We start from the raw sequence: 72,089 nt of genomic DNA on the forward strand, positions 1-72,089 counted from the left end.
ACAGTGTCTGAATATTACCTGGTAGTAGTTTGTTTCTTGCTTCATACATTATTTGTGCAGTTTGATATTCAACCAGATGGATGAACTTTATCACACGTGAATTTAAAAACAATCAGTCAGTGTGATGATGATATCTGACGTCATGAACTGTTCTTACGGCTCTTTGTTGAAGTGTGAACAGTGGTTGCAGTGATCTTCTGTAGGTGTTTCCCCTCAGACCTCCACACAGTCATTTAAACATGGTCAGACCAGTGAACAGTAGAGAATGTGCAGTGGTTTGTGATCCAGTACGAGCTTTGTCTCACACAGGACTGAGACGCTTCCTGACACTTTAGATTGAACATGTTTTATGTGAGGTTTCCAGCAGATGTTGTGCTCTATTATCACACCCAGAAATGTATTTACATGCACTCTTTCAATGTTCACACCATCTATCTTCACCTGTACTTGATTATTTCATTCACAGTTTTCAAACATGATAATACAACATAATTGATTTCTGTCAAAGCAGCTTTTTAATTTGCTCATTTCAGATGTGATCAACTTCAGAATCTGCTGCAAATCCTCTCCAGGACAAAACATGTTTGTGTCATCTGCAAATAACTAATGTTGATGTTTGACATGTGTCATTAATGTAGAGTATGAAGAGAAGTGGCCCCAACACTGACCCCTGGTGGACTCCACAAGCAATGTCCCAACATGACCACACGTCCTCACCATCTTCACAAACTGTTGCTGTTGTCTAGAGAGCTTCTCAGCCAGTTCAGAACAACCCCTCTGATACCACACCGCTCCACTTTATTAATCCATCTGTCAGGATTGATTGTATCCGATGCTTTCTTCAGATCAATAAATATTTCTTTTGGTCTAAGCAGCTTGTGATTTCTTCAATAAGTTCAGTGACTGCTGAAGATGTTGATCTGTTGGATCTGAATCCGTATCGACTGTCAGTTAGTAAATCATTGATGAAGTTGGTTCTGTTTTATGAATTCTCTATATAGTGTATTTTTCTTTCTGCAGACATTTTGTAATCCCTTAGTGATCCATGGCTGTCTGAATATTTCTGTTTTTTATTGATTTGTTTTATTGGACAGTTTTTTATCAGATAACAATTTGAATACAATTAAGAATATTTCATACGCTTTGTCAAGGTTTTCTTCTTTATATAATATTTCCCAGTTTTGGTTTAGTAATTGATGTTTTAAAGCGTTCATTGACTCCTCTGTCCTGACTCGTCTGTGCTCCAGTTTAATGTCCTGCTTTTCCTTCTTGTCGTCACTGTCACACACTGTAAACACTGGTAGCTGCTCACTGACATCACTGATCAGTAATCCACTTATTGCATTGTTGTCTGTGACATCAGTAAATCTGTTGTCTATCAGTGTGGCTGAAGGGTAGAGTCACAAAGTGGGCTGGACTACAATAGCTAGAGAAGTCACTTTATGGGCTGAAACAGTCCGGCAGAGACTGGAACAAGACGCTACATGATTATCTAAGTGGAAAGCATTTAGTACAAAACCCTGCTGATCATTGTGTTTACACAAGGGAAACAGGGAATGAGAAGGTGATCATAATAATATGGGTTGATGATGTAATCATTGCTGCCAGTGATGGAGATGCACTAAAAGTTGTGAAGGAGACGCTCACAGCAAGATTCAAAATGAAAGACTGAGGAGAACTGAGACGTTTTCTTGGCATCGACTTTGAGCTGAGTGATGGATGTGTAACAATGTCACAAAAGAAATGTGTTGAAAAAGCACTTGAAAGGTTTAACATGCAAAACTGTGAACATAGAGCGACACCTTGTGAACAGAAACTGAACTACACTGATGATGCAGAAAAGATGAGTGATGTCAGAAAATCCAGAGGCAGCCGGCAGCCTGATCTGTCCAACTACATGTACAAGACCCCAGCTGAGTTTTGTTGTCAGCAAACTGTCGCAGTATTTTTCTGAGGCAACAGAAGAGCAGTGGACTTCTGTAAAACATCTGCTAAGAAACCTGAAAGGCTCAGTTTTCATCATCTCCAGGCTACATACTCCGGGACAATAGGTGGCGGTATGCACCTTTAAAGTCATAAAATCAGAAGAAGAACATGAGAACAGGGAGGAGCCAAGGAAGTCATCACACACACACACACACACACACACACACACACACACACACACACACACACACACACACACACAGGGAGGAACCCTGAAAGTGAAAGTATTTAGTCAGACTCCATTTTAAGACGAAGAGCAGAAGGAGAGCAGCTGGAGTCTGAGGCAGGGTGAGTGTTAACAACACACTGTGATTATTTCCTGTGACTTTACTTACTGTGAGTCAGTTTTCTCCCTGTGGACTGTGGAGGAAAGAAATGTTGGAGTGAACTCAACACTTTGATTCATCTGTGGACACAAAGTCCTGATTGGCTGAATAATCCTCTTTAAACCTACAGTAACCCAAGAAAACAAGCACAGGTGTGAAGAAAAGTGACCAGGTGGACTTCTGGCTGCTTTTATTATACTGTATAATGTGTGTGTGAAGGGGAGAGAGAGTGTGTGTTACTTCCTGCTCTCTCGGTGTTGTGCGACTCTTGAACAAACTTGTTCCCTGATTCTTGTGTCCTGAGCTCACAGCTACTGTTTCACCTCTCAGACTGACTTCAGAGCAGAAGATGAGTGTTTGTGTGAAGGAGGAGGAGGACAGAGCAGAGTCTCCAGGATCCAGCTGTCTGTCTATGAAGAGTGACTGGTCCAACGAGCCTCCTCCAGACTTCAGTAATGAACCTGGACCATCAGACTCAGAGTAAGACACCTGATACTAACTCATTTATGTGACTTTTTTCTGTTCCCTCTCTCACTAACGTGTTTTGTTCATGTTGTGTTTGTATATTTCAACAACAATGTGTTTGCTAACTAACTTTAACAAACCTTTTGGGGCTCATGACAGAGAGATCATTGTCCCATCGTCCTCTTAGTGCTGTCAGTCACGTAAAAAGCTGTAATCTAATCAAAGAGGACAAACAGAAATTGTTAAACTTCTTATTTATGGACAGGAGGAGTTTGCTCCCTCTATGAATTTGTAATTAGACTTTTTCTCAAAGATTCATGTGATATCAATACAAACATGTTGGTGTTTGCAGAGTTCAGTCCAACAGACAGAGAGCAGAGTCTCCAGGATCCAGCTGTCTGTCTATGAAGAGTGACCGGTCCAAAGGTTATCCTCTAAACTTCAGTAATGAACCTGGACCATCAGACTCAGAGTAAGAGACTGTTCTTACTGTAAACTGACCTGATGAAGATGATGCTTTGAGGATGAAGACAAAATGTTCTCTTAAAGAACTATTCCTGCAGATACTGTTTCAAACTGAGATGATCTTAATCTGGGTTTAACAGCCACAAACTGCTGACGGTATTTCTGGAGAACGTCTCTCTCTCTTTTCTGTGCAGAGCAGGTAGAAGTACAGGAGGGGAGAGCGAAGGGAGATTGTCCTCTTGTTAAACCATTACGAATGCTGTTGTTAAAAGTCACGTCATAGTTAAAAGTCACGTCATAGTTAAAAGTCATGTCATAGTTAAAGTCATGTCATAGTTAAAGTCACGTCATAGTTAAAGTCACGTCATAGTTAAAGTCACGTCATAGTTAAAGTCACGTCATAGTTAAAGTCATGTCATAGTTAAAAGTCATCTCATAGTTAAAGTCATGTCATCGTGGTCGACCACAGTTATTGAGAACACTTTTAACTCCAGGTTCAAACTGACTAAACAGAAGAGTTGAAATAACACAAATAACCATCTTTATTCCAGACTGAAGCTGAATTCAGTCAGAAAAGTAAAGACAGTTTTACTGTCCTCTGTCAGCTGATCTGAGCTTCTCAACAGTGTCGACCAAATCTTGAGATTTTTAGAAACAATCAACAAATGGTTTTAGTTGTAAAGAAATGTCTTCACAGAGAGAAGAAGAGGAGGCATGTTTCTGTGGAGGAGCAGCCGTCCTGCTGTGTTTCCTGTCAGGACGTCCTGAAGGATCCAGTCTCTACCAGCTGGCGACAGGTTCTGGTCAGGTTCTTCAGACAGCGCATCACATCATACTGGGACCAGTCTGCTTCACCAGGACTCTCCTCCTGTCCCCAGTGTGGGAAAAGATCCAGAACAGGAGCTGGACTGCAGACAGCCAGTCTGACCAGCACTGTACAAAGTGAGACTATATATCTGTCTGCTGGTGTCTTCATGTCCGAACACACTACTTGTTGTTTTAATACATTTGTTATGTCACACATTAACCAATCAGAGAGCTGCTTGTTCTCTGTATGCAGAGATGGAGATGGAGAAGTGTCAGACAGCAGCTTGAGACAAAACAGCACTTTAAACAACAGTCCACATTAGCTTTCCTGCTAACATCTCCTCCTCCTCCTCTAACTTACAAACACACACCTCGTCCTGCAGATCCACTTGTTGAACAAGCCACCGAACAAACATCCAGTGAGGAAAAGTGCACTGCTAACATCTATTTTCAGGCTGCAGCAGATGCTAATTAGCTGCTCAGTGTCAGCACATTAAACAGCTTAAAATGTAACCTGCTTCATTACAATACGTTCATTTAGCCGACGTTTTTATCCAAAGAGACTGAAAATAACTGACTGAACCATGTGGATACAACATGAGTAGATCACATTCATCAATTATGCTAAAATGGTTCAAGAGCTACAACTAGAAGCAATAAGAGATCAAGAGAGAGATTGTTTTTATGGACCAAGGTGCCGTCTGAACAGGAGAGTTTTCAGTCTGAACAGGAGAGTTTCAGTCTGAACAGGAGAGTTTTCAGTCTGAAGTTGTGTCGAGTTTCTTCTGTTCTGATGTCACTGGGGAGTTTGTGTCACTATTGTGGATCCAGGACATCAGACAGTCTGGATCTAGTTGAGCAGTAGCTGGTCCTCCCTTGTAGTGAGGGAATAACAAGCAGTCAGCAGCAGCAGAGTGTAGTGGACGGGCTGAGGTGCAGGTGGTGGTCATTTACAGGGGCCAACCTGAGATGTTGTCCCTCAAGCAAAGGAGTTGAGTTCAAGAAACAGTGCTGTGCATAGAGGTGAGCCCAACTAAATCTAGTTGGTACCGCCCCACCTCCAGCACCAGCCCCTGTTCCTTCCCCCATGGAGGAGACACTCCCTGTCCTGAGGACCAGTCTGAGATGCCAGGAATCAGCACACCTGCCTTCTTTTGCATGAGACTGGCGCACACCCGACCCCAATGCCCGTCCCTGCTGGTAGTCAGCCCACAGGGTGGCGTCTCCATGTAGTCAAAGGCCAGACACCAGATATTCACCAGCGACCTCCACTCCCAGGTTGAGCTCCAGAAAGGTGCCCTGATGTCTCTTTCCTGGTTCAGGAGCTGCAGCACCTTTGTGGCTGATTCATAAAGGCTCTTTGAATCACTCTCAGTCTGGCTCCTCCTCTGGGGCTGATTAGCTTTGCGAGACCCTGCCAGGGGCTAATGCCCCCGACAACAGAGCTCCGAGGATCACAGGGACACACAAACCTCTCCACGACGTTAAGGTGGAGAGAAAGACAAAGAAAACAACAAACATGTTCTTATACTGATGGTTTTTAACTTGTAATGAAAAGACCATTGACTGCTGATTGTCACATTGTATTTTTTGTCTCCCACTTTTTTTGTCTTTTTTCAGTGAATGTTGGTCTGCAGGAGGTTTTCCATGAACATAAGATCAGTCTGAGGAGGAGATGTGAACGTGTGACTGAAGGAAGTGATGAAACAGGAAGTGATGAAACAGGAAGTGGAACCCTCCTTAACAAGATCTACACTGAGCTCTACATCACAGAGGGACAGAGTGAAGAGGTTAATACCCAACATGAGGTGAGGCAGCTGGAGACAGTTTCCAAGAAGAAGACCTTCAGTGAAACACCAATCAGGTGCTGCGACATCTTTAAAGCCTCACCTGACCAGCAGAGACGCATCAGAGTGGTTCTGACCAACGGCGTCGCTGGAGTTGGAAAAACCTTCTCAGTGCTGAAGTTCACTCTGGACTGGGCAGAGGGCTCCGAAAACCAAGATGTCCGTCTGCTGGTTCTGCTGTCGTTCAGGGAGCTGAACCTGATCAGAGATGAGCAGTACAGTCTTCTCAGGCTGCTCCATGTTTTTCATCCAACATTACAGAAGGTGACAGCAGAGAAGCTCGCTGTCTGTAAACTTCTGTTCATCTTTGACGGCCTGGATGAAAGCAGACTGTCACTGGATTTCAAGAACCATGAGGTCGTGTCTGATGTCACACAGGAGTCATCAGTCAGCGCGCTGCTGACAAACCTCATCGAGGGGAAGCTGCTTCCCTCGGCTCTCGTCTGGATAACTTCCCGACCTGCAGCAGCCAATCAGATCCCTCCTTCACGTGTTGACAGGGTAACAGAAGTACGAGGCTTCACTGACGCCCAGAAGGACGAGTACTTCAGGAGGAGGTTCAGTGATGAAGATCTGTCCAGCAGAGTCATCTCACACATCAAGACCTCCAGGAGCCTCCACATCATGTGTCTGATCCCAGTCTTCTGCTGGATCACTGCTACAGTTCTGGACCACATGTTGACTACAGCCCAGAGAGGAGAGCTGCCCAAGACCCTGACTGACATGTACTCACACTTCCTGCTGGTTCAGACAAAGAGGAAGAAGCAGAAGTACGATGAGGGACATGAGAGTCCACAGGAGCTGACAGAGGCTGACAGGGAAGTTCTTCTGAAGCTGGGGAGGCTGGCGTTTGAACATCTGGAGACAGGAAACATCATGTTCTACCAAGAAGACCTGGAGCGGTGTTGTCTTAATGTCACAGAGGCCTCGGTGTACTCAGGAGTTTGTACAGAGATCTTCAGAAGAGAAAGTGTGATCTTCCAGAAAACAGTCTACTGCTTTGTTCATCTGAGCGTTCAGGAGTTTCTGGCTGCAGTCTACATGTTCCACTGTCACACCAACAGGAACACAGAGGTCCTGAAGGACTTCCTGGGAGGACATGAGGAGGATGATGAAGAGGATTACTTCCTGGATGAGTTCCTGAAGAGCGCCATGGAGAAATCCCTTGAAAGTAAAAATGGCCACCTGGACCTGTTTGTTCGCTTCCTTCATGGCCTCTCTCTGACGTCCAACCAGAGACTCTTAGCAGGTCTGCTGGGTCAGACAGACAACAGGCCAGAAATCATCCAGAGAGCCATCAACAACCTGAAGGAGATGAAACGTGATGATATCTCTCCTGACAGAAGCATCAACATCTTCCACTGTCTGACGGAGATGAACGACCACTCAGTCCATCAGGAGATCCAAGAGTTCCTGAAGTCAGAGAACAGATCAGAGAAGGAACTCTCTGAGATCCACTGCTCAGCTCTGGCCTACATGCTGCAGATGTCAGAGGAGGTTCTGGATGAGTTGGACACAGAGAAATACAACACATCACTCTGGGGAAAACAGAGACTGATTCCAGCTGTGAGGAACTGCAGAAAGGCTCGGTAAGTCCAGATGTGATGAACATTAAAAATCCTGGTAAAGCTGAAGCCTTCAGTATTAAAGACAAACACTTTACACACATGCATTATATAAAACCTCAACACGATACATGTTTTACTGAACAAGTATGAAACCTGCTGATTGAATCAATGATCATCACCAAGCTCAGAGATGAAATGACATGTAGTCGTCTACTTTCCAAAACATTTCCTTCAGCCAGGTGAACTCCACCTGAGACAAATGATCACCCATCAAATGATAATAACTCAATCTTTAGCACTAATTATACTATTGATGCAGGAGAAGACGCTGAATTAATTTAATGGGAGGTGAAAAGCAGACGGAGCGACAGAATAAAATGCATCAAAGAACAAAATCCACACAAACACATAACTGAGGTAAACACATACGAGTGCAGTTACAACCTACAGTGAATTTACATGAAGCTTCATGAATATAAATCAACTCAAATCTGACACGTTTACATTACAGTCATTTGGACACTTTGTCCTGAACATCAGTTTGGTTCATGTTGCTCGAGGACACTCAGGAGGTTCATTTATTGATTTATTTTCTTGATATACGACTTTTAAAAGCAGTTACAAAGTGCTGTACACACATTAAACAGCAACACAACGAAAGAGTCACAAGAAACAGCAAGTTTTACCTGACAATTACAAATATAAATATAAAGACAACAGAATGAATCAAACAAACCAAAATCAAACATGAAGATAAAAACATCCACATCAGGGTTAAAAGCAGCTTTATTCAGGTGTGTTTTGGGGGCTGATATAAAATGGGGCAGCGATTCAGCCCCTCTGATCTCCTCAGGCAGGGAAAGTCTGGGGCCTCGTGGGCAGAAGGAGCTCAAGTTTCAAACTACAAACCTTGTGATCAATGACTGACCAGCTCAGGCCGACCAACTGACCCCCTGTGCTTTGTGATGCAACATGTCTGAATCTGTTTTCACAATAAAGTCTCATTTTATTGTTTTAATGTTCTTTTATCTGTAATCACAGATTTATTCACTGTGAACTCTCAAAGAGTCACTGTGAAGTCGTAGCCTCAGCTCTGAAGTCCAACCCCTCCCATCTGACAGAACTGGACCTGAGCAACAACTACCACCTGCAGGATTCAGGAGTGAAGCTTCTCTGTGCTGGACTGGAGAGTCCAAACTGTCGACTGGAGGTTCTGAGGTCAGTTCATGTGTTTCTGTGTAGATTTATAACATTTAAATCCATAACAGAAGTTTTACATTTCCTTCAGTTCACTTGTTTTCTGGGTTTGTCTGAGCTCAAATCACAACAACTCAGTTTAAAGTTTGACACCAGATTATATATTTATATCACGCACGCACGCATGCACGCACACACACACACACACACACACACACACACACACACACACACACACACACACACACACACACACACACACACACACAGTGACAGGTGACACTACATTATTGTATATTACTGCCTGACGTACAGCATACACAGATACACAGATACACAGAGATTTAAATCTCTGAAAAGAAAGTGTTGAATCTTTGAGAAAAGGAGGTTGGATGATGTTTAAGTCGCGTTGGACAGAAGACACCTCCTCTCATGTATTTATGTGCTCTTCATTGGATAAGTGTCTCTTTTTATTTCAATATTAAAGGATTATTACGTACCTTCTTAATGTGTTCTTACTGTAGTTAAGTGCACTTAAAATGAATCACATGAAAACTATGTCCCAATAAATTAACTTAAAATTATTAACAGAAAAATAAAAATTCTAATAGCCATAAAAATAAATGTAACCATCCACAGTAAATCACAGTGAACCCAACATGTGGTTTTCTACGGAGCTTGTTCAGAATGAAATGTTAACAAGTCAAACCAATGAATTCAGTGCAATGTTCCTTTAACCTTGTTTTGTTACTATTCACTGTCAATTTACTTTTGTTCAAACACAGAAATGTTCTTTTAACTTTGCTCTGCTATTGATCACTGCTGATGAACTTCAGCACCAAAGACCTTCATTAGTATTAAACACACCTGAAGAACTCTTATAGAACCTTTAAGTGGTACTTCATTATGTTGTGGGCCCACACACACACACACACACACACACACACACACACACACACAAGCTGGCAACCAGAACACAAAGAAGTCTCTCTGTTCTGCTTCTCTTCACTGCTGCTGCCGCCGACTTCTCTCCGTTTCTTTTGTCACACAGTTCACTGCTCTGTTAGCTTCCGCCCCACAGCCAATCACCAGACAGGAAAAGTGTCATGACTCATACACAACCAATCACATACAATAAAGTTAAACAACATAGGTTGTACTGTGTTTATGCCACACGTTAGCCAGGTACACTGCAAACAACCTGCTTAAAGTGGCAGGATAAAGTTCATATTAAAGGAACCATGTTAATAACATCAAAACACATTTATTCAGAACAAAACTTACCTGAACCTCTTAATATCCAAGAAAACTTGGGATTTAAATATTTAGGGGTAAATTAAATGACCCAGGGCGACAGTAAGAGAGTTGATTTTTGAGTCTCGTTCCCAACCCGTCAAATACTGACGCTTTGGGACGGCGCCGACCCGACCTACAATCCCAAAGCGTCAGTATTTGACGAGTTGGGAACGAGACTCAGAATTCAACCATCTTAATAACAGGAGCTTTAAATAGCAGAATCAAATGTTACATCAGTTTCTGTGGGTTTTTATTTGGCTGCACAACATGAGTTTGTACAGATGGAGCCTCTGGTGGAGCTGCAGAGTTTAAGAAGTGACATCACTACGTCTTTATTGAAGCAGCAGCACGTTGTCATTAATATTAATGAGAGCTCTGTTTCACTTTGTGTGTTTGACAGTGTTGAACCTGCATCCTGTTGGGTTCAGGTGTTTGGAGCTTCATTTTCTAAACGTCTACATCCTGAACCTTCTTCAGCTCTGAACAGATTATTAAACACTGAATGATTTCAAGCAGGAACATTAAAGTCTTTTAAACTGACATCATTTATTCTTTATTCAGATTGTGGAGCTGCAGGTTGTCAGAGATCAGCTGTGCTTCTCTGGCCTCAGCTCTGAAGTCCAACCCCTCCCATCTGAGACAGCTGGAGCTGAGTCACAACGAGCTGCAGGATTCAGGAGTGAAGCTTCTCTCTGCTGGACTGGAGAGTCCAAACTGTCGACTGGAGACTCTGAGGTCAGACACCATTTTTTCCTTCTGTGCTCAGATTAATATGATGTGAAAGTTGTGTTGACACTAAACTGCAGACATCAGCTGATATTATACTGATCCACACTGAGTATCTTAATGCTGAAGTCTGTTTTCTTCTTCTGTGGTTTAGTCCATTGACTGTGGCAGAGCAGTGTTGAGCTGCACATTTAAAACCTTCATATAACAACATGAATAATTCACTCTGAACATCCTCAACTATTGATTTTCACCTCAGATTACAAATCATGTTTTTTAAAATGCATTTTAAAGTGATGAGAAAAATACATACTACAATGAAAAGTTCAATAATCTCTATTTTAACTATCAGACAATGACAAATATATTCAGAATTGTCTTTTTACAACATTTTAATGAAGCTTTGTGACGTTTATAATGACTGAATATTTAAATTGTGAAGTTTCATCATTTATTCTTTATTCAGATTGAGTCTCTGCAGGTTGTCAGAGATCAGCTGTGCTTCTCTGGCCTCAGCTCTGAAGTCCAACCCCTCCCATCTGAGAGAGCTGGACCTGAGTAAGAACGAGCTGCAGGATTCAGGAGTGAAGCTTCTCTCTGCTGGACTGAAGAGTCCAAACTGTCGACTGGAGACTCTGAGGTCAGTTCATGTGTTTCTGTGTTTCTGTAAAATGTCATTAATTTACATTTTTTGCTCTCTCTCTCTTGCTCCACCACACACTCTGCACACACAGCACACGTGTGGTTGTTTATCTCAACATGAAACTAGCTTTACTTGAGAAAGGCTGCAGGCAGCGAGACAGAAGACTGCTGAACAGGTAGAAAGTGAAATGTTACTTCAGAGCGTGGAGGACGAGACGACTCTGGCTGTTCCCACTGACCAATCAGTGGTCTGCAGTGTGTTAGCTCCACCTTTTAGCGTGGGATCAGTGCATCAGTGAAGCTAAACGTGTTCATAGCTGTTTCAGACAGCCAAAGGTGGAGCCAAGAGCTGCTGGAGGCTCAACAATGGTTTAAATATGGAGGTAACTTCTCACATGCTCTCTCCTGGAAGACATTGGTAGTGTTTCACTCAGTTCATATTTCAAAGTGACAGAAATAGTTGTGTAACAAATGAAAAAGAGCTGAGAGAGAAGTTCAAAACTGGGCTCTATCTCACCTGCACTCAGCTCACCAATCACAGAGTGAGGAAGGTGTTAATGTTTGTTTGTCACTTTTGTAAAGTGACAGAAATTGTTGGACACAGACCCCCTAATCTGACATCAGAAAGGTGTGGCCCCCCGCAGAGATTTAAACCTCTGAAAAGAAAGTGTTGAATCTTTGAAAAAAGGAGGTTGGATGATGTTGAAGTCACGTTGGACAAAAGACACATGAGTGTGATGTCATCTCTGATTCAACACACTGCACGTGTTGAATGTGTGAAACTCTGAAGACAAACTTTAATAACATGAAAATATTACACTGCTGATGAATTATAAGTGTGACACAATTATCTCACACATACTGTTGACGCTTTGGGACGGCGGCCGACCCGACCTACAATCCCAAAGCGTCGGTATTTGACGAGTTGGGAACGAGACTCAGAATTCAACTATCTTAATAGCAGGAGCTTTAAATAGCAGAATCAAATGTTACATCAGTTTCTGTGGGTTTTTATTTGGCTGCACAACATGAGTTTGTATAGATGGAGCCTCTGGTGGAGCTGCAGAGTTTAAGAGGTGACATCACTACGTCTTTATTGAAGCAGCAGCACGTTGTCATTAATATTAATGAGAGCTCTGTTTCACTTTGTGTGTTTGACAGTGTTGAACCTGCATCCTGTTGGGTTCAGGTGTTTGGAGCTTCATTTTCTAAACGTCTACATTCTGAACCTTCTTCAGCTCTGAACAGATTATTAAACACTGAATGATTTCAAGCAGGAACATTAAAGTCTTTTAAAGTTTCATCATTTGTTCTTTATTCAGATTGAGGAGCTGCAGTTTGTCAGAGATCAGCTGTGCTTCTCTGGCCTCAGCTCTGAAGTCCAACCCCTCCCATCTGAGAGAGCTGGAGCTGAGAGACAACAAGCTGCAGGATTCAGGAGTGAAGCTTCTCTCTGCTGGACTGGAGAGTCCAAACTGTCGACTGGAGACTCTGAAGTCAGTTCATGTGTTTCTGTGTTTCTGTAAAATGTTATTAATTTACATGTTTTGCTCTCTCTCTCTTGCTCGACCACACACTCTGCACACACAGCACACGTGTGGTTGTTTATCTCAACATGAAACTAGCTTTACTTGAGAAAGGCTGCAGGCAGCGAGACAGAAGACTGCTGAACAGGTAGAAAGTGAAATGTTACTTCAGAGCGTGGAGGACGAGACGACTCTGGCTGTTCCCACTGACCAATCAGTGGTCTGCAGTGTGTTAACTCCACCTTTTAGCGTGGGATCAGTGCATCAGTGAAGCTAAACGTGTTCATAGCTGTTTCAGACAGCCAAAGGTGGAGCCAAGAGCTGCTGGAGGCTCAACAATGGTTTAAATATGGAGGTAACTTCTCACATGCTCTCTCCTGGAAGACATTGGTAGTGTTTCACTCATATTTCAAAGTGACAGAAATAGTTGTGTAACAAATGAAAAAGAGCTGAGAGAGAAGTTGAAACCTGGGCTCTATCTCACCTGCACTCAGCTCACCAATCACAGAGTGAGGAAGGTGTTAATGTTTGTTTGTCACTTTTGTAAAGTGACAGAAATTGTTGGACACAGACCCCCTAATCTGACATCAGAAAGGTGTGGCCCCCCGCAGAGATTTAAATCTCTGAAAAGAAAGTGTTGAATCTTTGAAAAAAGGAGGTTGGATGATGTTGAAGTCACGTTGGACAAAAGACACATGAGTGTGATGTAATCTCTGATTCAACACACTGCACGTGTTGAATGTGTGAAACTCTGAAGACAAACTTTAATAACAATGAAAATATTACACTGCTGATGAATTATAAGTGTGACACAATTATCTCACACATACTGTTGACGCTTTGGGAGGCGGCCGACCCGACCTACAATCCCAAAGCGTCGGTATTTGACGAGTTGGGAACGAGACTCAGAATTCAACTATCTTAATAACAGGAGCTTTAAATAGCAGAATCAAATGTTACATCAGTTTCTGTGGGTTTTTATTTGGCTGCACAACATGAGTTTGTACAGATGGAGCCTCTGGTGGAGCTGCAGAGTTTAAGAGGTGACATCACTACGTCTTTATTGAAGCAGCAGCACGTTGTCATTAATATTAATGAGAGCTCTGTTTCACTTTGTGTGTTTGACAGTGTTGAACCTGCATCCTGTTGGGTTCAGGTGTTTGGAGCTTCATTTTCTAAACGTCTACATCCTGAACCTTCTTCAGCTCTGAACAGATTATTAAACACTGAATGATTTCAAGCAGGAACATTAAAGTCTTTTAAACTGACATCATTTATTCTTTATTCAGATTGAGTCTCTGCAGTTTGTCAGAGATCAGCTGTGCTTCTCTGGCCTCAGCTCTGAAGTCCAACCCCTCCCATCTGAGACAGCTGGACCTGAGTCACAACGAGCTGCAGGATTCAGGAGTGAAGCTTCTCTCTGCTGTACTGGAGAGTCCAAACTGTCGACTGGAGACTCTGAGGTCAGACACCATTTTTTACTTCTGTGCTCAGATTAATATGATGTGAAAGTTGTGTTGACACTAAACTGCAGACATCAGCTGATATTATACTGATCCACACTGAGTATCTTAATGCTGAAGTCTGTTTTCTTCTTCTGTGGTTTAGTCCATTGACTGTGGCAGAGCAATGTTGAGCTGCACATTTAAAACCTTCATATAACAACATGAATAATTCACTCTGAACATCCTCAACTATTGATTTTCACCTCAGATTACAAATCATGTTTTTTTAAATGTATTTTAAAGTGATGAGAAAAATACATACTACAATGAAAAGTTCAATAATCTCTATTTTAACTATCAGACAATAACAAATATATTCAGAATTGTTTTTTTTACAACATTTTAATGAAGCTTTGTGACGTTTATACTGACTGAACATTTAAATTGTGAAATTTCATAATTTATTCTTTATTCAGATTATGGAACTGCAGTTTGTCAGAGATCAGCTGTGCTTCTCTGGCCTCAGCTCTGAAGTCCAACCCCTCCCATCTGAGAGAGCTGGAGCTGAGTGACAACGAGCTGCAGGATTCAGGAGTGAAGCTTCTCTCCGCTGGACTGGAGAGTCCAAACTGTCGACTGGAGACTCTGAGGTCAGTTCATGTGTTTCTGTGTATCTGTAAAATGTTATTAATTTACATTTTTTGCTCTCTCTCTCTTGCTCCACCACACACTCTGCACACACAGCACACGTGTGGTTGTTTATCTCAACATGAAACTAGCTTTACTTGAGAAAGGCTGCAGGCAGCGAGACAGAAGACTGCTGAAAGGTAGAAAGTGAAATGTTACTTCAGAGCGTGGAGGACGAGACGACTCTGGCTGTTCCCACTGACCAATCAGTGGTCTGCAGTGTGTTAGCTCCACCTTTTAGCGTGGGATCAGTGCATCAGTGAAGCTAAAAGTGTTCATAGCTGTTTCAGACAGCCAAAGGTGGAGCCAAGAGCTGCTGGAGGCTCAACAATGGGTTAAATATGGAGGTAACTTCTCACATGCTCTCTCCTGGAAGACATTGGTAGTGTTTCACTCAGTTCATATTTCAAAGTGACAGAAATAGTTGTGTAACAAATGAAAAAGAGCTGAGAGAGAAGTTGAAACCTGGGCTCTATCTCACCTGCACTCAGCTCACCAATCACAGAGTGAGGAAGGTGTTAATGTTTGTTTGTCACTTTTGTAAAGTGACAGAAGTTGTTGGACACAGACCCCCTAATCTGACATCAGAAAGGTGTGGCCCCCCGCAGAGATTTAAACCTCTGAAAAGAAAGTGTTGAATCTTTGAAAAAAGGAGGTTGGATGATGTTGAAGTCACGTTGGACAAAAGACACATGAGTGTGATGTAATCTCTGATTCAACACACTGCACGTGTTGAATGTGTGAAACTCTGAAGACAAACTTTAATAACAATGAAAATATTACACTGCTGATGAATTATAAGTGCGACACAATTATCTCACACATACTGTTGTTGTTCTCACATGTTTAAATCCATTTTAATATTTATTTTATGAGAGCTCTGTTTCACTTTGTGTGTTTGACAGTGTTGAACCTGCATCCTGTTGGGTTCAGGTGTTTGGAGCTTCATTTTCTAAACGTCTACATCCTGAACCTTCTTCAGCTCTGAACAGATTATTAAACACTGAATGATTTCAAGCAGGAACATTAAAGTCTTTTAAACTGACATCATTTATTCTTTATTCAGATTGAGTTGGTGCAGTTTGTCAGAGATCAGCTGTGCTTCTCTGGCCTCAGCTCTGAAGTCCAACCCCTCCCATCTGAGACAGCTGGAGCTGAGTCACAACGAGCTGCAGGATTCAGGAGTGAAGCTTCTCTCTGCTGGACTGGAGAGTCCAAACTGTCGACTGGAGACTCTGAGGTCAGACACCATTTTTTCCTTCTGTGCTCAGATTAATATGATGTGAAAGTTGTGTTGACACTAAACTGCAGACATCAGCTGATATTATACTGATCCACACTGAGTATCTTAATGCTGAAGTCTGTTTTCTTCTTCTGTGGTTTAGTCCATTGACTGTGGCAGAGCAGTGTTGAGCTGCACATTTAAAACCTTCATATAACAACATGAATAATTCACTCTGAACATCCTCAACTATTGATTTTCATCTTAGATTACAAATCATGTTTTTTAAAATGCATTTTAAAGTGATGAGAAAAATACATACTACAATGAAAAGTTCAATAATCTCTATTTTAACTATCAGACAATAACAAATATATTCAGAATTTTCTTTTTACAACATTTTAATGAAGCTTTGTGACGTTTATAATGACTGAATATTTAAATTGTGAAGTTTCATCATTTATTCTTTATTCAGATTGAGGAGATGCAGGTTGTCAGAGATCAGCTGTGCTTCTCTGGCCTCAGCTCTGAAGTCCAACCCCTCCCATCTGAGACAGCTGGACCTGAGAGGAAACAAACTGCAGGATTCAGGAGTGAAGCTGCTGTCTGAACTTGTGGAGAGTCCACACTGTCGACTGGAGACTCTGAGGTCAGTAGAGAGTTGGAGTCAGTCCATGCTGGTTTCAGCAGTGTTGTAATAAACACAGTCAGTATCAGAGTAAAGATCCAGTATTTCCTGCTTTCCTCAGTGAAGGTGAGAGGAGAACGGTGACAGGCTTCAGGATTGGACAGAAAGAGATAGAGGGGGAACAGTCAGCCAATCAGAGGAGCCAGAAGCTTGTTGTGATCGTGTGTTTGAGTTGAAGTGAAGACGACTGTTGTTGTTGTGTTCATGTGTACAGGAAGTAAAGCTGGATCACAGCTGACAGCATCACAGGATGTGTAGAGACAGTGTCCTCATCCATCAAACTGTTGTAGCATCAAATCTGTGTTCTCTCATTTCAACACTGAACAACTGATCAGTCCATCTTTGTCACAGCTCTCAGGTCTACGGTGGCCCTGAAGGTCAAAACACAACAACATCCCACAAAACATCAAACTGTCACCAGAGACTCTGGTTCTGTCCAATAACAAACAAGAACGCCGTCCCACCTTTTCCATAATCTGAAGTGTGGTTGTGTTTTGACCCTCAGGGCCACCGTACAGATCGCTCTGACTGAAGCCTGCACATCACTGACTCTTATTTCAGAGAACCACGGTTACATTTAGTAACCATGTGGTCTCCTCACAGACCAGAACCTCTGCTGAAGTCCAGTAACCACAGCTGGTGTTGACTGTTCAGTCTCTGTGTGAACATGTAGGAGCTTTAACATCAAATATTTATCTGTCCGTCTGTCTTTAGTTTTATCCAGATGTTTTTACAACAGACTCCATATTTACATGTTTGTAATATTTAAAGTAGATGAAATATTCAGGTGTGACTGAGACTCTGGTTTTTAACAGCAGTGAATCATCATCAAAGTGTTTCTGCAGTGATGATGCGTTCAGGGTCTCTGAGCAGTTTATTTCACTGTGTGCTTGAGTGAAACCTGCAGAGTAAACACACTTGATGTGTCTGCAGGTCTGTGAGCTTCACTCCAACACGTTAACATGAGAGCTGGAAGGAAGCTGGCTACGCTACACAGCCGCTCCACTTGTGGTCTGAACAGGACTGAAGTCCTGCTGGTCTTTATATCACTGACTGACAGCTGATGGAGGGAGTCTCTGTAGACACTCATGTATCACTTCTGCTGTCTCTCTGCTTCTCTCATCAGGTGGAGGAGGTGGTGATCAGCTGTGTCCTGATGATCCAGAGAGGTTGAAGCAGCACCATCAGCTGGTGGGTGGAGAGGCTCTGACTGGGTGGAGAGGAGAGCTTCATCCAGCAGTGACTGACAGACCAATCACAACACGTGGAGATGATGTCAGTGCTGCAGTGTGAACTGCTCTGGGATCAGCTCCACTGTCCAGTCCAGCATCGTCCCTGTCTTCCTCTGGATGTGACAGTGTCATCAGTGTATCTGGACTGCTCTGCTGCTGCTCTGTCCTTCTACACCGTCTCTGCAGACACACTGACACTCCTCCACTCCTTCTGCTCCACACTCAGACACCTCCTCCACCTGGAACCTGGACCTGGACCAGAGTCTGGATTCCATTTTTCTGTTTTTGATTCTTTCAGATACCCTGAACACAAAGTGACTCTGCAGTGTAAACAGAGTTAAGATCCCTACACACCTGCCATACAGCATCGGCAAGTTGAAGGACATTATACCTAGTCCTGACAGTGATTAAGAATATAAGAGCTCTGCTATTAGTGTATTGTATTTATAATCAGATGTGTTATGATTGTTGTCATGACTACAAAGAAGTTATAATGAAGTTATAAAAATGAGAATGAAGAGATTAATCAGACAAAAGTAATATACAAGCTGAAGTGTGATTAAAGTTCACATCACAATGAGTTTGCAAAACACAGGAAGCGGCTGCACGACCTTATAGGGAAGTAATCAGAGTCTCCGTCTGAAGCAATAGATGACCAGCTGAGAGAGTCTAAAAAAACACAGCAACAGAGGAGACCATGTTCTTCCTCCGCTCTCCTTCCTTGGATTAACCCATTCATTCATCGCAGAATGGACTTCAGGAGATTCACAGTTGGATCCGAGGACAACAGAGCACAAGGAGGACTGACCATTTTCCAACCAACTGTGGATTATAATTTTGATTTTGGAGTCTCTTTCGCTCACTCTGCTGGCATGAAGTTTGGACTTGGGACGGGTTCTTGATTCACCAAGAAGATTTGTACTTTCAGCAGGAAGGGAAAGACTTACTGGAAGGCCTGACCCTCTCAATCTCTACTACATCTAAGTATTTCAACCAGCCTCAGCTCTTTTAGATTAATCTTTATTATATACAGAATTGTGATCTTTTTCAACAGGTATTCTTGATAATGATTGATAGTAATTGAGATAAGATTGAGCTGTATGCTTTGCTTTTGATAAACTTTGTAATAAACCTTCAGCTGTAGTTAAATAAGAAGTTGTGGACGCTGATTTTATGTCTCTTTGATGGAAGTAAGAAGTTAGGTGATAAGTGTGCAACATATCTTAAAGGTTCTTAAACGTTACTCTCGTCAGCTAAATTTAACTGACACTTGTTTACAAGAAGCCCCAAAAACTCATCCTAGCACCAGACCAAGTGCTCAGGTCATTGAGAGGAGAGCTGCTGTTAATGTGCGTGCTGGTGACTGTATCTGACTCGAGGGCTGTTCAAGTCAGGTGCTACACCAGAGGACGCAGGGTAGATGTTCAGACATAGGCAGTGAGAAGCTGGGAGAGTCTCCTCGCTACCAGCTTAAGCAGTCCCTATTTAAATCCATATTGAAGCAACACCTTGTAGGTTTAGGGACCTGACCCTTTAGATGGAGAGCTGGTCCAGTACCTCCTGAACAGGGGTAAACTCGGGATCTAACAGCAGGTTTGTTCTGTTTATGACAACATAACTGTGACAATAACACCGGCATGTCATTGCTGTGGACCGACAAAGGCTTTAAAGTTCAACATCGCTCCAAAATGAACATTCCTGCTAATATGACAGGCTGATGAGATGACGCTTTAATTTTTACACACCCGACCCGCTGACTAAAGGCTCATTTATGCTCTACGTTAGATATGCACGCAGACGGAGTCTTCTGACGAACGGCGCAGTACCTGCCGTAGTCAGGGGGAAAAAAAATACACCTGAAATGGATCTTGAAAGAAGTCCAGCTAAAATATATTATAGACCTGTGAAAAAGAAGAGCCGACTGATAAACGCATGGAAGTTTTTCTAAATCCTGCTGAGACACAAGTCCTTTAATTCTTCATGTATTCTGACATACGACTGTCACAGGTTGTACACACTGATCTGATCTATTATCCCGGTAGTGTCAATATTTTTCTTTCTTATTCATATTGTTTATATTGTTTCTGCTGCTTGTTTTACTCATATTTATACGTATAATCTTTCTCATAGTTATTTATTACCACTGATTTTAATTGATGCTCTCTATCTTTGCGATCCTTTCTGCTGCTGTAATATTGCTGATTTCACACTATTTAGTGAAAAGAGTCAAGTTTTTGTTTTTTTCTATTTTATTTGAAATCTATTGATTGATTGATTGATTGATTGATAAGCGTTTGTTGTAATCAGGTACAATCAGAGCATCTACAGTGTCTTCTTGATGCTAAACACTTATTTAATCCTCCCTCTTCTCCACAACTCACTAATTAATCACAATCAATTTACTTCCATTCCTGAACCTGTGTACCTTCGTACGCTCCCATCTAACTATATACAATTCAATATACTACATGTACAATTAATCATCACATATTATATACAAATATATTACATACACACCCATAAATGCATATATACATATGTACTGAACACATGTACATATACACACCTACATGCTCACACATCTATGTACACACACACACACATACAAATATACATACATAGCTTATAATATTATATACACAATATATATACATTGACCAAGTTTCTGTATCTTATTATAAAAGTTATGACCACAAATGTATATTTCATAACATATTAATATTTCCTGCACACAAACACATGCATACATCACATGCATGAAGACACCTGGTGAATTTTAAAGCCCTCGTCCCTGGACCTTTTGAAAATCATCTCCTTTGAACTGGATCATTGTTGGACGTTGCTTTAGCTCCGAGCTCGAACCGTTCCACAGTTTCACACCGCAGATTGAAACGCACTTACTTTTTATAGTCGTCTGAACAGCTCGCATCTTGAAATTCAACTTCTCCCTCAAAATATAACCCCCCTCTCCATCAAAGAAACAGTGTCTGAATATTACCTGCTAGTAGTTTGTTTCTTGCTTCATACATTATTTGTGCAGTTTGATATTCAACCAGATGGATGAACTTTATCACACGTGAATTTAAAAACAATCAGTTCGTGTGATGATAATATCTGACGTCATGAACTGTTCTTACGGCTCTTTGTTGAAGTGTGAACAGTGGTTGCAGTGATCTTTTGTAGGTGTTTCCCCTCAGACCTCCACACAGTCATTTAAACATGGTCAGACCAGTGAACAGTAGAGAATGTGCAGTGGTTTGTGATCCAGTACGAGCTTTGTCTCACACAGGACTGAGACGGTTGCTGACACTTTAGATTGAACATGTTTTATGTGAGGTTTCCAGCAGATGTTGTGCTCTATTATCACACCCAGAAATGTATTTACATGCACTCTTTCAATGTTCACACCATCTATCTTCACATGTACTTGATTATTTCATTCAGTTTTCAAACAACATGATAATACAACATAATTGATTTCTGTCAAAGCAGCTTTTTAATTTGCTCATTTCAGATGTGATCAACTTCAGAATCTGCTGCAAATCCTCTCCAGGACAAAACATATTTGTGTCGTCTGCAAATAACACAAACTTTACTAATGTTGATGTTTGACATGTGTCATTAATGTAGAGTATGAAGAGAAGTGGCCCCAACACTGACCCCTGGTGGACTCCACAAGCAATGTCCCAACATGACCACATGTCCTCACCATCTTCACAAACTGTTGCTGTTGTCTAGAGAGCTTCTCAGCCAGTTCAGAACAACCCCTCTGATACCACACCGCTCCACTTTATTAATCCATCTGTCAGGATTGATTGTATCCGATGCTTTCTTCAGATCAATAAATATTTCTTTTGGTCTAAGCAGCTTGTGATTTCTTCAATAAGTTCAGTGACTGCTGAAGATGTTGATCTGTTGGATCTGAATCCGTATCGACTGTCAGTTAGTAAATCATTGATGAAGTTGTTCCGTCCGTCAACAAAGAGTTTTTATCAGATTGAGTCAAACTGAGGCAGCAGAGAAACTGGCCTGTAATCTGTGAAGTGGTGTTTGTCTCCAGTTCTGTACAGCTGTGACTTCTGTTATCTTCAATTTACTGGGAATTTACCAGTTTGGAGTGAGAAGTTACAGATGTGTGTTAGTGGTTTAGCAATTCCCTCAATGATGTTTTAAAACTCTTCTCATGTCAGTGTCATTACAGTCAGTGGAAGTTTAGTTTTTACATTTGTGAACAATCTGTACAGTTTGGCTCTCTTCCACTGCTGTCAGAAACACTGAGTCAGGATTATTTGACATCAAATCAACATTTTTCTCTTCAGATGTCACAGAATCAGGGATTTCTCTGCCAGTTTTAATTATTGAAGCCATTAACTACATCATCCATATCGTTAATAATCATTATCAACAAAGTCCTGATGGTCATTAACTTGTCTAGAACCATTTCCAACAACACTGTTTAATATATTCCATATACCTTTAATATTGTTTTTTATTATTATCTCATAGACTGCTATAATATTCCTTCCTACTAATTCTCACAATATTAGTGAACTTTGTATTGTTTATATTTATTTTCTGCCTCTTTGGTTCTGTTTTATGAATTCTCTATATAGTGTATTTTTCTTTCTGCAGACATTTTGTAATCCCTTAGTGATCCATGGCTGTCTGAATATTTCTGTTTTTTATTGATTTGTTTTATTGGACAGTTTTTTATCAGATAACAATTTGAATACTCTTAAGAATATTTCATACGCTTTGTCAAGGTTTTCTTCTTTATATAAAATTTCCCAGTTTTGGTTTAGTAATTCATGTTTTAAAGCGTTCATTGACTCCTCTGTCCTGACTCGTCTGTGCTCCAGTTTAATGTCCTGCTTTTCCTTCTTGTCGTCACTGTCACACACTGTAAACACTGGTAGCTGCTCACTGACATCACTGATCAGTAATCCACTTATTGCATTGTTGTCTGTGACATCAGTAAATCTGTTGTCTATCAGTGTGGCTGAAGGGTAGAGTCACAAAGTGGCCTGGACTACAATAGCTAGAGAAGTCACTTTATGGGCTGAAACAGTCCGGCAGAGACTGGAACAAGACGCTACATAATTATCTAAGTGAGAAGCTTTTAGTACAAAACCCTGCTGATCATTGTGTTTACACAAGGGAAACAGGGAATGAGAAGGTGATCATAATAACATGGGTTGATGATGTAATCATTGCTGCCAGTGATGAAGATGCACTAAAAGTTGTGAAGGAGACGCTCACAGCAAGATTCAAAATGAAAGGCTGAGGAGAACTGAGACGTTTTCTTGGCATCGACTTTGAGCTGAGTGATGGATGTGTAACAATGTCACAAAAGAAATGTGTTGAAAAAGCACTTGAAAGGTTTAACATGCAAAACTGTGAACCTAGAGCGACACCTTGTGAACAGAAACTGAACTACACGGATGATGCAGAAAAGATGAGTGACCTCAGAAAATCCAGAGGCAGCCGGCAGCCTGATCTGTCCAACTACATGTACAAGACCCCAGCTGAGTTTTGTTGTCAGCAAACTGTTGCAGTATTTTCCTGAGGCAACAGAAGAGCAGTGGACTTCTGTAAAACATCTGCTAAGAAACCTGAAAGGCTCAGTTTTCATCATCTCCAGGCTACATACTCCGGGACAATAGGTGGCGGTATGCACCTTTAAAGTCATAAAATCAGAAGAAGAACATGAGAACAGGGAGGAGCCAAGGAAGTCATCACACACACACACACACAGATAAACTCACCTGACTTCCTTTTAAGGAGAGGGGAGGAGCAAATGACAGGTACGTGAGAACAGGGAGGAAGCCTAGAAGTGAAAGTATTCAGTCAGACTCCATTTTAAGATGCAGAGCAGAAGGAGAGCAGCTGGAGTCTGAGGCAGGGTGAGTGTTAACAACACACTGTGATTATTTCCTGTGACTTTACTTACTGTGAGTCAGTTTTCTCCCTGTGGACTGTGGAGGAAAGAAATGTTGGAGTGAACTCAACACTTTGATTCATCTGTGGACACAAAGTCCTGATTGGCTGAATAATCCTCTTTAAACCTACAGTAACCCAAGAAAACGAGCACAGGTGTGAAGAAAAGTGACCAGGTGGACTTCTGGCTGCTTTTATTATACTGTATAATGTGTGTGTGAAGGGGAGAGAGAGTGTGTGTTACTTCCTGCTCTCTCGGTCTTGTGCGACTCTTGAACAAACTTGTTTCCTGTTTCTTGTGTCCTGAGCTCACAGCTACTGTTTCACCTCTCAGACTGACTTCAGAGCAGAAGATGAGTGTTTGTGTGAAGGAGGAGGAGGACAGAGCAGAGTCTCCAGGATCCAGCTGTCTGTCTATGAAGAGTGACCGGTCCAAACGTCTTCCTCCAGACTTCAGTAATGAACCTGGACCATCAGACTCAGAGTAAGACACCTGATACTAACTCATTTATGTGACTTTGTTCTGCTCCCTCTCTCACTAACGTGTTTTGTTCATGTTGTGTTTGTATATTTCAACAACAATGTATTTGCTAACTAACTTTAACAAACCTTTTGGGGCTCATGACAGAGAGATCATTGTCCCGTCTTCCTCTTAGTGCTGTCAGTCACGTAAAAAGCTGTAATCTGATCAATGAGGACAAATAGAAATTGTTAAACTTCTTATTTATGGACAGGAGGAGTTTGCTCCCTCTATGAATTTGTAATTAGACTTTTTCTCAAAGATTCATGTGATATCAATACAAACATGTTGGTGTTTGCAGAGTTCAGTCCAACAGACAGAGAGCAGAGTCTCCAGGATCCAGCTGTCTGTCTATGAAGAGTGACCGGTCCAAACGTCTTCCTCCAGACGTCAGTAATGAACCTGGACCATCAGACTCAAAGTAAGAGACTGTTCTTACTGTAAACTGACCTGATGAAGATGATGCTTTGAGGATGAAGACAAAATGTTCTCTTAAAGAACTATTCCTGCAGATACTGTTTCAAACTGAGATGATCTTAATCTGGGTTTAACAGCCACAAACTGCTGACGGTATTTCTGGAGAACGTCTCTCTCTCTTTTCTGTGCAGAGCAGGTAGAAGTACAGGAGGGGAGAGCGAGGGGAGATTGTCCTCTTGTTAAACCATTACGAATGCTGTTGTTCTCTCACACTTACAAAATGCTAATGGGTCATCAGATAAACTTTAGTGGCCGTTAATATACCTTGTTGGCCCGCCCAAGTAAAGTCTATGTGTGGGAAACACTGTCATGTGTGTGTGAGTGAGAGGGTGGCAGCCTTTTGATATCGTGTCGGTCTGCAACAAATACATGAACGTATGGGAAACTTCATCGGTGTGCACCTGTTGTGCATATTGATGAGCTAGTTTGTAGATCAACTTTATTGATAGTCAATATTTATGAAGAAAATAGCAACAAAAAAAATGAATCATGAAATTGAAAACCAAATTCCTACCAGACGAACCAATATCAGAATAGTCGACTATATGGGTCCATACAGGTATGCTTCATTTCATAGGTACAAAGTCTTAAAAAGTCATTTTATAGTTGAGAATAATTTCTTTTTTTTTTAAACTTTATTTTTAATTGTTTTATACATATTAGCACTTACAGAATATAAAATAAGAAAGCACAGACTTGTATCAGAAAAAATAAAAATAACAAAATGAATAAAACAATAAAATAAAAGGTTAGGTCAATGAGTCCCTTTGTTGTCGCTCTTACAGCCAGAGGGAGGGAGTCAAACCCCGGAGCTGCCTCGTATCAGTCTGCCTCTGTGTCCTTCATGCACTTTACATCAGGTCATCTTCCTTTATTCGATAACTTGTTTCTTTTTGTGTGACCACAGTGAGAGAGTGCCTTACCATTAAAAGTCAAAGACAGAAGTCCAGCATTCGTTTGTTGGTACCCTCGGTGTACAGCAGAGAGGGCTGTGGCATCCGAGAAGCACACATACGGGTCACAAACATGTTCCTATAAGCACACACTTTATGTATATAACTACACAGACACCTACACTTCTGCATACATACAGCACCCACACGTACATCCCTCCGTATCTTTACACACACACACATATATATATATAAACATTTTCATCAATTACACACGAGCCACTGTATCAATGTATTTTGTCCATTTCCTCCAGTTATTAGTGAGTTTGTCCAGACAGGGATTCGGGGAAAAAGGTAGCCTTTCCATGTTATATATCTCTTTTACTATTCCAATCCATTCCCCTCTTGTTGAGGGCTCTTTATTTAGCCATCTTCTCGTTATAGCTTTCTTACTAGCTGCTCCCCCAGGAGAGCTCCTCCAGTCTCCCGCAGGGTGTCTCATCTGCGCTAGCCCGGTGTGTGCTGACAGCTGTTGAACCCTCGTGGTTTGTTCATCAGGTGTTAAAATCCCTTTCCTCCTTATTTCCTCCGACACCTCTTTTGCGTTGTTGTATGTTGTAGGTCCTTCTTCATAAAAGACTCAGAGTTTTGTGGCGCCAGTGTCTGGAACCTGAGTCCCTTTTCCTTTAGCACCTTCCTCAGCGGCGCATATTCCTTTCTTTTCTTCATAATTTCTACCGGGTAATCGTGGTCGAAATAAACTCTTTTCCGTTGAGGTTTACCTTTTTCTTTCTTTCTCCATGCGGTGTTCAGCACCAGTTCCTTGGTTCTGTAGGTGAGGAAGCACACGATCATGGATCTCGGGGTGGCTTGTGCGGGTGGCTTTGGTCCGAGTGATCTGTGACAGCGTTGTATTTTAAAGTCGATGTCAGGGAGCGATAACTCGGACTTGATAAACTTCTCCAGAAACTCACATGCATTTTCCCCCTCCTCCCCCTCAGAGATCCCAAAAAGGCGGAGGTTATTTCTGCTTCTAAGTCTATCAGTTTGGACCGGACGCGCTCTTGTTCCTGCAGAGTTTGTAGAAGCTCGTCTTTAGCATTAGTATTCTACTCTTCCACCTCGGCCACTCGGTTCTCCACTTCATCCATTCTGGCCTCCGTGTTCCTCAGCTCTGCCCCGATCTCACTCAGCTTCTGGTTAACTTCTTCTTTAAAGTTCCCAAACTCTTCCTTCAGCCCGTCTGCATCCCTGTACCTTGTGAAAATCATGTTTTTGTAGATTTTTAAAAAAAACGGTTTTTGTTTGGACATTGCTTCACATTCAAACCGTTCCATAGTTTGACACCAAGAACTGATTCAGAAAAACTTGTGAGTGTTGTGCGTAAAGCCAGAACTTGTAGATTTAGTTGCCCCCTGAAATCATAAACCCCTCTGTCTAAAAATACTGTTTGAATATTTCCCAATAGTAGATTGTTTTTTGCTCTGTACAGAATTTGCGCTGTTTGAAATTCAAACAAGAAGCATTTAGTACAAAACCCTGCTGATCATTGTGTTTACACAAGGGAAACAGGGAATGAGAAGGTGATCATAATAATATGGGTTGATGATGTAATCATTGCTGCCAGTGATGGAGATGCACTAAAAGTTGTGAAGGAGACGCTCACAGCAAGATTCAAAATGAAAGACTGAGGAGAACTGAGACGTTTTCTTGGCATCGACTTTGAGCTGAGTGATGGATGTGTAACAATGTCACAAAAGAAATGTGTTGAAAAAGCACTTGAAAGGTTTAACGTGCAAAACTGTGAACCTAGAGCGACACCTTGTGAACAGAAACTGAACTACACTGATGATGCAGAAAAGATGAGTGACGTCAGAAAATCCAGAGGCAGCTGGCAGCCTGATCTGTCCAACTACATGTACAAGACCCCAGCTGAGTTTTGTTGTCAGCAAACTGTCGCAGTATTTTTCTGAGGCAACAGAAGAGCAGTGGACTTCTGTAAAACATCTGCTAAGAAACCTGAAAGGCTCAGTTTTCATCATCTCCAGGCTACATACTCCGGGACAATAGGTGGCGGTATGCACCTTTAAAGTCATAAAATCAGAAGAAGAACATGAGAACAGGGAGGAGCCAAGGATGTCATAACACACACACACACACACACACACACACACACACACACACACACACACACACACACACACACACACACACACACACACACACACACACACATGGAGGAAGCCTAGAAGTGAAAGTATTCAGTCAGACTCCATTTTAAGACGAAGAGCAGAAAGAGAGCAGCTGGAGTCTGAGGCAGGGTGAGTGTTAACAACACACTGTGATTATTTACTGTGACTTTACTTACTGTGAGTCAGTTTTCTCCCTGTGGACTGTGGAGGAAAGAAATGTTGGAGTGAACTCAACACTTTGATTCATCTGTGGACACAAAGTCCTGATTGGCTGAATAATCCTCTTTAAACCTACAGTAACCCAAGAAAACAAGCACAGGTGTGAAGAAAAGTGACCAGGTGGACTTCTGGCTGCTTTTATTATACTGTATAATGTGTGTGTGAAGGGGAGAGAGAGTGTGTGTTACTTCCTGCTCTCTCGGTCTTGTGCGACTCTTGAACAAACTTGTTTCCTGTTTCTTGTGTCCTGAGCTCACAGCTACTGTTTCACCTCTCAGACTGACTTCAGAGCAGAAGATGAGTGTTTGTGTGAAGGAGGAGGAGGACAGAGCAGAGTCTCCAGTATCCAGCTGTCTGTCTATGAAGAGTGACCGGTCCAAACGTCTTCCTCCAGCCTTCAGTAATGAACCTGGACCATCAGACTCAGAGTAAGACACCTGATACTAACTCATTTATGTGACTTTTTTCTGCTCCCTCTCTCACTAACGTGCTTTGTTTTGTTGATTTTGTATTTTTATATTCAAAATTCATGTAAAATGTATTTTCTACCTAAATCTAACAGACTTTTCACAGCTCATGTTCCTCTTACTATCTGTGGCAGCTGTCAGTCTCCTAAAAAGCTGAAATCTGATCTAAGAGGACAAACAGAAACTTTGAAAGCTCCTTTTTATCAACAGTAGCAGTAGTTTGTGTGTTTAGAGCTTCTTAAATGACTTTGTCATCAGAGAATTTCTCAAAGATTCATGTGATATCAATACAAACATGTTGGTGTTTGCAGAGTTCAGTCCAACAGACAGAGAGCAGAGTCTCCAGGATCCAGCTGTCTGTCTATGAAGAGTGACCAGTCCAATGATCTTCCTCCACACTTCAGTAATGAACCTGGACCATCAGACAGTGGACACTGGTTCTGCAGACAGTGCATCACATCATACTGGGACCAGTCTGCTTCACCAGGACTCTCCTCCTGTCCCCAGTGTGGGAAAAGATCCAGAACAGGAGCTGGACTGCAGACAGCCAGTCTGACCAGCACTGTACAAAGTGAGACTATATATCTGTCTGCTGGTGTCTTCATGTCCGAACACACTACTTGTTGTTTTAATACATTTGTTATGTCACACATTAACCAATCAGAGAGCTGCTTGTTCTCTGTATGCAGAGATGGAGATGGAGAAGTGTCAGACAGCAGCTTGAGACAAAACAGCACTTTAAACAACAGTCCACATTAGCTTTCCTGCTAACATCTCCTCCTCCTCTAACTTACAAACACACACCTCGTCCTGCAGATCCACTTGTTGAACAAGCCACCGAACAAACATCCAGTGAGGAAAAGTGCACTGCTAACATCTATTTTCAGGCTGCAGCAGATGCTAATTAGCTGCTCAGTGTCAGCACATTAAACAGCTTAAAATGTAACCTGCTTCATTACAATACGTTCATTTAGCTGATGTTTTTTATCCAAAGTGACTGAAAATAACTGACTGAACCATGTGGATACAACATGAGTAGATCACATTCATCAATTATGTTAAAATGGTTCAAGAGCTACAACTAGAAGCAATAAGAGATCAAGAGAGAGATTGTTTTTATGGACCAAGGTGCCGTCTGAACAGGAGAGTTTCAGTCTGAACAGGAGAGTTTCAGTCTGAACAGGAGAGTTTTCAGTCTGAACAGGAGAGTTTTCAGTCTGAACAGGAGAGTTTCAGTCTGAACAGGAGAGTTTTCAGTCTGAACAGGAGAGTTTCAGTCTGAACAGGAGAGTTTTCAGTCTGAACAGGAGAGTTTTCAGTCTGAACAGGAGAGTTTCAGTCTGAACAGGAGAGTTTTCAGTCTGAACAGGAGAGTTTCAGTCTGAACAGGAGAGTTTTCAGTCTGAACAGGAGAGTTTTCAGTCTGAAGTTGTGTCGAGTTTCTTCTGTTCTGATGTCACTGGGGAGTTTGTGTCACTATTGTGGATCCAGGACATCAGACAGTCTGGATCTAGTTGAGCAGTAGCTGGTCCTCCCTTGTAGTGAGGGAATAACAAGCAGTCAGCAGCAGCAGAGTGTAGTGGACGGGCTGAGGTGCAGGTGGTGGTCATTTACAGGGGCCAACCTGAGATGTTGTCCCTCAAGCAAAGGAGTTGAGTTCAAGAAACAGTGCTGTGCATAGAGGTGAGCCCAACTAAATCTAGTTGGTACTGCCCCACCTCCGGCACCAGCACCTGTTCCTTCCCCCATGAGGAGACACTCCCTGTCCTGAGGACCAGTCTGAGATGCCAGGAATCAGCACACCTGCCTTCTTTTGCATGAGACTGGCACACACCCGACCCCAATGCCCGTCCCTGCTGGTAGTCAGCCCACAGGGTGGCGTCTCCATGTAGTCAAAGGCCAGACACCAGATATTCACCAGCGACCTCCACTCCCAGGTTGAGCTCCAGAAAGGTGCCCTGATGTCTCTTTCCTGGTTCAGGTGCTGCAGCACCTTTGTGGCTGATTCATAAAGGCTCTTTGAATCACTCTCAGTCCGGCTCCTCCTCTGGGGCTAATTAGCTTTGCGAGACCCTGCCAGGGGCTAATGCCCCCGACAACAGAGCTCCGAGGATCACAGGGACACACAAACCTCTCCACGACGTTAAGGTGGAGAGAAAGACAAAGAAAACAACAAACATGTTCTTATACTGATGGTTTTAACTTGTAATGAAAAGACCATTGACTGCTGATTGTCACATTGTATTTTTTGTCTCCCACTTTTTTGTCTTTTTTCAGTGAATGTTGGTCTGCAGGAGGTTTTCCATGAACATAAGATCAGTCTGAGGAGGAGATGTGAACGTGTGACTGAAGGAAGTGATGAAACAGGAAGTGGAACCCTCCTTAACAAGATCTACACTGAGCTCTACATCACAGAGGGACAGAGTGAAGAGGTTAATACCCAACATGAGGTGAGGCAGCTGGAGACAGTTTCCAAGAAGAAGACCTTCAGTGAAACTCCAATCAGGTGCTGCGACATCTTTAAAGCCTCACCTGACCAGCAGAGACCCATCAGAGTGGTTCTGACCAACGGCGTCGCTGGCGTTGGAAAAACCTTCTCAGTGCTGAAGTTCACTCTGGACTGGGCAGAGGGCTCCGAAAACCAAGATGTCAGTCTGGTGGTTCTGCTGTCGTTCAGGGAGCTGAACCTGATCAGAGATGAGCAGTACAGTCTTCTCAGGCTGCTCCATGTTTTCCATCCAACATTACAGAAGGTGACAGCAGAGAAGCTCGCTGCCTGTAAACTTCTGTTCATCTTTGACGGCCTGGATGAAAGCAGACTTTCACTGGATTTCAAGAACCATGAGGTTGTGTCTGATGTCACACAGGAGTCATCAGTCAGCGCGCTGCTGACAAACCTCATCGAGGGGGAGCTGCTTCCCTCGGCTCTCGTCTGGATAACTTCCCGACCTGCAGCAGCCAATCGGATCCCTCCTTCATGTGTTGACAGGGTAACAGAAGTACAAGGTTTCACTGACGCCCAGAAGGAGGAGTACTTCAGGAGGAGGTTCAGTGATGAAGATCTGTCCAGCAGAGTCATCTCACACATCAAGACCTCCAGGAGCCTCCACATCATGTGTCTGATCCCAGTCTTCTGCTGGATCACTGCTACAGTTCTGGACCACATGTTGACTACAGGCCAGAGAGGAGAGCTGCCCAAGACCCTGACTGACATGTACTCACACTTCCTGCTGGTTCAGACAAAGAGGAAGAAGCAGAAGTACGATGAGGGACGTGAGACGAGTCCACAGGAGCTGACGGAGGCTGACAGGGAAGTTCTTCTGAAGCTGGGGAGGCTGGCGTTTGAACATCTGGAGACAGGAAACATCATGTTCTACCAAGAAGACCTGGAGCGGTGTGGTCTTAATGTCACAGAGGCCTCGGTGTACTCAGGAGTTTGTACAGAGATCTTCAGAAGAGAGAGTGTGATCTTCCAGAAAACAGTCTACTGCTTTGTTCATCTGAGCGTTCAGGAGTTTCTGGCTGCAGTCTACAAGTTCCACTGTCACACCAACATGAACACAAAGGTCCTGAAGGACTTCCTGAGAGGACATGAGGAGGATGATGAGGATGAGGACGAAGACGACGAAGAGGAGGATGATGAAGATGAGGACAACTTCCTGAGAGGACAGAGTCCCTCAACCCTGGATCAGTTCCTGAAGAGAGCCATGGAGGAATCCCTCAAAAGTAAGAATGGCCACCTGGACCTGTTTGTTCGCTTCCTTCATGGCCTCTCTCTGACGTCCAACCAGAGACTCTTAGCAGGTCTGCTGGGTCAGACAGACAACAGTCCAGAAATCATCCAGAGAGCCATCAACAACCTGAAGAAGATGAACTTGTACAATATGTCTCCTGACAGAAGCATCAACATCTTCCACTGTCTGACGGAGATGAACGACCACTCAGTCCATCAGGAGATCCAAGAGTTCCTGAAGTCAAAGAACAGATCAGAGAAGAAACTCTCTGAGATCCAGTGCTCAGCTCTGGCCTACATGCTGCAGATGTCAGAGGAGGTTCTGGATGAGTTGGACACAGAGAACTACAACACATCAGACACAGGAAAACAGAGACTGATTCCAGCTGTGAGGAACTGTAGAAAGGCTCGGTAAGTCCAGATGTGATGAACATTAAAAATCCTGGTAAAGCTGAAGCCTTCAGTGTTAAAGACAAACACTTTACACACATGCATTATATAAAACCTCAACACGATACATGTTTTCCTCAACAAGTATGAAACCTGCTGATTGAATCAATGATCATCACCAAGCTCAGAGATGAAATGACATGTAGTCGTCTACTTTCCAAAACATTTCCTTCAGCCAGGTGAACTCCACCTGAGACAAATGATCACCCATCAAATGATAATAACTCAATCTTTAGCACTAATTATACTATTGATGCAGGAGAAGACGCTGAATTAATTTAATGGGAGGTGAAAAGCAGACGGAGCGACAGAATAAAATGCATCAAAGAACAAAATCCACACAAACACATAACTGAGGTAAACACATACGAGTGCAGTTACAACCTACAGTGAATTTACATGAAGCTTCATGAATATAAATCAACTCAAATCTGACACGTTTACATTACAGTCATTTGGACACTTTTGTCCTGAACATCAGTTTGCGGTTCATGTTGCTCAAGGACACTCAGGAGGTTCATTTATTGATTTACTTTCTTGATATAAGACTTTTAAAAGCAGTTACAAAGTGCTGTACACACATTAAACAGCAAAACAATGAAAGAGTCACAAGAAAAAGCAAGTTTTACCTGACAATTACAAATATAAATATAAAGAGCACAGAATGAATCCAACAAACCAAAATCAAACATGAAGATAAAAACATCCACATCAGGGTTAAAAGCAGCTTTATTCAAGTGTGTTTTGGGGGCTGATATAAAACGGGGCAGCGATTCAGCCCCTCTGATCTCCTCAGGCAGGGAAAGTCTGGGGCCTCGTGGGCAGAAGGAGCTCAAGTTTCAAACTACAAACCTTGTGATCAATGACTGACCAGCTCAGGCCGACCGACTGACCCCCTGTGCTTTGTGATGCAACATGTATGAATCTGTTTTTACAATAAAGTCACATTTTATTGTTTTAATGTTCTTTTATCTGTAATCACAGATTTTATAACTGTGGACTCTCAAAGAGTCACTGTGAAGTCGTGGCCTCAGCTCTGAAGTCCAACCCCTCCCATCTGACAGAACTGGACCTGAGTGGAAACACCCTGCTGGGTTCAGGAGTGAAGCTTCTCTGTGCTGGACTGGAGAGTCCAAACTGTCGACTGGAGGTTCTGAGGTCAGTTCATGTGTTTCTGTGTAGATCTATAACATTTAAATCAGAACAGAAGTTTTACATTTCCTTCAGTTCACTTGTTTTCTGGGTTTGTCTGAGCTCAAATCACAACAACTCAGTTTAAAGTTTGACACCAGATTATATATTTATGTCGCGCGCACGCACGCACGCACGCACGCACGCACGCACGTACGCACACACACACACACACACACACACACACACACACACACAAGCTGGCAACCAGAACACAAAGAAGTCTCTCTGTTCTGCTTCTCTTCACTGCTGCTGCCGCCGACTTCTCTCCGTTTCTTTTTTCACACAGTTCACTGCTCTGTTAGCTTCCGCCCCACAGCCAATCACCAGACAGGAAAAGTGTCATGACTCATACACAACCAATCACATACAATAAAGTTAAACAACATAGGTTGTACTGTGTTTATGCCACACGTTAGCCAGGTACACTGCAAACAACCTGCTTAAAGTGGCAGGATAAAGTTCATATTAAAGGAACCATGTTAATAACATCAAAACACATTTATTCAGAACAAAACTTACCTGAACCTCTTAATATCCAAGAAAAACTTGGGATTTAAATATTTGAGAGAGAGATAATGAGAGCTCTGTTTCACTTTGTGTGTTTGACAGTGTTGAACCTGCATCCTGTTGGGTTCAGGTGTTTGGAGCTTCATTTTCTAAACGTCTACATCCTGAACCTTCTTCAGCTCTGAACAGATTATTAAACACTGAATGATTTCAAGCAGGAACATTAAAGTCTTTTAAACTGACATCATTTATTCTTTATTCAGATTGAGGGCCTGCAGTTTGTCAGAGATCAGCTGTGCTTCTCTGGCCTCAGCTCTGAAGTCCAACCCCTCCCATCTGAGACAGCTGGAGCTGAGTCACAACGTGCTGCAGGATTCAGGAGTGAAGCTTCTCTCTGCTGGACTGGAGAGTCCAAACTGTCGACTGGAGACTCTGAGGTCAGACACCATTTTTTACTTCTGTGCTCAGATTAATATGATGTGAAAGTTGTGTTGACACTAAACTGCAGACATCAGCTGATATTATACTGATCCACACTGAGTATCTTAATGCTGAAGTCTGTTTTCTTCTTCTGTGGTTTAGTCCATTGACTGTGGCAGAGCAGTGTTGAGCTGCACATTTAAAACCTTCATATAACAACATGAATAATTCACTCTGAACATCCTCAACTATTGATTTTCATCTTAGATTACAAATCATGTTTTTTAAAATGTTTTTTAAAGTGATGAGAAAAATACATACTACAATGAAAAGTTCAATAATCTCTATTTTAACTATCAGACAATAACAAATATATTCAGAATTGTCTTTTTACAACATTTTAATGAAGCTTTGTGACGTTTATACTGACTGAATATTTAAATTGTGAAGTTTCATCATTTATTCTTATTCAGATTGGAGGAGTGCAGTTTGTCAGAGATCAGCTGTGCTTCTCTGGCCTCAGCTCTGAAGTCCAACCCCTCCCATCTGAGACAGCTGGACCTGAGTGACAACGAGCTGCAGGATTCAGGAGTGAAGCTTCTCTGTGCTGTACTGGAGAGTCCAAACTGTCGACTGGAGACTCTGAGGTCAGTTCATGTGTTTCTGTGTTTCTGTAAAATGTTATTAATTCACATTTTTTGCTCTCTCTCTCTCTCTCTCTCTTGCTCGACCACACACTCTGCACACACAGCACACGTGTGGTTGTTTATCACAACATGAAACTAGCTTTACTTGAGAAAGGCTGCAGGCAGCGAGACAGAAGACTGCTGAACAGGTAGAAAGTGAAATGTTACTTCAGAGCGTGGAGGACGAGACGACTCTGGCTGTTCCCACTGACCAATCAGTGGTCTGCAGTGTGTTAGCTCCACCTTTTAGCGTGGGATCAGTGCATCAGTGAAGCTAAACGTGTTCATAGCTGTTTCAGACAGCCAAAGGTGGAGCCAAGAGCTGCTGGAGGCTCAACAATGGGTTAAATATGGAGGTAACTTCTCACATGTTCTCTCCTGGAAGACACTGGTAGTGTTTCACTCAGTTCATATTTCAAAGTGACAGAAATAGTTGTGTAACAAATGAAAAAGAGCTGAGAGAGAAGTTGAAACCTGGGCTCTATCTCACCTGCACTCAGCTCACCAATCACAGAGTGAGGAAGGTGTTAATGTTTGTTTGTCACTTTTGTAAAGTGACAGAAATAGTTGGACACAGACCCCCTAATCTGACATCAGAAAGGTGTGGCCCCCCGCAGAGATTTAAATCTCTGAAAAGAAAGTGTTGAATCTTTGAAAAAAGGAGGTTGGATGATGTTGAAGTCACGTTGGACAAAAGACACATGAGTGTGATGTAATCTCTGATTCAACACACTGCACGTGTTGAATGTGTGAAACTCTGAAGACAAACTTTAATAACAATGAAAATATTACACTGCTGATGAATTATAAGTGTGACACAATTATCTCACACATACTGTTGACGCTTTGGGATGGCGCCGACCCGACCTACAATCCCAAAGCGTCGGTATTTGACGAGTTGGGAACGAGACTCAGAATTCAACTATCTTAATAGCAGGAGCTTTAAATAGCAGAATCAAATGTTACATCAGTTTCTGTGGGTTTTTATTTGGCTGCACAACATGAGTTTGTATAGATGGAGCCTCTGGTGGAGCTGCAGAGTTTAAGAGGTGACATCACTACGTCTTTATTGAAGCAGCAGCACGTTGTCATTAATATTAATGAGAGCTCTGTTTCACTTTGTGTGTTTGACAGTGTTGAACCTGCATCCTGTTGGGTTCAGGTGTTTGGAGCTTCATTTTCTAAACGTCTACATTCTGAACCTTCTTCAGCTCTGAACAGATTATTAAACACTGAATGATTTCAAGCAGGAACATTAAAGTCTTTTAAAGTTACATCATTTATTCTTTATTCAGATTGAGGAGCTGCAGGTTGTCAGAGATCAGCTGTGCTTCTCTGGCCTCAGCTCTGAAGTCCAACCCCTCCCATCTGAGAGAGCTGGAGCTGAGTTACAACAAGCTGCAGGATTCAGGAGTGAAGCTTCTCTCTGCTGGACTGGAGAGTCCAAACTGTCGACTGGAGACTCTGGGGTCAGACACCATTTTTTACTTCTGTGCTCAGATTAATATGATGTGAAAGTTGTGTTGACACTAAACTGCAGACATCAGCTGATATTATACTGATCCACACTGAGTATCTTAATGCTGAAGTCTGTTTTCTTCTTCTGTGGTTTAGTCCATTGACTGTGGCAGAGCAGTGTTGAGCTGCACATTTAAAACCTTCATATAACAACATGAATAATTCACTCTGAACATCCTCAACTATTGATTTTCATCTTAGATTACAAATCATGTTTTTTAAAATGTATTTTAAAGTGATGAGAAAAATACATACTACAATGAAAAGTTCAATAATCTCTATTTTGTCTTTTTACAACATTTTAATGAAGCTTTGTGACGTTTATACTGACTGAATATTTAAATTGTGAAGTTTCATCATTTATTCTTTATTCAGATTGGAGGGCTGCAGTTTGTCAGAGATCAGCTGTGCTTCTCTGGCCTCAGCTCTGAAGTCCAACCCCTCCCATCTGAGACAGCTGGACCTGAGAGGAAACGACCTGCAGGATTCAGACGTGAAGCTGCTGTCTGAACTTGTGGAGAGTCCAAACTGTCGACTGGAGACTCTGTGGTCAGTAGAGAGTTGGAGTCAGTCCATGCTGGTTTCAGCAGTATTGTAATAAACACAGTCACTATCAAAGTAAAGATCCAGCATTTCCTGCTTTCCTCAGTGAAGCTGTGAGAGGAGAACGGTGACAGGCTTCAGGATTGGACAGAAAGAGATAGAGGGGGAACAGTCAGCCAATCAGAGGAGCCAGAAGCTTGTTGTGATCGTGTGTTTGAGTTGAAGTGAAGACGACTGTTGTTGTTGTGTTCATGTGTACAGGAAGTAAAGCTGGATCACAGCTGACAGCATCACAGGATGTGTAGAGACAGTGTCCTCATCCATCAAACTGTTGTAGCATCAAATCTTTGTTCTCTCATTTCAACACTGAACAACTGATCAGTCCATCTTTGTCACAGCTCTCAGGTCTACGGTGGCCCTGAAGGTCAAAACACAACAACATTCCACAAAACATCAAACTGTCACCAGAGACTCTGGTTCTGTCCAATAACAAACAAGAACGCTTTCCCACCTTTTCCATAATCTGAAGTGTGGTTGTGTTTTGACCTTCAGGGCCACCGTACAGATCGCTCTGACTGAAGCCTGCACATCACTGACTCTTATTTCAGAGAACCGTGGTTACAATTAGTAACCATGTGGTCTCCTCACAGACCAGAACCTCTGCTGAAGTCCAGTAACCACAGCTGATGCTGACTGTTCAGTCTTTGTGTGAACATGTAGGAGCTTTAACATCAAATATTTATCTGTCCATCTGTCTTTAGTTTTATCCAGATATTTTTAGAACAGTCTCCATATTTACATGTTTGTAATATTTAAAGTAGATGAAATATTCAGGTGTGACTGAGACTCTGGTTTTTAACAGCAGTGAATCATCATTAAAGTGTTTCTGCAGTGATGATGCGTTCAGGGACTCTGAGCAGTTTATTTCACTGTGTGCTTGAGTGAAACCTGCAGAGTAAACACACTTGATGTGTCTGCAGGTCTGTGAGCTTCACTCCAACACGTTAACATGAGAGCTGGAAGGAAGCTGGCTACGCTACACAGCCGCTCCACTTGTGGTCTGAACAGGACTGAAGTCCTGCTGGTCTTTATATCACTGACTGACAGCTGATGGAGGGAGTCTCTGTAGACACTCATGTATCACTTCTGCTGTCTCTCTGCTTCTCTCATCAGGAGGTGGCCGTGATCTCTGTCAGAGTGATGAGAAAGGTGGAGGTGTTGAGAGGATCAGCTGTGTCCTGATGATCCAGAGAGGTTGAAGCAGCACCATCAGCTGGTGGGTGGAGAGGCTCTGACTGGGCGGAGAGGAGAGCTTCATCCAGCAGTGACTGACAGACCAATCACAACACGTGGAGATGATGTCAGTGCTGCAGTGTGAACTGCTCTGAGATCAGCTCCACTGTCCAGTCCAGCATCATCCCTGTGTTCCTCTGGATGTGACAGTATCATCAGTGTCTCTGGACTGCTCTGCTGCATCTGCCAAGCAGCCGTCACGTCAGGAGCAGACACAATAATGAGTTAGTTACTCGTTAACAGAGACTTGATGTTCTCTGCAGTCAGGTGGGAAAATATGTGCATCTATCAGCGTCGCCTAAAAGGCCAAAATCCAATATTGTTGATCCGTTGTGTAAATCTATAGTCATTTAAAGTGTGCACAGGTTAAACTAGTGTGAACGAGTGTAAAGTCTGTGGCTCTCTGTTTCTCTTTGTGTCTCACCTGCTCACTGTTGAATGACACAACTGTTGTTCATCTTCACTTCATCCTGAATCTTTGAGGTTGATGTCAGAGTGCTGAAGTCTGCACTTTAAGGATCTTTCTCATCAATGCTGGATCATATTTCTGTGTACTTGTTCTTTTTTCCTGCCTTTCTTATACTAAGTGTCTCGGTCCTGTCGTTTCTGTGTCATTATGTGTGTTTTATAGGTGTTTTCTGCTCTTGTGTTGTCTTCGGCGTGTTTCACCTGAGCCTGTTTCCTCCAGTGTCTCCCTGTTTCTCCCCGTGGTGTGTTTCCTGCTTTTTGTTCCCGCTGTTATTTCTCTGCTTTATTCCTCGTGTTTTTCCTGAGTTGTGCTTTTGCTTTTTCTTAGTCTCCACTTTGTACAAACTGTGACACTAAGTCTCACTGACATAAATGTGGTGGATCAAGTATTCAAGTGTAATGGGCCTTTCAGACAGAACGGGTCAATGGCACCGCTGTGCTCTGAAACACATTATTTAGCTGGCTTTACCTCGACACTGACCCTCGTAAAAGGATCAGTCCCAACCATAACCCAGCAACTGCACCGAGCCACAGGTGAGTGTCGCCACGTTATGATAGTATTTACAGTTGCCTGCACGTATGGTGAAGTCAGCTTGAAATTGGCTAACTAGTTAGCTCCACTATGCAACGGCATTTGAAGCGAGTTTAATGTTAATAATATTACGAGGGAGCTTGGTTGTCACAGTAAAACGTCTGGAAACATGTGCAGACTGGAGACAGAGACTATGCGAACAGTGTCCAAGAGTTTGGAGACTGTGCTGGAGACAAACACAGCTTTCGCTAGCTGTTTTTAGATGTTACCTGTTGCAGGTCAGTGGGGGATGGGAGCCGGGTGGTTGTGTTGGGGATCCTGCTGCAGCCGCAGATTCTGTGTTTTCTGAGCCTCCTTCTGGGTCCGACTCTGGGTCAAACTGGTGCGGTTGAACGACAGCATCGCGGCGAGCATGCTAGCGCTAACATAAGCGGCATCCTCTCCCTGAGAGGGGCGTGTAGCAGGACGGAGCTCATTAGCATTAAAGGTGCAGGCACAGAAACAGCTGCTCTCACCTGAGCCACTTCCAGACAGCTGAAGTTCAGGACCAGGACGGGTTTGGGGCAATACATTTTGAATACAGTGTTGTTGGACCTCTGACAGCTGTGTGAAATTGATGAAAAACAGTATAATATGGGACCTTTAAAATGAAATAAAGTCTATATTGATGTCAGAACGTTTCTCCACAGGTGACAATATGTCATGTTAACATAAAACATTTACTTTATATTTTAACATTATTCTTAGTTAATTAAACTATCAAAACATATGATAAGTGCACCAGGTTTTTAATTGGCCTTAAACTAATTAGACTATATACACATTTTAGTGAGATAAACTCAAAAAGTGTTTTAAATTGACATTAAATTGTGGTGATAACTGACCAGTTTACACAGCACAGGAAAATGATAGCTTTACTGTTTCTGTAGTGTTGGCTAACGTTAGCTAGAAATGACGCTAACGGCTGTGTGGAAATAAGACATGTTGTCTTGTTCACTCTCTCTGAGAAGCTGGAACATGTAAAACAAATTAAACTCTAAAAATACTCCAAATTAAACATTAAAAATACTCCTGGGAGAAGGAGACAGGGCATATCTTGCTGCCCAATATGTGTCAACATGCCACAACCTGAGGGACAGTGAATGACCGACACACACACACACACACACACACACTGTATATATTGTATACATAATTAATCAGTCTTGGTGTTTGTGTTGTTATTTGTTATGTTCTGTTTGAATGTTTGGACAAGTTGTGTTTTGATGCTTTGGCAACATTGTTGTAAAACTTTCATGCCAATAAAGCTCCTTTGAATTGAATTGAATTGAATTAAACTCTATATACACATTTTAGTGAAATAAATAAAAAAATCCAAAATTGTTCACTTAACATAAAAAAAATGATGTCAAGCCTACAAGGATCAGCTATTTGTGTCAAGTCAACATGAAGTTTTTATGTCAGTTTGACAGTTTTGAACCTTTTTGTGGACTCTAAAAGGTTTGTGTCATGAATGGGTTTGGGTTTACAGTGTGGTACTGATTTAGTAATGCTGACGTCATGGAACAGAAACTGGTAGTAATGGGCCACGTGTGATCAAAGTGATTGTAAGTACCAACAGTGGTAACAGCACCAACACGTCACTTACAGCAATGTGCTCCATACATCTACACAAGGTTTGTTGTCAGTGGCATGAAGTGTGTTCTGTTGGTGACCAGATGGTGGCAGCAGCGAGCCGTCGGTCTGCTTCAGTGATTCAGAGTTCACCTCCTGTGTGTGTGTGTGTGTGTGTGTGTGTGTCTCGTACACCTGAACACAACAAACACACACTCGCACGCTGCCTTCATTCAAACCTTCGAACTCGAAGCTTTGCTGACGATCTATTAAGATTAAAAAGAATACAGCTGTAAAAACCTCTTTAACAACCCCCCTCCTGTCCTCTGTGAGCCCTCGTGTGACTCCAGCTGGATGTTAAACCCCATTAATAAAAGGCTTACAGGTCCCTCACCCTAAAAACAAACACGGGAACAAAAACATCCATTAAGACGCTGACAGATCCTCAACGTATGAGCTTTCACAACAGACGTTCCACAGGGAACCGACGCTGTTCCCCCGATGGCTGCACCTGAAAGTGGAGGGGGAGGGGACAGAAGACGGAGGTGGCGTTATCACAGACAATAAGGCTGATCACACCACTGGAGATCTTTAAAGACACCTGTGGAGGTTTATGGACATTTCCTGATGTTTTTGTCTTCCCGTGTTGACACTAACATGTCTTGCTGTGTCTAAACTAACATGTCTTCCCGTGTCGACACTAACATGTCTTCCCGTGTCTAAACTAACATGTCTTCCCGTGTCGACACTAACATGTCTTCCCGTGTCGACACTAACATGTCTTCCCGTGTCTAAACTAACATGTCTTCCCGTGTCTAAACTAACATGTCTTCCCGTGTCTACACTAACATGTCTTCCCGTGTCGACACTAACATGTCTTCCCGTGTCGACACTAACATGTCTTCCCGTGTCTAAACTAACATGTCTTCCCGTGTCGACACTAACATGTCTTCCCGTGTCTACACTAACATGTCTTCCCGTGTCTAAACTAACATGTCTTCCCGTGTCGACACTAACATGTCTTCCCGTGTCTAAACTAACATGTCTTCCCGTGTCGACACTAACATGTCTTCCCGTGTCTAAACTAACATGTCTTCCCGTGTCGACACTAACATGTCTTCCCGTGTTGACACTAACATGTCTTCCCGTGTCTAAACTAACATGTCTTCCCGTGTCTAAACTAACATGTCTTCCCGTGTCGACACTAACATGTCTTCCCGTGTCTAAACTAACATGTCTTCCCGTGTCTAAACTAACATGTCTTCCCGTGTCGACACTAACATGTCTTCCCGTGTCGACAGTAACATGTCTTCCCGTGTCTACACTAACATGTCGTCCCGTGTCTAAACTAACATGTCTTCCCGTGTCTAAACTAACATGTCTTCCCGTGTCGACACTAACACGTCTTCCCGTGTTGACACTAACATGTCTTCCCGTGTCTAAACTAACATGTCGTCCCGTGTCAACACCAACATGTCTTCCCGTGTCGACACTAACACGTCTTCCCGTGTTGACACTAACATGTCTTCCCGTGTTGACACTAACATGTCTTCCCGCGTCGACACTAACATGTCTTCCCGCGTCGACACTAACATGTCTTCCCGCGTCGACACTAACATGTCTTCCCGCGTCGACACTAACATGTCTTCCCGTGTCGACACTAACATGTCTTCCCGTGTCTAAACTAACATGTCTTCCCGTGTCGACACTAACATGTCTTCCCGTGTCTAAACTAACATGTCTTCCCGTGTCGACACTAACATGTCTTCCCGTGTTGACACTAACATGTCTTCCCGTGTCTAAACTAACATGTCTTCCCGTGTCTAAACTAACATGTCTTCCCGTGTCGACACTAACATGTCTTCCCGTGTCTAAACTAACATGTCTTCCCGTGTCTAAACTAACATGTCTTCCCGTGTCGACACTAACATGTCTTCCCGTGTCGACAGTAACATGTCTTCCCGTGTCTACACTAACATGTCGTCCCGTGTCTAAACTAACATGTCTTCCCGTGTCTAAACTAACATGTCTTCCCGTGTCGACACTAACACGTCTTCCCGTGTTGACACTAACATGTCTTCCCGTGTCTAAACTAACATGTCGTCCCGTGTCAACACCAACATGTCTTCCCGTGTCGACACTAACACGTCTTCCCGTGTTGACACTAACATGTCTTCCCGTGTCTAAACTAACATGTCGTCCCGTGTCTAAACTAACATGTCGTCCCGTGTCAACACCAACATGTCTTCCCGTGTCGACACTAACACGTCTTCCCGTGTTGACACTAACATGTCTTCCCGTGTCTAAACTAACATGTCGTCCCGTGTCTAAACTAACATGTCTTCCTTTGTCTACACTAACATGTCTTCCTGTGTCTAAACTAACATGTCTTCCCGTGTCGACACTAACATGTCTTCCCGTGTCGACACTAACATGTCTTCCCGTGTCAACACCAACATGTCTTCCCGTGTCGACACTAACACGTCTTCCCGTGTTGACACTAACATGTCTTCCCGTGTCTAAACTAACATGTCGTCCCGTGTCTAAACTAACATGTCTTCCTTTGTCTACACTAACATGTCTTCCTGTGTCTAAACTAACATGTCTTCCCGTGTCGACACTAACATGTCTTCCCGTGTCGACACTAACATGTCTTCCCGTGTCTAAACTAACATGTCTTCCCGTGTCTAAACTAACATGTCTTCCCGTGTCTACACTAACATGTCTTCCCGTGTCGACACCAACATGTCTTCCCGTGTCGACACTAACATGTCTTCCCGTGTCTAAACTAACATGTCTTCCCGTGTCTACACTAACATGTCTTCCCGTGTCGACACCAACATGTCTTCCCGTGTCGACACTAACATGTCTTCCTTTGTCTACACTAACATGTCTTCCCGTGTCGACACCAACATGTCTTCCCGTGTCGACACCAACATGTCTTCCCGTGTCGACACTAACATGTCTTCCCGTGTCTAAACAAACATGTCTTCCCGTGTCTAAACTAACATGTCTTCCCGTGTCGACACTAACATGTCTTCCTTTGTCTAAACTAACATGTCTTCCCGTGTCGACACCAACATGTCTTCCCGTGTCGACACCAACATGTCTTCCCGTGTCGACACTAACATGTCTTCCCGTGTCTAAACAAACATGTCTTCCCGTGTCTAAACTAACATGTCTTCCCGTGTCAACACTAACATGTCTTCCCGTGTCAACACTAACATGTCTTCCCGTGTTTCATATGACTATAATTTGCAGAAGACATTCGATATTTAACAGACCAAAAGACAAAACAACCCATGAGGAAACCCCCCACCTGAACTGACTTGATGGATTCTCCCTGAGTCAGACCAGAGAAATCAAACATTTCAAACACTTCCTGTGAAGGAAACAGCTGTTTGTACTTCCTGGTGTTGGGATCAACCCATCAGCAGCGCTGTGACCAGCTTTCTCGCTCTGATCTCGCTTCAGTGTAAAAGTCCCTCAGCAGCTCCCTGTCTGCGCCCTCTGTGATCTCCTTTCAAAATAAAAGTTCCCAGGAGTAAGCGGAGGTTAAAAGGCTGTCTGATGCTCTTTTCAAAGTAAAAGTCCCCCTGGATGCTCACTTGAGAAACAGGCCTCTGCGTTTTACTTTGATCTTTTTCTGTTTCCTGATCCGTCACACTGCTCTTTTCTTCTTTTCGTCTTTTCACTGTCATTCATCCATTCATTCTTTCATCATTAACTTTTTACCTTTTTTTAAATTTATAATCATTCTCTTTGATTCTCTTTTATTTTCTCAATCACTTTATCTTACCGAGTCTTTCAGCTTGTTCCTCTTTACTTCTCATAATCTCTTTACTGTTACATCACTTTTGTTTACTTTTCTTTAATTTCCTCTTTTCTTTTCATCCATTCTTTCTGCATTTCTTCATTTTCTTGTTGTACTTTATGTTTTCCTCCTTCCCTTCCTTTTTCCTCCAATCTGTTCTTCCTTTCCCACAGTACTCCTTCCTTTTTCATCTCTTTTCTTTATTTCCTTCCTTCCACACTTTTTTTCACTTCTGACTCCTCCTCCCTTCCTACTCCTTCTCTCTCCATCTTTCCCACTTGGCCCTCTTTTCTATCTCATTCAATTTCTCTCCTTCTTCTTTCCCTTATTTCTTTCTCCCCTTCGTATTTCCTTCCTCTCTTCCTTCCTTTCCTTGTTATTTCCTTTCCCTCCTTCCTTCCTTCCCTTGTCATTTCCTTCCTTCTTTCCTTCCTTCAATTGTTCTCTTCCTCCCTTCCTCCCTCTATTTTTCTCCCTTCCTTCTTCCTTCCCTCCTTCCTTCCTTCCCTTGTTATTTCCTTTCTCTCCCTTTCCTTCCTTCCCTTGTCATTTCCTTCCTTCAATTGTTCTCTTCCTTCCTACCTCTATTTTTCTCCCTTCCCTTCCTCCTTCCTTCCTTCCCTTGTCATTTCCTTCCTTCTTTCCTTCCTTCAACTGTTCTCTTCCTTCCTTCCTTCCGCTATGTTTCTCTCTTCCTTCCTTTCATCCTTCCCTCGTCTCTAACATTTTATTCTTTCTCTCACTGCTCCCTCTACACCTCGTATACATTTTTTTCTTTCCACCATCTCCTCCTCTCCTCTCCTCTCCTCTCCTCTCCTCTCCTCTCCTCTCCTCTCCTCTCCTCTCCTCTCCTCAAACATCTGACTGGTCCCATCAGAAACATCCTCCTCTTCCTCCTCTCTTACCTCCTGTGTCATCTACAGGGGAAATAATGTGATGTGATGTGCACTCTACAGCCGAGTCTCGTGTCACGTGTGGACTTCTGACGGGTCGTCCTGCTCACAAACACGACGTCGTCATCATCAGTGCAGCCAGCGAACGCTCCCACTCGGACCGGTGTCGTGTTCCTCTGCAGAGAGCCATCGACCTGTCCGTTCACACTATCAGCCCGTCTTCCACAAGCTTTATGATCCAATGAGTTCTCTCTAACAGGGTTTCTTTCATTCATCCTTCTGAAAGCTCCAACGTGTTTCTGGGTTTTTTCTGTTTATATCCAAGATGAAAAGAAAATCCCATCCTGGCTCCAGACCTCATGTCTCCGTTCAAACAGCTCTGGTGTTGTGTTCACTGACGGCTGTTCTGCTGGTCGGAGAAACACCCGAGCCAATCGAAGCTGCAGAGCGTGCACGAGATGTTTGCAGCTGTGCAAGTCGACTTATAAATGGTTTTATTTATTTATTTAACTTCAGTCAACATGTTACCTGCTCCCAAACTGATGCTGCAGTTTCCACAGTGACGAAAATGGCGTCGGCAGGACAGATCCATCACTCGGTACCGACTGTTCGGGCACAACGACCTCTGAACATAATTTTCATTTCACGTTGCACCATAATTCAGTCTCGCCACAAGTTGGACAACCAGAACACCAGATGGGTTTTTTTCTCACACGTCTCACACAACAGATACGCAGCCGAGATCTCAAACGTTTATTTAAGCTTCAGGTCCGTTTGTTTGACTTTATGCACAATAAAAAAACACTGAATAAACATTTTTAATCTACATTTTGCAACCTCGGCTAAACTAGTAGCCTCAGAGCAAATGTTCTTCTTCTGTTTGCAGTTGCAACAATGTGTTCAACAGCAAAAAAACAAGGATATGTTAGTTTTTTAGGACATAATGTCACCAGTTAACATCTCTACGAACCACAGATGCACTCAAGGTTGACATTTGTACCAGACGTGACATATTACGTTCACATTATGTGCTTATTAGCCACCTCTCGCATCAGGAGGTGGAGGGGAAGGAGGCGGCGTTGTAACAGCCAATAAGCCTCAGTGCCAAATGGCGGACCACACCGCTGGATATTTTTAAAGACATCTGCGGAGATCTGTGGACATTTCCAAACGTTTTGTGGCGACCAAAACCTGCTATTTTTCACGGGAAGTCGTATCATCTCAAAATTTAAAGCCAAACCGAGTGTTTTTTGTGCCGAAACCTTCAAAGAATAAATGAAGAACTTTACATGGCTTATAATATCGTGACTGAACGGAGCTGGTCCCACCAAATATCACCTTTTTTGGACACTAACAAGGCTCCAGATGGCCGACCGCTGCTTAAGTCATTTACATTTACATTTCAGAGCATCTCCAGGCGACCAAAGCACTAAGCAAGTGTTTTTGTGCCTAAATCTAACCAGACACACAACAGCTTTGTGACGGCAGAGAAATAGAGGATTCAACCTAAACAAACTCAAAGTTGCGACATAATGAAAGAAATGGTTTTGCAGAGTTTTGCTCGGAGACCGCTGCCACCTGCAGGACAAACTTTTCTCTCTCCCTCGTTAGCGGTGAGGATCGAAGAAAAGCAGGTCGTCTTTTTACATTTTTTATCCATCCGACACTTTTCCTCTCAGTGAGCCTCACCGACTCGTTCACATTGTTTGCTTGTCTCTTGATTTTCTGTCTCGTCCAGTCTCTCATTCTCTTCACTTTTTATTCTCTCTCAATAATCTTAGTGATTTTCTGTGATTGAATGCCTCTCAGACTCCCTCCGCCTTATTTGTCTCTTACTCGTTCTGTCTGAGACCAATAAAAGGATCTATTATCAGTTTGCAGCACATGTGTGTGTGTGTTTGTGTGTGTGTGTGTGCGCGTGTCCTGTGTTCATGCATGGAATCTGAATGAGTCGATCCGCACATTTGAAGCAGTGCGACATTTTATTTTGATAGGTCCTGCAGTGCAGCACGGTGTGAAACACCACCAAAGCTGCCTCGTAGTAAAGATTAAGATACTGAGAGAGAGAGAAGGAAAGTGAGACAGACACAAGCAGGAACTCTTTCTGAGAAGAACACGTGTCGCCGTCATGAAACATGACACACAAATCAGTAAAACCTCAACATACATACAACTACATACCCAGATCCTACGTATCTTGTCCGACCAGAACGTGTTATTCTCTCTCCGTCTTGATGCTGAAGGATCCTCTCCTGTTTGTGCAGTAAACAAAGCTCAGTTCTGGTTCTGACCTCCGCCACTCGCAGGCTTCATCTGAATTCGTTTGAATTCTTCGCCACACAATCCCTCAGCGGAGCCTCGTCTGCAGCTAGTTAAAAAAAAGCAAAGCTACTTGAGCGGCCTTGCGAGAAAGAATTTCCATCTTTTTAATCGGGCCTCATCGTAACATCTCATCATTAAACACACCTCACTGCTGCTGAATTTACACAGCATGAGCCTGGTGCCCACGGTCTGAATGACATTGTTCTTACTCGGCCAAATGAGCTGAAGTAAATGAGCAAGTACCCGAGAGGTGAAATAAATCCCTTTAGCCGGGCTGATGTGAACACGGCCCGACGCTGCACAAAGTTTCACTGACTAAACCAAAAGACTTCTGCTTCTGACCTCCACATCCACGATGGTTTAGCCTGAAGTTGTTCAGATATTGTTTTAGCAGCTCCTATGTGTGTGTGTACTTCTGACCTTTGTCTGACTATACTGATGCGTTCAAGTTTCATAGTCCACACATCAGATGTCTCCATGCAGCTCGTCCCCAAAGTTTCATTGTAAAGACATTATTTACATCCTCGATGTGCAGTCGAGCTCGTGCACTTCAGGACAGGGTGCACGCCAACACTTTTATCTCAGCAGCTACAGTGAAGATTTGGGCTTCGAATAACGTCTTTTCAGATCAGGTTGTGATTGCTTCTCTCCTGCAGACTGTGATCACAGCAGAGCTGCATGGAGACACCTGATGTTTTAAATCATCTCCAGCTGCTTCAGTTGTTCAGCAGAACGCTGCAACTCTGTTTTACTGTGAAGCTCCAGACATGTTCGGTGGACTACGAGACTTCACCTGACTTTCATCAGCGTGGAGGGAGGAGATGATGACGCTTCTTACATGTGCAGAACCTGCCTGAGAAACATCATGTTTTTAAGGATTCTTCAGTATCACAGTGATCCAGTGACGGTTGTCTGTACAGTCATGAGTTCACTGCAAACAGGAAGTGCCAACAGCTAATTCGGCAGAGTTTTAATGGAGTTTTGGAGTATTTTTATTTTTCTTATTTTTCTTTTTTTTCTTTTAAAACAAGTCAATGATGATGCACTAATAGGCAAATGAGAGAGAGAGAGAGAGAGAGAGAGACAGAGAGATGTAAAGAGACGTGAAGAATGAAGTGAGAAACAACAACAATAAAAGATGAAGTGATCTTGTTTTAGATGAAAGCAGGGTGTGAGAGAGAAAGACGGGCGTGGACCAACTGAGAGAGAATGAATAATGAGGGAGATGGAGGACATGTCATCTTCAGAGGGCCGAGCCAGGGCCATCTAATCAGCAGGAATACCATTTGACCCATTCAGTGCTTTGATTAAGGAGCCATTTACAGAAGCAATCAAAGAAAAGCAGCAGCGTGGATGATCCTCCATTGCTCTCCTGACTTCACTTCAATGATGGATTATTTTAACATCGGCCTTCGGTTGACACTTTCATCAAGAGATATTTCCAGAAACGCAAGAGCAGTCAGAATAAAGGTGGGAAGACGGGCTGAACTAGTGTCGGGTGTTTTTAACGAGTTCGCTGCGACCGAACATGATATTTTTCTCAACCTGATCAAGTGTTCTTTTGTGCCTAAACAGAGCATAAGCAGAGAAAAAGAAAAATTGGAAATTGAACCTTAAGTAACATAAAGTTGTAACATAAGGAGATAGGACTCCAAGTAAAGGGTTCAAACAATGGTGTTTTTAACAAGACATTTCCAGCTGTGTTTGTGGCGACCAAGACAGGTATTTGAAGCCATGAGGTGATATGTTTGTGACCCTGACCGAGTGGTTTTTGTGCCTAAACCATAAGCACAAGCACAGCGTTGTGACGAGAGAGAAACTGAACTTAAATGTACGAAAAGTTGCAACATAAAGAAACTTGAAGGTTTAACTGCAGAAACATGCTTGGAACTTGGAAAACCAGCAGTTAAAAGGTTCAACAACCTCTGAATTCTGCACTAATCCGTATTTCAACAATGGATCGATAATGCGATGATAATAATGTGAGCGGGGTTCAGACCTGACAGTAAAACGTCACACTTCTGTGCAGCAGAGGTCAGAACCAGAGTCGTTTTGGAACGTTTCTGAGAACTTGGTGAGTTTCGTTTAGCTTTGGATCGAAGTTTGTCGGCTGGCTAACTGAAGGAAAGTTTTAAAAACATCCCGACATCAGTTGGATTCCCTCCGGATCCGTTTAAGCTGAAAGACTCATCTGTATGCACATGTAATTAGATTACTCTGCCCGTACCGAACTGACTTTATCCTTTGAACATCTTTTCTTATTTTTATGCAAATAACACAGCACCTGAAGCACTTTATAATTGGACTGTGTATTGTTATTCACTACGGTAGAAACTGCCTCAGCTCACTGGAGGAGAAAGACAAAGCAGGTCGTCTGAAGCGAGTGAAGCTAACAGAGCACCTCCTCGCTATTATTCTCCTTCATTTCCTCTTGTTACGTCTTTGAATGCCTGCAAAGCTATTTACTCGCTTTTACTTGAAAAGCGTAACATCTGCTCTGAAACAGATCAGTGTGGTGCTTCTTCTTTCCTCACATCTGTCTCACAACTTCTAATGCAGACTGGATTGGATCATGTCGGGGACGACTTCTGTCACTCTCCTTCTCCTCCGTCCGTCACTGTGACTTTATTTTCTCCACTAAGCTGAAGTGTTATTTGGATCCGTCGTCTCTGGACCGCTGTGCTGACTCGACTCCCCACAGTGACACATTCAACTTTGGTTGGGTTTACTTCAATAAGCTCATTAAGGAGGCACAACCTCTTTAAATGTTAGCGCTACGTGACATTTAAAGGGCCTATTTGTGAGAAAAGTAGATTTTTGAGTCTCATTCCCAACTCGTCGTGTACTGAGGCTTTGGGATGAGGGACGACCCGACCTACAATCCAAAGATGTCGGTGTTTGACAGGTTCAGGATACCAAAGCATCAGTGTTTGACTTGACTGTTCAGCGATGAGACCATCATTTGTTAAAAGGGAGATTTGGAAATCGCACACTTTCAAACTTGTATTAATGTCTGTTGTCTGAAAAAAGTAGTTTCCTCATTTCAAATCTTTTACAGTATCCACACACGTCTCCTCCTCCCTCACTGCAAAATCAGGAATGTAAGAATAAACACACGCGTTTAACTGACATCTAAATAAACAGTATGCGATATCTTCCCTTGGGCGCTGTCTATCGAAGCGAAACACAAGATGTTTGCCGAGTGTTGGGTCAGCTCTGGAGAGTCGGTGCTGATCCAGTGCTTCTGGAGGAATAAACACCTGGAGTCTCATCAGATTCTGCTCTGATCCAACAGGAGCAGAGCTCAGAGATGACTTTGTAACTTCTGGGATTAAAAAGTGGATTTATCTTCACTCCTGTTTATCAACCTGACTGCAGCAGTGATCCAGAGGTGACCTCCATCGTCGGGTGTTTCTGTTCTGTAATGTTGACTGGTGACTGGAGCTTCATGAAAGTAACGGCACAGAGAGGAGACGGGACGGAGATGCACAGACACTCAGTGTACTCGCTAACATTAGCTTATGGCTAATGTGAAGTTATCTGGCTGTTTGAGGCGAACAAACAAATAATCCCGCGGTCGCTTCGCTGATGGTGAACGACTTCCTTCCTCGCTCTCTGGCTCCTGGAAGTTAAAGCGACAGGCGACCGAATGAAACGTTACCTTGAGGAAACTGGTGTATTTCTCTGGTTTGAACGTTGTAGGAAACATTTGGGATGATGTGAGAACACAACTCAACAACATGTAGAACAGAGGTCCAGTTGTTTTGAGACACTTCAATTCAGAATTCTTCTACATTTTATCTTTAAAGTGAGCATGAAGAAGCGTTTGTCGAGCGAAGTCACGCTGTGAACAGACACGAACTCTTTTACTGGAAAAAGTAATGTCAAGGTGTCCTGACACACCTGAGCACACAGAAGGTTTCCCTGCAGCTGCTCTTTGAAAAGTTTCTCTTTGATTAAAATAAAAAGTTGCACTGTGTTGAAGTCATCTGTATTCTGTCGTCCGACTTTGATGAAAACACTCACCGGCTAATCAGGGCGTAGACAAGGCCATGAAATGAGGGGACACTTTGGTACTGCAGGTGCAGACTGGAGCTTTATTAAAAAGTACGAGTGCTCGCTGCGTTGCCATTGTGTCGAGGTTTTCAGATTTGGCATAAACAAAAGAACAACAAGCCAAAAAGTGCAGCCAGCCTGACAGGCAGACACGGCTTTTTAATTAAACACAATCACATCCAATCATTCGCCTCCGTCTTTTAATCCAGACAAACACACAAACACACACTGTGTCCCAACTTCCCTCCTCACCACCGTCTCTCCTCCTCCTCATGGACTGAATGTGTCCAGCCATTAAAAGTTTCCTTCATTGTGACGGTTTCCTGTCGTAAGAGATCACAAAGTGGCTGTTTTTTTTTATTATAAATGCACAACTCAAAAATTATGTAGAGGAGGGAATCCCTGAGCACCAAACTGGAGATGAAGAAGAAGAAGATCTGAAAGTGCCACATTACAGTTCATGTAGTCGTTTACTCATTAGAGTCTTAACGTAGCCTCGTCAGCTCACACGCATGCAAACATTTACATTTCCACATCGAGCAGAGTCGGAGCAGCATGATCGTCCCATTGGAGTCGTGTTTGTCCACCTGATGACTGTAATGCCTCTTTTCCACTGGTCAAAAATCCCAATTAAACCCACTAAGATGTGGCTTTTAGTTCACTGGGCACTTTCACACAAGACTACATGAGACTTGACTTTAATTATAACAAACTGACACTTTACTGACTTGGAAAAATGATCTTTTAAACTGACAAACATCCTCTGTGTGATTCATGACACAGTTCAAACGGGATCAATAAATTATTTTCTCTCTTCATTCGCTACATCCATCCTTTATCTGAAACCACTTATCCTTTCTGGGGTCTTGGAGGGCTGGAGCCGGTCCCGGCTGACATCGGGTGAAGGCGGGGTGCATCCAGTTCATCACAGGGCTGACGTACAGAGACAAACTACCATTCATGCTCACAATCACACAATAGTAACCTAACATTTGCATGTCGTTGGATCGTGGCAGGAAGCTGGAGCACCTGGAGAAAACCCACGCAGGCACGGGGAGAACGTGCAAACTCTGCACAGAAAGGCCGAGCCCGGTCTCCAACCCAGGTCCTTCTTGCTGTTGGGAAACAGCGATATCCGCCGTGCCGCCCTCATTCACTACCAGACACAGAGTCTCTGAAATAAGGTCCCATGGAGCAAACCAGAAGGGGCGTGACAGCTCCTCCCTGTCGTCTCGGCTGCTGCGTTGGGTTCCAGTGATCCGGTCGGGCAGAGCTGGCTGCTACTTTGACATGTCGCTCCATGGTCCACTTTTACAGGAAACGCGTAAATATTCAGAAGCAAGTCAACTCTTCACATGTTGTCGGAACAACAGCACAGTGATTTGTAAAGAGTCGTGATGAAACCTCAATTGCAGTGAATGTGATTCCAGAGTTATCAACGTGAAAACGAAGCAGAAATAAAGACGTTTGAAAGAAACTGACACTGTTAAAGTTTCTGAATGTCCACATGAATGTGCAGTTTGTCTTCTAAAACAATTCTCCACATGCGTCCATATGGAGTTACTGCGATCTCCATTACAATCTATGTAAGCTAGTAAACATTTAATCAGATATCGTCTCTTGACTGCCACCGCTGTCGTTCTACCCCCTTTTTACATCTGTTCCTTTTTTTTTTTTTTCTCAGTCACTGCTTCCAACTTCTTTATTTGATGGAGGTAAAATGAGGAGAAAAGAAAGAAATACGCGTCGTGTTCATGCAAATCGGACTTTATTCCTGTCGATATCATATGTTTAAAAAAAAACAAATGGCCACAAAAAACAAGGAGAACTTTATTTTGAGCTTAAAGTCACAACTTCTGCCTCCAACTCTCCGTCTAATGATTTCATATTTTGTCAGCGAGTGTCTCAGTTTTCTGTCAAATACTCCATCTCCCGTTTATTCCCTCCTCATTCTTCCACCTAACAATGTAGAAGCTTTTCCTTCTCCAACTTTTTCTGTCCGTCGTTTCTGCGTCTCTTGTGAAAGTGAATGTCGGCTGCCGGAGGTTGATGGCAGCAGGCCAGCTGATGGTTCACTGCGACTGGAAGGTCTGCAGCATGAATAAAAGATGGAGACCGACCGGCAAACAGAGGGCTCGTTTAAATATGACGATGGAGACGGAGACAGAAGCATTAAACTGGAGTGGTCACACACACACACACACACACACACACACACACACACACACACACACACACACACAGTGTTTGAAGCTGGATGCTGATGTTCGGACTTCAGCTGCAGAGAGATGATTTTCATGCTGATTTGCAAATAATAAATTAAAAAAACAAAAACTTGACCACTCCCTTTCAAAACATGACATCATCTCCTGAATATTTAATCACCAACAAGCCTCTGAAAAACAACATTTAGACCAAAATTGAACACAAAAACTAATGTTATGATCAGCAGCTCTTTACAGTGACTACGAGGAGCCTGTCAGTGTTTCTGAAACAGTCTCTGATCGACCGAAACTGCTGTTTTCATACAAACCACGATGATTTCTGACCCCAAGTGTTTTTTTGTGCCTAAACCTGACGAAAGAAAAAGAAAATTCAACCTTAATAGATGTAAAGTTGCAACATAAAGAAACGTTCAGTTTAAACGTCTCTGTGGTTTTACAGAAACGCACTGAGTGAATATTTATTCTGAATTATCGCAGTGAAAAGTGAAACCTGCTGCAACTTATTTGACGACCGTCACGTCAGCCAGCAGTATCTTTCAGGATCGGTTGCTACGACGCGGCTCAGCTGTGCTCTTGATTTGAACAAACACGTACTGAGACTACAGAAGAAAAATAACATCTTTAGTTGGATCTTCATTATGTGCATTTAGAAAACTTGATAAATAAACTTGCATAGTCTAATTTCTCAGAGCACGAGGTGACATCCTCATATGTCTGGATTTAACTGAACAGTTCGAATAAAGAAATAATAAAAACTTTCCAGAGTATAAAAAATACAGAGACAAAACAAATCTTCATATTTTAATGGGAAAATAACTTAATGATCAATAATCACAAGTGTGGACATTAATTCAGTCTGTCAGCTGATTGACTTCTGAGTGACATGACGTCTATGTGATATTATCGACTCACACGAAACTTTGTCTCCATCATCGCTTGTTTTTGCAGGAGAAAAAAAAAAGAACAAAATTGTGACCTCAACAACAAACAAGAAATAAAAACATGCTCCAGGTCTTTATTTTGGCAGGAACCATGATGAAGAGGACGAAGCGAGTGCGTGACCTCCGTGCGGCAGCGTCGAGGCGGACGGATGGACAGAAATCCGGTGATTACTGCAGAGGCAAGAAGCGGATGGAGTGATTGAGGAGCAGAACTGGGCCGAGGACGGAGGGAAGAACGGGAGCCAGAGATAGGAGCAGTGGAATAATGGCTCCCACTCAGGCGGCGACACTGTGGCCTGAAGGAGTTTGAACTCCGACCACCAGCAGAGACACAAACACAGCGAACAAACAGACGAGAAGAGCAACTTTTGTGTTCTCTCTGCTACAAATGTACAACATGGCCACACAGATATGAAAAGAAAAACATATCCAGCAGCTACTGAGTGAAGAAACCCTGCAGCGTCAGCTTTACCTACTGCCTCAAAACACCACAAAGGCATCACAGTCGACATCTGGTTAATAATCACAGAGGAGTCCATCGTCGAGCCGCACACTTCCACACTCGCATTGTAAAAGGCTGCGGTCAGATGAGCTCTGAACCAACAGAGCAGCGTGTTCGTCTCATCAACACGTCGTCACAGAATCAACAGAAACGTGTTGAGGCAGGATGTGTTTCTGTTTCGTCCGTTCTCCGCAGAGTCACGTCGGTGCTGCTGGGTTTTAAATTGAAATGTTGGAGCGTCAGTATCCACCTGCAACCACCTCTGGCTGTGTGTCAGCGGCTCGGGATACGCTCAGCAAGCTCTCTTAGCTATTCTAGTTTAATAAATACATAAATCAGCAACTCATCAGGAACGTACCTCGGCCTGAAAAGACTAGCCGGCGTGACAAGTACACGCTGTACAATCTTAGTCCATTTTGTGAGCCGGGACAAATTTCAGCTCCAACAAAGACCCATCATCTGCTCCCGAATGGCTGTTGGACGGTCTGATGAATTTTTGGCATGTCGGCCGACGCAGGCTCTCGCACGGTCGAAGAGGAGCATCAGTTGATGCATTTTGATTTCTCCATCATTTCAATAATCAGGATGAAAAAAAGAGAAAGGAAACTAGAGAGGAGTGGGCAGCACTGGACCATCCAGAATAACTCACATCACTGAGTTCCTCACATCACTCAGATCCTCGTTACTTAGACACCTTTTCAATCTTGGAGGTATAAGAGCTCGTCTCTGTCTGGAGACCGACCTCGAGCGTCAAAACTGTAACTGACAATAACTTTTCGGACCTTCTTTGCACAGTAACATCTTTCATAACAATTAACTGTAAGACTGAAATGAGTCAGTGATGAACATCTCTAACAGGCAGCTGCTCGTGAACTGCAGCTACACAACACAAGAGAAAACCTCTCCCAGCGTTTTATTACCAACTTTCAGTCCGTGTTGTTTCCTCTGAGCAGAATGAGCCACGCGAGGCGAGTCACTGTGTCAGAGATCGAGGGCTTGATTAACACGTGAAGCCGGTTAACAGCAGGTCAGGTCATGTTTCAGACTAATGAAACAACACGGAGTGATTTTAAACTTGACTAAACTAAACTGAGGCACTCAGGAGGGTAAGTTAAAAAGCCTTTAGTTACTCGTGGCTGTGTCATGATTCAGACTTGCTGTGTGGGTTTTTCTGTGCTGGGTGTGTGTTTCAGAGGCTGGCCGTGGTTTCCCTGGAGGTCTGGAGCTCCTGCCTCACACACCTGCAGCACATCTGACCAGCAGCTCCAGCTTAAATACTCAGGTCTGCTCTGCTTGTTTTCGACTCCACAACGTCGTACACGGCTGAATCGCTCGCGTCCGTTCTACGACTTTTTGCTCCTCCACTGAGCTGACCTCGTCTCTCCACGACCTCTCCAGTGTCGGTTACCTCCGAGCCTCATCTCCACAAGCCGCCCAGCCTCGACTACACCTCGGAGCTTCGGTGTCTCACTCCACCGGCGTCTCCTCTGAAGCCGTGAGCTCCGATACCACACCAGCGGACCCACAGCCTGCGCCGCTACCGTCTCCTCTGTGAGCCTCTCCTCTCCACCGGTGATCCACGGCCCGAGCCAGCGACTACCACCTCTACACAGCACTGCAGTTGCTCAATAAATTCCTTTAAGCCTGAACCAGTCCTGCAACAGACACCCACTCATTGTAACAGGCTGTTCACAACCGCAGTAAAAGCACGCCGACATGTTTCGGACACTAAAGGCTTCATCACTGTCCTGATGGAGGGAACGTCTTTATGTAGATTTGATTAAAGATCCGTCACCTGATGAGCAGCAGAGGCAGCAGCTCTCCCTACATCCTGGTTTTTGATTGATTTAAATCAATAAGCACGTTTGCATGCAGACTAATAAAGCGATCATTATCTGATTTATGGAGTTACCAGATTATTCACGTGGTGACGTAAACAGCATACTGCGATATGTTTTACTGGATTAGAAAAAATCAGATGAAATAAACACGCCTAGTTTTTTGCCCATTATTTGCTTTTTTATTTGTAGACTGAACTTTAAACACACACGAGCACGTGTCAGTGATTTAGTCTCAGTCTTTAAATGAAACTGGGCAGCACTGACTGTTTTTCACTATTTATATTGTTGCTTGCTGTGTTTTCTTTGCATGAGTTTGTTTTCTTGTATTTCATGCTTTTATTGTTGCAAATTGGTTTGTGTCTGCACTTCCTGTCCCTGTTTGACCTCTGCACTCCCCTGACTAATTTGATTCCCTGATCACCTGCACCTGGTAGAGCTCTTGTATGTGTAACAGGTGACCACCAATCGGATCTCTGAGAATGGCACAAGGGACCAATGGCATGGTCCGACGGGTGGGACCGATCATCTGGGCCAAACGTTAAGGATGATGAGACTGGCACAGAAAGAGACACAAAGAAAGGAGAGAGGACAGGGAGGACGGGGAGGACAGGGAGGTGGTGTACCAGGCGGTGGAGAGAGAGAGACGCCCCACACTGGATTGCAGGTTTTAAAGGATTTTAATATATTTGTGACTCTTTTCAACTGAATGCATTCACCTTGAAGTCTGGCTCCTCAGTGATGCTCCACCTGCTAATAGTTTGAGTCAGTTTTATCTAGTTTCAGTCGACGACAGCTCAAAACATTTTAGTCCAGTTTTAGTCAAAATGTAATGTGATTAATTTCATGATGAAACATGAGTTCAGTCTTTTTACAAGGCGACATTATGATGTGGTTATTTCAGCGTCTGAAATCTGATCTGTTTATTGTGTCAGATCACAGAGAAACCTCTTTGTTTTGGGTTCATACTGATGTGATAAGACATTTAAAACAGTCTCCCTGCTGCTCACAGTTACTATTAATTGATTTGAACACACCTCTGCAGCTGAGGCCTGGACACCGGTCGGCCTCAGGTAGAGCTGGAAGCTGCCGTCCCAGCTGGGTGCCGTGTGAGGAATGGCAATAAAAATGAAATATTTTCTTCATGTTTGGTCTGAAGGCACCGTACAGTTTAGTTCTTTCTCGTCATTGAAAACAAAACATACATTTCGTCTCAGTTTTTATTATGAAAGATACATTTTTAACTAATTATAGTTTGAATTAATGGAATTAACACCGATTTCTATTTACATATCAAGGAAATGTTTTAATGACCCACTGAGCGTATCGACAAGATATCCAGTGACAACATACTTCATCTGTTTTCTTATCTGCACGTAGAAAATAAAGCATGGTTAAGATTTTCCCTGATTGCATTTTGAAGGTATTTCACCGCACAGGGTTAGAAAACATCGTCATGTTGGTTGAACATTAAAAACGGGATCGATTTACTGTTTTAAACACCGTTTTAGTCGCCTACAGCTGACTTTATTGTACTGATGGGAGTGTCTCCATCATATTCTCCATCATACACGAGCTGCAGGTCATTACGACACGATGCAGCCGCCCTCTGCAATCTTTTAATCACTTTAATTGGTGGAGACGTACCCACACCGAGCGTTTAAATGCCAGCTCCACTTTCATTATACATTCTTCTACCAGCAGCCGATCCAGTCGCACTTAAAACACCGTCGGAGGAGCAGGATGAAGATTAATGTCTGATTCTTTACATCATATCTCACATGTGACAGTCTCCCCTTTTACTTGATTAACTCTTCAAAACAGGTACACGTACCATCTGCTGCCTCTTTGACTGGTGTGCACCGTCAACGTGGAATCAAGCAGAACTGATTCACTGTTGTTACTTTGATTGAATCTTCTGCGACATAACCAAACATGGTTATTAAACATTTGATCAGAATCATTCGGATACATCACTGGGAACCCTGAATGTCTGAACCAGAAGATCCTGTAGATGTTGAGATATTTCCCCAGAACACGAGAGGAAAAGTCAGTGGTTCATCAGAATCACCAGGATCGTGCTCTGGAGACTATGAACACAAAGTTTCACAGCAACCCATCTGATAACGGTTGAGATGATGCAGTCCGGACTAAACGGACTGAATTCTGCCTCCAGCGGACTCACAATCGCTGAGCGCTGTTCAGTTGTTTACAGTAGAATAAATATGAGCGTCTCTTCCTCCCTGTTCTCTCACTCCATCTGTTTTCTGCTTGATGCCTTTCATCAACACACTCGCTGCCTCTGATCACAAACCTGAATCACAGGAGGCGCAGATAATATTTTAATGAGCGCGTGCAGTGAAGCAGGTACAGACCTGTGACGATCAGGTGTTTCACGTTGGTTCTTATTAGCACGTTTTCCCCTGCGCCCATATGTCGTCCGACATGCTCGCCTCAAAGTTAGTTTTACTGCTGTTTTTATTGCCCGTGGTTTTTATGCATGCTTTAGACCAGATGCACGAGCGTTATTTTACTTCCTTCCTCGAGATTGTGACGGATAAATCCTGCACCTGTGGAGCTCTGCTTTTATGGATAGACGTCGTGGTCAGTCAGTGAGAGATGAGAGCGTAGAGGTCGACAGAGTCTGAAACACACAACAGAGACGCTGCGTACAGGTGGAGAAGCAGACAGGAGACGGGGACAGAGACAAGAGAGGACCTGAGGGAAGGAGACGAGATGGGGATCCATAGGTGAGAGTTCACAACCGAGAGGCAGAGCAAGAGATTACTTTTTATCTTCACTCCTGTTTATCAACCTGACTGCAGCAGCGAGCCACAGAGGTGTATTTTAATGTACTTTACTTCCTGAACGTAACGTTACAGGGAGGAGAGGGGGAAACGAGAGAGAACCAGCGAGTGAGTGTCTTGGTGTGCGCCGTTGCTCGCTAACGTTAGCTTAAAGTAAAGTGGCTGTTTAGGGTGGATAAATAAACACTGCGTGAGTAACCCGAATAAACACGAATGATTGCTCGGCCGCCGCTGATGAAAATCTATCAGGCATAAATGTTCACAGACAAGATGATGTTTTATAGATTCATTCATGATAGCTTCGGTCTCGTCGACCGATTCTCCATCGTGGAAGTGACGACAGGCGACTGAATGAAACGCACGTTACTTTAAGTAAACTGGTGGATTCGTGAGAACACAACTCAACAAAATATACAACAACGGTCTTTTCATTTTAGACATTTTAATGCAGAATATCTGCATATTTAATCTTTAAAGAAAGTGAGCTGAAATCTGTAGCTGCGAAGCTAAAAGTGTTAGCATGGGCGAAAATAACCTTATCAAATCAACTTCATGTTGTGACAACGATGTGCTTATGCTCTGCTTAGGTTTAGGTACAAAAGCCACTTGGTTAGGGTTAGAAAAAGATCATGTTTTGGCTTAAACTTCATGGTTCAGTTGCCACAAACAGCTGGAAAACACCAGACATCTCGTTAAAAATATCAAGCGGTTTCACGCTCACAAATGTTACAATGCCACCTGGAACAGCGGTCTGGGCTTCCTATGGTCCGAGTTACTAAAGTTTCCAAAGAAATGCTCGTGAGCAAGACCGCAAACAGCAGCAGTGTCATGTTTCACCGTGTTCACACAAAAGTATCAGTTTTAGATGTGTTTTTACTTTAACTTACAGTGTTTCTGTTGGTCAAGTCACATTTAAATCTACTCTGAGTCAGTGAGCAACAATAAATCATGAAAAGTCCCACAGGAGGTGAATCATTTCACTGTAGTTTTGGAGGTGTGGTGAATCCGGTGAAGACAATTCAAATATGTCTGGAAGTTATGACAACAGAAGTCTAATATTTGATGGGTTGTAATGTATAAATCACTCCACGTGTCCGCAGGCTCGTTGATCCGCAGCAATTCTGGCTTTTTAGCATCTTGTCAACGCGTGTTCTCGCCCTGACCGTTATTCCCTCCTGCAGAAAACAAGAGTTGTCAACTACTTTGCTGCCTGTTGTTAGTTGTATATTAAACTGAGCCTCCCACTCTGAGTATATAGGTCAGGATGGATTTACACAACCAATCACACTAAATTTAAAAAGACAATTAATTCTCGGGGGGGAATAACACTCAAATTCATTACAAATCACTACTTATGTAACCTCTAATGTGCCTCAGTGTTCATTTTAAGCGTCAATTTCCCCACTAATTTTCCCCGTGCATACATTAAGTGGTATAATCAAAGTGCTGTGCTTTATTTAGTGTCGTTCTCACTCAGCCTGCTGCGTCTGTCGGTCTGAGATAAAAGACAAGAGCGTCGTGTTGCATGCAGGAGGCAGTCAGCCTGCAGAGACGTTATCCGTTAATGTTAGAGCTAGTTAATCCACGGTAATGACGGATCAAACCACGGCTCAGGGCTTTTAATTTGTAGAAACTGAAGGGGAAAAGAAGAGGAAGGTTGGGGGTGAGCAGGCGGAGGTGTGTTTTATTTCCTACCCGTCCGTCTCTCGGCGGTCCTGTCGTGTTCTTGGAGCCTCGAGGGAAACGTCAGCCTGTTCGCTGTTTGACAGCAGTTGCAGAGAGTTTGACCCTCGAAGTGTTTTGAAGCCGAAGCACTTTTTTTGTTCAAATTATGAAAATGGATTCTGCTCGCTCTTCTGCCGGGACACCGAGCTGATTTATTCACAATTCATTGACTGAGTCAGGACATAATAAATGTTGCAGAGCAGAAACATACAGTGTGTTGTGGGGAGATGGATGAGCTCAGCATCCGACTGTAAACGCTTATTTACTTTTCATCCCGGAGGTGCAGAGGATGAGAAGAACGTACTGAAGGTTTCATCAACATGTTGTATTAACTGAGTTATTTGGGCTCTGAAACAAGCTGACGTATTACTACCTAACGGCTAAAAATGAAATTAATTAACATGGCTGAAATATAGATTAAAGGAGCATCAGGCATCATATTTGATTGATTTGAGGGATGCCAGTGTTTCAGCGATCCTCTGGCTTTTCCTCGAGCGTCTCACCACGTCTGTTTCTGAGTGAAATGTCTCGACAGCTCGGCCGGATTGTCATGAAATTTAATTTCAGACCTTCATGTTCTGCTCGTCTGCTCGGGATGAACTGTGTTAGCTTTGGTGATCCTCTGACTTTTCATTCGGCGCCATCATCGGGTCAAACGTGCTATAAAATTTCAACAGATCATCACAAAAGTTTGTTTTCTAGTTATTACGTTGATCGGACTGTTCATCAGATCTTAACAACTAATTCTTTTAATCTTTTAGCGCCACGTTCGAGTGAAATTGTGTCAAATGCCACAGATTTGTTGGGCATCCCCTTGAGTATGACCCTGTGTGTACTCCACGTGTGTGTATGCACAAGTTTCCTCAAGTTGGTTGCGATCCAGTCTAGTATTGAAGAGTTGTGGCCCGATCAGCCTGTGACGTCACACCTTCAAAAGTTTGGTGGCAAAGTAAGAGTTGCCCAAAAACAAATAGTTTTGTTCGGGGTCATCTTTATATGGAAAATGTATCAAGTTTGGCGACTTTGTACTTTATTGATCCCCTGTTGGAGAAATTCAATATCTCAGATGAAATATGTGACAAAAGAAGCTAGAAAGTTGAGAAATGTTTGAGCGGCCTAAATCGTCATCAACACACTGTAAACATGGTTTCGCTCCGTCTAACGGTTCATGAGTTATTGGGCAGAACATGTAACAACTGACCACATGGTGGCACTGTTGGTACAGTGCCATGTTTTAACACGTCTCTGCAGACGGGCACGTGAGAGCTAACAGCTGTGTCGGCTCTCACACTTTGAAGCTTTAACAGGTTGGTACGAGCACCTGTAGAGTCACATGGTCGTTAAAAAAGAAGCTGGCTGTGGAAATCCAGGGGAACAGAGTCACAATCCATGCTCACGGTTTTGTAATCCGTTTAGGTTTTTCTAACATGCATGCATTCCCCACAGAGCGTTCTGTGGAAAAACACCAAAGACACAAAACTAAATCAATTGAACTGATTTCACTCGAGTTAAATGGAAATAAACTGAATGTACTGGGTGGACGTGGTCGTGGCGGAGGGCAAAATCTGTCCACACGGTTTACGAATCCATTCCCACAGATTTCCACATCCAGTGAGGCCTCTGTGGGTCGGAAACTCTGAGCTCCTTTTACATATTAACACAGATTTTAAACTCAAAGCAGCTTGTTGTAGTTTCAGCACTCAGAGGGTTGGAGTACAAATATTCAGCACTCGATGAGCTGATCAGAGGCGTTTGAGTTGTTGTAAGGGATTCAGAGCAGACGAATCCATTTCATTAGATCGCACACTGTGATGCCGATCAGGTGTGACTGTCTCTTCTCCCCACGGCGGCTGGATGAGCTCCTCTCAGAGGCAGCTCTCATTACCCACCTCACACTTATATTACCACCTCTGGGGAGGCAGAGATGCTCGGTCTGCAGAGCACCACAGGAATAATCACATTAGTTTGTCAGGGAAGGGCCGAAAACTCTGAGAAAAAGTGGATTTAAATTTCATTTAGGGAAATAATTAAATTAATTTACACCACAGAACCTCGACTTTACACAGAGAACGTGGGATTTTTGACATGTGACATGAATTATAATCAAATCGCTTCACAACACTCAAACTCAGTGTTAGCAGGTCCAGGTAATTACATCATCGTCACAGCACGCTGAAAGCTTCGTGACTGAGTGAGCATGAAACCACTGGACCGCTGCCAAGTGAAAGACTACTGTTGGAGACAGCAATTTAATATTTAAAAACCACTGGAAGGCTGCGAGGCGAGAGACCATCGGTAGGGCGGGCGTTTCAACATCTGTAAGCATGAAACCACCGGAAGGCTGCGAGGTGAGAGGCCACTAGAGATGGGGTTAAGACCATCTGTAAGCATGAAACCACTGGAAGGTGGTGTTGTGAGGGACCACTGTTGAAGATGGGGTTTCCACATTTGTAAGCAGTAAACCACGAGAAGGAAGCCAAGCGAGAGACCACTGTTTGAGCGGCCGTTTCAACATCTTTAAGCATGAAACCACTGGAGGTTGGTGACACAAGAGACCGCAGTTTGAACAAGCGTTGAATATTGAATGTGAAGAAACAAAGACATGAAACATGAAGAGAGGTGGTGTCTCTGTATCTCCAGCAGTGATTCTGGAGTCTGATTGCAGAATTGATGCTGTTGTGCTTGTTTGTGGCGTCTCTGCTGCCTGAGGGAGTGAAAACTTCAGCCAGTCACATTTTATTCCTTTTTACTTTTAGTCATGAATTTTTCATCTTTGGTGATGAATCTAAAATGCTCTCGTTCATTACCCATAATCATCTGCTCACTTCAGCCTGATAGTTTCCTCTAATTTTTTGCTTTCACAAACATCACAACAGCCTCATTCACTGAGGGGGACGGCCGGACATTTAAGTGGATTTATCCTCGACAGGCGAACATCCACAGGAAATGTTCCATCAATCCGTCCTGCAGACGTCAAAACATCACCCGAACCAATATCTCCATTTTTAGGATGAGTAAATACACATGAATGTGAGCAGTGAGTGTCAGTAAGAGTTCACAGCAGTTTTAAACTGAATTCAGCCTCTCAGAACCAGCTGGTCCTCTGACTCACCCTCACATGTTCGGATCGGTCCATCTCCTGTTCATGGAAACAAATCGGTTCATAGCTGCAAATGTAGCACGAATCTGTGTGTGTGACGGATATTATACCTGAAAACATTTATAAGATTTTCAATAATGCACATAGTGATTCAGTGTGATATCTCTTAACTTATCATGTATAATAATGACATTTATTTTTGACTCCATTAAAGGTCGACTGTGCAATTTTTCCTCATCGCTACCCTGCTTCAAATGATGTCACTACGCCAGAAACATTACAACATATCAAGACTTTACTGTATATTTCAACAGAAGGTAAATGAACTGGTAATGAATAACTTAAATCCCTCACATTTAAAGGAGAGGACGAGGATGAAACAGCGATAAGAGCCCCACACAGAGTCACAACGGACCGTAAGACTAAACCACATTTGTTCTCAGTGTTTCCTGTGTTGTAAAAGCTCATTATGAAGTTGTTGTTGGACCTCAGGATGTCCAGTGGCTGCTGAGCGTCCTAACGAGCGTCCTCATAAAGAGAGAACGACGAGGAGCCGGCAAACAGCTCATCAGGACAGCTCTGAGGATTGATCTACGCGTCTGTCTCTTTTAATACTGTGTGTGTGTCACTGGACTGCCTCTCATTACACCTCATAAAACACGCCTGTGTGTGTTTGCCGCCTGCTGACCCGTCAGTACGACTTGTCAAGCAGCCGTCAATCACTCAGCAGAACGCCAGAGTATTTTTATACATTCATACTGTAGCAGAGAGGAAGAGCAGCAGCCAGCGTCACACAAATCAGGTTTTTATATCTTAATTTGGAGCCGAAAAATATATTTTATAAGGAATGTGATGCTGCCTTGTCATGACCTTTAGTGCTGCTCGCTAATTAATTACAAACAGTATTATTAAACAAACAAGTACGTGCTATCAAGAGAGCTGACATTTACCAGAGTCTACTCAGCGATGACTAGATTATCGTTGTTTTCTGGACGCGTCCTCGAGCTGTTTCAGACGGCTTCAGCTTGACGTCCTACCAGCTCTGGATGACGAGCAGAGGGAGGATGAAAGCTCTTCTCCCGTTGATTCATCTCCACCTGCGAGGCAACAGCTGGAGCTGAGAGGACCACCGGGCGTCGCTGACGCTGATGGGAAGTGAGAAGAGGGCGAGACGCAGATTAGAAGACGAGCTTACCATCACTCCTCTGCTCTGAGCGGGACTTTATTTACTCAAGTGCTACACTTAAACATTGAACTGCAAGTATCACAAGATGACATTTATGCTGCTGTACACCTGTTTTACAAATATCTTCCTCCTCCTCTGTATTTACCCGACAGCTGCAGCGACTTAAACGTTTCTTGCAGATAAACGTAAAACCAAAAGTTTGGCCAAAAGCTCGTCAGCGGTGTCATTTGGTTGGTTTTAAGTCGCGGTGTTAAGTAACAAAATGTCAACGTCTTTCCAACGTTGAATGATGATGTAATGCCAATATTAAACTCTGACCAACTTAAACCAACATTGAAGGTTTCGTCGAACCAACGTTGAGTTTGGACGGATATCTGATTTTGAGTTCTGACCAAAATTGAAGATTGTCAACCATCCACGTTGGATTTTGACTTCCAACCAAATTTCAACACCGGAGGTCGATGTCAAGCCAACATCGAGTTCGACGTCCGTCCAACTCCAGAGCCCAGAATCTTTCCGACATTAAACCGGTGCTACCTGGGGGTATTCAAATTTGGCTGGCCGCCATTTTTCACCAATCACATCTAACCTGCATGTTTTTCTTTTGTGATGAAGCAGCTGTTAATAAAACTCAATTCTTCCAGTGGCTGTAAGGATTATAACCTTACAGCCACTGGAAGCTTTTAATGTGAAACATTAGGACAGGACAGCGATGGAAAAATACAGCTCTTCTCATCTGGATGCACTGGTGTCAAAACAATTTTCAGATGTTGCATCTCCTCTTTATCCCGTGATGACCCACTCTGACTGCTGAGAGGCCTTCAGCAGTCACATGTATAATGATGTACTGTACTATAGCTGACACGGTGCATGTCAACATGTAGGAACACTACTGGAAGGCATGTTAACATTAGCTAATTAGCACTAAACATACAGTACAGCTGAGGCTGATCAGAATCTCATTAGTTTTGTAGAAAACAAACCAAAGCATCGTGCGACCTGATGATGGCGCTAGATTAAGAGTCGGGATCAGCCATATTTCACAGCAATCCATCTAAAAAGTTATTGAGGTATTTTGCAGAAGCTAAAAAACTCGAGAGGAAGACTGAAGAGGTCACCTGTGACAGTAGGATTCATCCTCTGGGGACCATGAGAGGCTGTTCCAAGTCCCACCATGATGCTTCCAGTAGATACTGAGATATTTCAGTCTGGACTCAAACAGGGGAGCGACTAGTCTGACTTACCGGACTTAGACTTTTTTCATCTGGTCTCTTGTTCACCCTCCTTCTGCTATCTGCATTTTCTCTTTTTAAAACCCCAACGCTACGTGAAACGACAACAGCCTCCGAGCTAGCAGCCCACACGCTGACACTAGTAAGATTTAAAACCACTTAAATGCCAGGGCTCACCTCCCCGCGGCCAAACCAGTGCATCTTGGACTAAACACCGCGCAAGACGATTGTGATTGGTTTAAATAAAAACCAGCCAGAGCGTTTTTTTATGAGAATAAAAATCTCCAGCGCTGAGGGAAGCAGGAGGGACACTGGCATCCTGAACTGGAGGGCTGAATGTGACCAATAATCAGCTGTTGGAGCGTGTTCAGGTCCATGACATCAGAGGTGAAGGGTTAAAGGACGCTTCTTGTAATTCTGGTAAAACAGTCAACATGGGAGCAATTAAAACTGGCATCAGTCGGCCTGGTGGAGCCGGAGACGCGTCGACGTGACCCTTCGGTCCTGAGGTCAGCTGGGTCGATGGACACCTGACACCACCGCTCCTGCCCTCGTTCCCAGACATAGATTAAAGTCCAATCATTAAGGATGTTCTCGTCCTGTTTAAACACAGGTGATCTTACAGAAGTTGCACTTTTCTGTTGGATGAGAGAGAAATGAGTGAGAGCCAGAACAGAACCAGCAGTAAAGTTTAGTCATTAGTACGACTCACCCAGTCTTTGGTGTCGTGCTGGGAGATGTCAGCTAAGCTAGAGACATTTTAGTGTTTCATTTGATTGTTTATTCTGTGACACACATCTCAATTTTTATTTTGTGTTTTGTGAATATTTCTGGTCCCCAAAAAATGATGCCACACGTCTCATTTGACTTTTATTCATGCACCCATATCCCACTATCTCTGACTGACTTTGAGTAGTTATGATCCATATTTATGTTTATTGTTAGTAGCTGACTTCTAGAGTGGAGTAGTAATTTTGAGAGGAGCACAAGACGAAGGTGACAAAGTACAAGAGCGACATTAAAAAACAAAGACCACCGTTCTCGTCCTGCGCAAAACCAAAAGTCTTCTGTGACGTACGTAACGAGTCTTCATGGTTACTAACTTGCTTTTTTTAACCCAAACTAACCAAGTAGTGTTTGTGCCTTCACCAAAATGGACGTTAACCACATGAGGACGACGGTTTGGTTCGGTTCGTCTGTCGCTGGTACTTCCCAAAGGTCCTATGTTGTCGCGGGAGTCGGTGGTAATCGACATTCAGGTGTTTCAGTAAACAAAAGGACAAACTCAACCTCACTGAGTTAAAGGTTGTCATTTTTATCTTACCTTTCCTTTCACTTCACATCCTGGGATTAGAACCAGCAACCGGCTGCTCAACAGTCCGTCTACAGCTCCTGCTTCCACCACCATCACTTTAACGAAGTGGATTCACTTCATCAGCAGAAAGCAGATGAAGTGAAAGCAGAAAAGCTCAAACTAATAGAACTGTAATATCTCCATGATGGAGCGGGTCCAGTTAATGACTCCAGACTAAGAGACATCTAATTACATCAGGAGGGATCTTGATTTTTATTGTTCTTGAGGGAAATTAGTCTCCGTTAAAAGAGACGGCGGGAAATGCAGCATCATAACAGAAGACGGGGCGGTAACGCTGATGAAGGACATCATGTCGGGCTTATTTACACTGCAGACATTCAAGAATAGGTACAAACCACACCTGCTTCAGGCTGCCCGACCACCAGGGGGCTCCCTACCAGCACTTTCATTAATTAAGTTGAAAGGATCGGGTGTTGGTCGGTACGCCATCTTGATCCAGACGGAAATACCCATAGATGTTGAATAAAACTAAAGATGGCGCCTATTCCAAAATAGGAAGCAAAGGCTTAATGGCGCCGGTTCTGATAAATACATTTACAGAGATATCTCAACATTGACCGATGGACCGCCATGAAATTTGGCTGTGACATGTTTGTGTCGGGATAAATGGTTTTAACTTTTACTCCCTGACTTTTCATCTCATGCAAAACTCACGACATTCCCATCAGCTTCAGCTACGCTTTGTTTACTGCTAGTTAGCTAATGTTAGCCTGCTGTCACGCTAAACCAAGATGGTGAACTTGGTCGACATTATAATATCTTCTTAACATCCGCACGGTTTACAGTGTCGCTGCAGGCGTTTTAGCCTGCTGATGTTAGCATTTAGCTCCAAGCTGCTAGCGTAGCTGTAGTGTTGTTAACCTCCCACAGCCAGAATTTACAACCACAGTTTCTTCAGAAATGTCCTTCTCCATCTACATAATGCCGTTCTTAAAGGTGCTATTCATCAGAGAAGTTGATGTTTGAGTCTCGTTCACAACCCGTCCAACACTGACGCTTTGGGTCGGCGGCCGACCCGACCTACAATCCCAAATCCCAACAATCCCAACTCAAAAATCAACTTCTCTTACAGAATGCACCTTTAAAGGAGCACTGTGTAGTTCTGTAGAAGAAATTCAAACTCAGGATTTTAATATTTACAATATTAATGAGGTAACGATACAAACAAAAAAGGTGGCAGGGTCCGCCACATGTAAACACAGTAAAACAGTGTAAAGTGTGTTAACCTTTAAGGTCAGTTTGTTTATTCAGTCATGAAAACAAAGAGTTTGTTTATGTAGTTTGTTTAGGCAGAAAAACAATCAGCCAATGAGGATCTTTCTCTGCTCATTAACATTTCTTCAGCAAAACTACAGACTGCTCCTTTAAAATGTCTCATTAACCGCAACAAAGAACAGAAAAACAGAAAAACTGTGAATAAAAAGTGAGTTATTTGTCTCTGTGGCAGAGGAAGCTGATAAAATCCCAGCAGGCTTTGTTCGTCTCGCTGCAGCTCATCGTTTCTTTACATTATTTAGGAAGCACTGCATCTTCACAGCTTCACGCTGCTGTCAGCTGATCCTCCCTGCTGTTTGGCTTTCAGTGCTGACCACCTGCCAGCTTCATGTATCGCACACCGAGGGGAAAGGAACATGGCTGCCTTCGCTCATGTACACGTCACGTGTCGCAGGTTGAGTGTGTTCGGCAGCACAAACAGAAGCGACTGTCTGAATTATTCAAATCATCAGCTGACAGTCGTTCAACAGCAGCTCCCGTAATCCAAAAAGTCACTGATGTCACGTTTCAGGTCAAATTAAATGAGAATGTTTTACGTTTCGTTGAGTTCATGAAAAACACACAGCAGCAAGTTCTTCAGCTGTGATTGGAAGTTTCTGTCAGTCAGAAAACTTTTAAAGATGATCTGAAATCTGAATATAATCTTAATTTGTCCAGTGAAATACTGTAACATGTCACCTGTCGTGTTATCACCTTCATGATCTTGTGGTCCCGACAGCCTGTACAGTTCAGAACAGTTCTGAGCGGACCTCTCCTCCTGCTCACTCAGCAGGACAAAGACATCCGTCTGCTTTCACCTGATGTCAGTTTTTTCAGCGTCCTTTTCTTTCCCGTGAGGTGAAAGTATCAGGATGAGCTCCACCACTGCTGCCTGGAGACCAACTGATGGGGACGTTAAACAGGACAGACGGTCCGGTGGAGAGCCTCCATTTTTAACAGCAGGAGTCAAGGTTTGGAGCTAATTCGAGTCCATTAACGTCTTCGCGTCCTGTCAGGATTATCTGGAGTGT

General features: G+C 43.1%; 2 protein-coding genes across 2 annotated transcripts; both read left to right on the forward strand.

Moving 5' to 3' along the window:
• Positions 1-3,534: 3,534 nt before the first annotated feature.
• Positions 3,535-16,903, forward strand: LOC141017748 (protein NLRC3-like). Its single transcript, XM_073492480.1, has 6 exons — positions 3,535-4,184; positions 5,670-7,485; positions 8,506-8,677; positions 12,649-12,821; positions 14,773-14,946; positions 16,681-16,903. The coding sequence occupies exons 1-6, from the start codon at positions 3,908-3,910 to the stop codon at positions 16,901-16,903; spliced, it is 2,835 nt and encodes a 944-aa protein (XP_073348581.1). The 5' UTR covers positions 3,535-3,907.
• Positions 16,904-24,366: 7,463 nt separating this feature from the next.
• LOC141017749 (protein NLRC3-like) lies at positions 24,367-34,292 on the forward strand. Its single transcript, XM_073492481.1, has 7 exons — positions 24,367-24,546; positions 24,884-25,003; positions 26,954-27,029; positions 27,125-27,205; positions 29,149-29,401; positions 31,108-32,974; positions 33,998-34,292. Exons 1-7 carry the CDS (start codon positions 24,416-24,418, stop codon positions 34,290-34,292), a joined length of 2,823 nt encoding a protein of 940 aa, XP_073348582.1. The 5' UTR covers positions 24,367-24,415.
• The last annotated feature ends 37,797 nt before the right edge of the window (positions 34,293-72,089 follow it).

This window comes from Pagrus major, chromosome 22, assembly GCF_040436345.1.
Source record: "Pagrus major chromosome 22, Pma_NU_1.0".
NCBI classification, from domain to species: domain Eukaryota; kingdom Metazoa; phylum Chordata; class Actinopteri; order Spariformes; family Sparidae; genus Pagrus; species Pagrus major.

Excerpts from the sequence above, each read along its gene's own strand:
- LOC141017748 (XM_073492480.1), top strand. The coding sequence starts at position 3,908 with ATGGTTTTAGTTGTAAAGAAATGTCTTCACAGAGAGAAGAAGAGGAGG. Across the intron at positions 7,486-8,505 it reads AGGAACTGCAGAAAGGCTCG|ATTTATTCACTGTGAACTCT; the intron begins GTAAGTCCAGAT and ends CTGTAATCACAG. Across the intron at positions 12,822-14,772 it reads TGTCGACTGGAGACTCTGAA|ATTATGGAACTGCAGTTTGT; the intron begins GTCAGTTCATGT and ends TTCTTTATTCAG.
- LOC141017749 (XM_073492481.1), top strand. The coding sequence starts at position 24,416 with ATGAGTGTTTGTGTGAAGGAGGAGGAGGACAGAGCAGAGTCTCCAGGA. Across the intron at positions 27,206-29,148 it reads TTCAGCCCGTCTGCATCCCT|TCCAACAGACAGAGAGCAGA; the intron begins GTACCTTGTGAA and ends TGCAGAGTTCAG. Across the intron at positions 29,402-31,107 it reads TCTGACCAGCACTGTACAAA|TGAATGTTGGTCTGCAGGAG; the intron begins GTGAGACTATAT and ends GTCTTTTTTCAG.